The following is a 72,089-nucleotide window of genomic DNA, read 5'->3' on the forward strand; positions in this document are numbered from 1 at the left end:
TTAGTGTGACTAGTTGGAAGAATGTCTTATTTTCTGCTGTACTTTAAGTCTTTTCAAAACTAAGCTGAAAAATTATGCAGAGCTTTAGTGATCATTTCTGTAAACAGAAAAGTAACCGTTGCTGCCTATCTTCAAGTAATTTGAGAGGTTTTCAAGCACTTCTATTACCTAGGCACTTTCAAAAATGAAGAAAACAAAGTGATGAAGAAGGAAAAGATATCTCGTCACAACTTGTAGACTGAGGGGTTGGGGCATTTGAAGTTCCAGACGTCTTTAGGTGATGTATCGTTGGGGTCCGCTTACACTCTTCCTTTCTCTGCTGTGTAGCACGTGCAACCCATCAGGATGAGCTTGGGATACCATTCCCACTTGGTACTTTTCATGGAACGCAGGTTGTAATGAGGCTGTACTGAATGCGAAGCAGGGGAAGGCACTGGAGTTTTTCATGTTGCGTCGGAGTCACTGCTTTCTTTGAATTGGAACCATGGAACAAGAAAGTCAGTCACTAGCACTTGAAGGGAACGTAGGGGTCCTTGGAAGATAGTATCCAGAGGCCTGGCCTGCTGTACGTAGCAGGGATCTGCCTCTGTCGAATTGAGCTTACTGTTGTAGGCCTGGCCTGCGGCGAGCAGGGATCTGCCTCTCCTCTAATCCTTCTTTGTTGTTGCTGGTCTGCTGGAGTGAATATTGTACCTGTGGGGTACTTTAGATGACACTATTTGTGCAGTGTTGAGCTTGCCCTCCTTTGTCTGGCCATGCTCCTTTCTTGGTGTGGGAGCTGTGGATCCAGGATGTCACCTGGCCGGAGGCAGTGTTGTCTGGTGTGAGCTTTTATCCAGACCCAGTCATCTGGCTAGAGGCCATATATTATTCTGGTGTCCCCTCTTCAGGAAAACCTTACAGAACCTAACAATGTTAGTCTTTGCAGTGCTACTCATGGACAACAGAGCAAGTGGAAGTACATCAATCCAGGTCAGTTCAGTGGATGCACAAATCTTTCCTATATGTTTTTTCAACACTCAGTTATTTCTCTCAACATCGTACCCTGCTTGCTGATGACAGGCACATTGTAGTCTCTGTGTAGCTCCTAGCCCCTTGCACAACCCCTCAATCACGTGTGAGATGAACGGTGGTCAATTGTCAGAACACAAAAGCTTAGGCACTTAAAAGTGTGGAATGAACTCCTTCAGGAGGAATTTCGGAAATAATTTATACATTGCAGTTCTTGGATCGGTGTACCAACACGTACTTGCAGTTTCAATAGGGGGCTATGTTGAAGAAGTCCATTTCATGTAGGCAAAAAGTGGCCTAGGGCAGTGGAAGTATCCTTTTTTCCAATTTAACCTTAGTACCAGCATTAAAAAAAAAACTGTCTGATCACATCATACAAGTGATAAACAATGAAAAAGACGGGCCACGGGAACAAGCATTATCATTTGTAAACATATCTTTCCATTTGGGCCTATCAATATTCCCTCTTCTGTTTGCCTTCATCTTCCCCTTTTCCTATTCTTCCTTTTCTTCCACCCCTTTCCAATAATATACTTAGGGACATTGTTCATCTCATTATCCTTTATCTTTATATCTGATATCATGTGGAGTAGAAGCAATTTGAACCATTGTGTACATCCAACCAGTTACTGAAGATATTCCCCTTTTTTATTTATTTATTTATTTTTTTACATCTGCATCAATACATTCTTTACCTCGTGATACATAGTCCTTGGAGGAGGTGTGTGCAGCACATTCTGCAATTGAAATTCTCTTAAATAGCAACAGGCCTTGCAATAATTGTGCTATTACTGATGCATGCTGTATGTTTGCCAGCTGAGGTAAGAAGGGAACTCCAAAAGAAGAAAAGAGCCGAGAAATTATATTGGCATCCGTGTATGACATTTTAAAAAGAAATCCATTATCTCCAAGAAAAGGAATTGAAAATCTTGTGAGGAATTGAAAATCTTGTGCTATAGCTTGTCTCAACAGCAAACATATTTGAAAATCTCTGTCACAGTGACACCTTTGGGAATCAAAGCAATCATAGTTGTCAAACTGTGCCCTGGGATATGGAATCCCTATAGCCACGCCCAGGGCATATATATATATATTTTTTTTTTTTTGGGGGGAGGTCAAGGGCAACAATTTTTCATGTGTATTTTGTCCTTGAGACAAGTAGGCCCAAGACCCTACAGTACACTGCCACTTTACAGTACCACATTATGTATCAGGGAAAGGCATTGTCTGCAAAAAAGTTAATATTTGTGTCCATGTGTTAATGCTATTCAAACTTGTATTTTTTTTTCATTAATGCAACAGATTTATTATTAGGGTGAGCGCTCTAAGTAAATGTTGTAAGCTCAGACTGCACTTCTGATAGTGGTTAGAGTATAAACATGCGTACACTCGTTTTCAATATTTAGCAATGTGAGGCTATGCATATTGCTCACAGGATTCTCACCAATTAGATGCAAATATTTGCAGCAGCTTGAAAGCAAGACTGATAATTCTTTGCTTTCAAAATAAAATGTTCACAAAACAAAATGCAAAAACATTTCACTAAACTACTGAAATAAGGTAGGTACCATTTCTTTGCAACATAAAAATAAACAAGCATTGGTAAAGCCAGTAGGTCTGAAATTGTTGGTCAGCCCTTTGGCTTTGTCAATGCACAGCTTGTTTTGGCAATATCTTTGTGAAACCTCATTGGTGTGGGAGATGCTAGGCCCTCACCATTATAACAAACATTGGCAAAAGTAAAAATAGTTTTGGTCTCAAAAATCACACATTGGCACTGAATAAAACAACTGTGTGTCGATATGCTCCCTGTGAAAGAACAGAATGAAATCACTCACAGTGAAGCTAGCCAAGAGAGAGAGGGAGAGAGACAACATTTTACTAAACATAAAGGTCATGGTTAATGCTACTTTATATCTGCAGGTATTATTTATTCTTTTGTATCTTCCTAGCGCTGGGGCATGTGTCTATTCCTACTGATCTCTGGTTGTCTCATATTTTGAAGGCTGCACACAGCTGTGCATATCCCACAACGTATTCCTTACCTCCTCTTACACAGCTGTACTTACTATAACCCTTAATTAGGATGGCCTCTAGTGTGTCATAATCCTGGACAGTAATTAATGTACCCAAAGATGTTGCCAGTCAGTGGTGTTGCTTCCGTTCAGTACTCACAGGGGAGCGAAGCATGTATATATATATATATATATATATATATATATATTCACTGAAAAAACCATAGGTTATAGACCATATATAGTTAGGAATTAGCATTTACAAAACCTTGAAAATTCACTGAAAAAACCATAGGTTATAGACCATATATAGTTAGGAATTAGCATTTAGAAAACCTTATTTTACTCACACAAAACCATTGAAATTCCATATATAGTTAGTTGCACTAACTATATATCGCGCACCCGCAATCCACTGCTGATGATGTCACATATTACATCATTCATGACATGGTCAGTGACATCACTGATGACATCACTGATGACATCTCAAATGACATCACTGATGACATCATCTAGTGTCTGTGTGTTTTTGTAAAGTTTAAATACGTTTTACATATTGAAGAATGACTGGATGTATGGAAGACTGAGTGTGTGTGTGGCTGGCTGGGAGGTGTGTGACTCTGTGCATATCAATGTGTACTTGTATCAGTGATTGTATAAGAGAGTAAGTATGTGTTAGTATATGTGTGAAAAGTATGGTGTTCTGTGTTTAACTATAGATGAGGAAATCGAAGTGTGATTGATTCTTCACAGGACTGACTAGGTGTATGAGTGCATATGATAGTGTTCTAATAATAAGTGACTGTATGTATGAGTAATTGTATGGGTGAATGAGTGAATGTGTGTGTAGACGTACGAATCAGTGAGTGCGTATGTAGTAACTGGTATTGGTGTGTCATGATGTCATCAGTGATGTCATTTGAGATGTCATCAGTGATGTCATTTCAGATGTCATTAGTGATGTCATCAGTGATGTCACTGAAGTATGGTGTTCTGTGTTTAACTGTATAGATGAAGAAATGGAAGTGTGATTGATTCTTTACAGGACTGACTTGGTGTGTGAGTAACTCCATGGATGAGTGGCAGTGTGTGACTGTCTGCATAGGTGTATGAGTGCATATGATAGTGTTGTAATAATGAGTGACTGTATGTATGAGTGATTGTATGGGTGAATGAGTGAATGTGTGTGTAGACGTAGGAATCAGTGAGTGCGTATGTAGTAACTGGTATTGGTGTGTCATGATGTCATCAGTGATGTCATTTGAGATGTCATCAGTGATGTCATCAGTGATGTCATTTGAGATGTCATCAGTGATGTCATCAGTGATGTCACTGACCATGTCATGAATGATGTAATATGTGACATCATCAGCAGTGGATTGCGGGTGCGCGATATATAGTTAGTGCAACTAACTATATATGGAATTTCAATGGTTTTGTGTGAGTAAAATAAGGTTTTCTAAATGCTAATTCCTAACTATATATGGTCTATAACCTATGGTTTTTTCAGTGAATTTTAAAGGTTTTGTAAATGCTAATTCCTAACTATATATGGTCTATAACCTATGGTTTTTTCAGTGAATTTCATTGGTTTTTTAACAGCTAATATCTGTAGCTGTAAAATGTATTCTTCTTTAAATCCAAAAATATATTTTATATGTTTATTAATAACTTTTTTTTTTTATATTTTTTTTTCTTCGTTCCCGCTTCGCGAATCGGGAAGCTTCCCGTTAGCTGACCTTGATGCCGCGAAATAGACCGCGAGCCGGTAAACGTTTCTTTACCGCAACTGCCGCGTTAGAAAACAACATCGTGACGCCTCCCGTCCGCATGACGTTTCGCGTTGTCGCGTGATACGTCATATGACGTGCTACGTTAGCGAACTGGTACGCTTACCGAGTCGCAAAGCACAGGTTTCTGGAAGCAAACCGGGAGGCCCTGCAAAGCGCGTAACGTAAACACAGCAGGTCATGTGACTTGGTAATAACACTTTTCATTGGTTCATTTCACTTTTGGTTTCCTAATGATGTAAGACTAGGTCATATAATCTAAAATGAACACTTTTCATTGGTTGAGAACTATTGTTTTTCCCAAATGATGAAAATCCCTCCTTCTTTCCTCACTCTGACTTTCATCATTGTGAGAGAAAGACCCTTTGTTACCAGTGAGCAATGGCTTCTTTAGTAGCTTCAGCTGGTGCTTCCCCACCACCTCCACCACATCCAAGGAAGAGTGGACCACCTGCTGAAGTTATAATTCAGCAAGAAGAGGAAGAAGAGGAACAGGACGACGAGCACGAAGAGAGGCACTTTTTGCCTGAGGAGCCCAGGACGTCTCACCGGAAAGAAAACTTCATTTGGCAATTTTTTAAAATTCCCAAAGGTCAGAAAAAAGTAAATGCAAGATACGTAACTTGCCTTATATGTCAAGATAGACTGTCCAGAGGGACCGACAAAAAATACAGTTTCGGAAACTACACAATGCATCGCCATATGACTAGGTGGCATCCTAACAACTACAGTGCTGCACAGTTTCGTAACGACCTAGATAATCTCCCTATTATGGCCAGAAGATCTGTTGTACCGAAAGTAACGGGACCAGAGGGCAGGGAGATGGTGCCAAATATACAAACGAGATTTCGTGAAGTAAAACAAGTCTGCGTACATTGCAGTGGATTCATTTGCTACGGAGAAAGTAGCATCACTCTGATCAACAGAGCTATTGACTATCATATGCAAGTTTGTACGAAACGCCCCAAATAATAAATTCTTTTTTTTTGTTTTGTTGCTCCTGTTGAGCCCTTTACAATGAATCGTTTTCGTTGCCCCCTCCGAAAAAAACCCAAAAAAAATATAAAACTGTTCAGAAAAATTCAAAAAAAGTAAAAAAATGTTCAGAAAAATAATAAAAAAAATATAAAACAACAAAAACAATTTAAAAAAAAGTTCTTTTCAGAACTACCTCCCCGTTATTAAAAAATTGGTACAATATTTGGAACTGTGCCAACCTCTATTTCTCTTAGTTCGCTTCCCAGTTCGCTCCCCGGTACGCGAACCGGAAGCGAACCCAAAATTTTTTTTTAAAAAAAAGAACAGTAAGTATAAGGGAAGGAAACAGACAGTTATGTTAAAAGAAAGACAGCTATAGGGGAGTAAACTAGAGATACTATTACCCGTAATCCACTGCTGATGATGTCACATATTACATCATTCATGACATGCTCAGTGACATCATCAGCAGAGGATTGCGGGTAACAGTATCCCTAGTTTATTCCCTATAGCTGTGTTTCTTTTAACATAACTGTCTGTTTCCTTCCCTTATACTTACTGTTCTTTTTAAAAAAAAAATTTTAGATCAGTCAGAAACAGTGAAAGTAATGAAATATAAAAGACTACGTAGAATATGAGCACTGTATGCAACAACTTTGACACTTACAGAAGCCTCACCTTCTCCATGCCTCCTACACAGTTCTACATGTACATCATAAATGCAAACAGAACAGAATTAATTATACATGTTAAATGGTTTATTTTTGCTGTTCTCAGAATGTATCAAATTTCACTAAAACAGTGACTTGAAGGTATTCATCATATAACAGCGGGGAAAAAAAAACACAATCAAAATGATTGTGTTTAAAAAACCCATACAACATAACAAATCAGAATTCAGAACTCCTTAAAGTTAACTTACTTTCCATGACGGCCAAGGATGTCCTATGAACAGCTTACACTCTGTTGTGCTGTTATTACTTTCAACCCGCCACTTTCTGAAAGAAAACCTCCATCGTTTTCAAAAACATGTTACATACAATAAATGACTTCTCGCTCTCTACCACACGTTTCCACAAGGCCAAATCGTGTCTGAGCCATTTATAACTCTTAGAATTCTTTTAAGCCAATCCCGTCATGTTGTATTTCCGCAACTTTCACAATTAAAATGTTGAAGATCATTTTCACAATCCTGGACTAGTAATATCTTCCCCTTCTTGCTCAATCATGTTCTACATTTCCTATCACACTGATACTGCTTACTATGAAGCAGACTTACACTACCTTTATGACTAGTACAATTATTTAATTCTCTACATCACTTTTAATGACAAAGCAATGTAAAACAGTAGACAGCATTGCAGACTTACATTCCCTCTACTCCATGTTTTGATTGGCTGCTTCAATTAGCTTATAAAAAGAAACAGTTTTTCTGAACTCATTCAAAGTGCACGTATTTCTCCATGACGTCCAGTGTTATGGTAAGAAGTTATGTCTCTGTACTACACTTATCCTCAAGGCCAAATCGTGTAGGAGCCATTAGAACTTCTTGAAATTCCTCAGAGCACATCCCGAGATTCTTTCCCTAAAATTTTGGTTTTAAAAACACCAGGTAAGAGTTTTTAAGGTCATATGGCAATTTTTTTTTAAAATTAAAACAGAATCATTGCAGAATGACCAGCAATTTCTACACTTTAAATAAGCTGTATAATGTCCTGATGTTATTGAAGGACCATCATGATATATAATTGCTACAGTTACAAAAGTCCTTCCTGATATTGACAACTGTGAAGCCACAAAATTTTTAATTAAAGTTGTCAATTTTGTTCCATCAGGCCTACATCGTTGGAACATTAAAATGACATACTGGCCATATGTTCGTATAAATAATGTGGACATCATTTCAGATTTACATTGGCTACACTCCATGTTGTGATCAGCTGCTTTTACTAGCTTATTAAAAGAGACTGATTTACTGTCTGGCAAAGTTAAATATATAAATCTTTCTGAGTCTACACTAGTAGTACTTGATACCCTACAGTTCTCGCAGTCATGCTGCCATTGATAAGAAAGCCCAAACAGGTGATCTACATCTACACCTTCATCATGCAATACATCAAGCATATACATTAAAAACTCCTGACAATCTTGCTGACTATTTTGAGAGAATTGTGTTTGGCCTGAACATCTGTCTAACAGATTTCGAATTTCAGACACACTTTCTATGTTTGTTCTATCAGTGCTACATTTCTCTAACACAGAATTTAACAAACTGCAAAATCTTTGATCAGAATTGACCACAATCTCTTCTTTTACATTTTCTAGAGAAAACAAAACATTAACCACTACATTAGCATAGCAGTTGACACCAGAACTGTTTTCAAATTGAAAACCAACAACATCTTCAACAGAATCCTTTTTGTTTCTGCTTAGAATTTCAGGTTCATCGACTTTTCATCTTTTTGCTACAACCTCCCCAGTATTGGTCACATTTCTTCGTTTCCGGCCTACCACACGTTTCTCAAACAAAGGATACTGAGGCAAATGTGGCGCATACTCTCTTCTTAACCTATTGTATTCCTTAACACAATCTAGATCCGCACAAATGTTTGTGACATCACACTCAATCAAGTACAATCCCGATAAAGTTCTAACTCGTGACAATGCCACATATGCCATACCCTCCTTGAACACAGAACTGCCAATATTCACCAATGCACAGTCTACACTTAAACCTTGCGATTTATGGATTGTCACCGCATATGCCAAGCAAACAGGAAACTGCTTACGACGAACATATAAGTCTTTTACAAGCAAAAATCTAGCAGAACAACGAGCAATTAGCTGTACTTCCTCAATGCCATCAAATTTAATTTTTAAAAATTCAATTCCATCTCTATTTCTGTATTTCACAAAATCAACAACATTACCCATTGATCCATTTTCCAGACCTCTTTCAACATGTAAATTCCTTCTTAAAATTATACGGCAGTTCAAGCACACATTCAGAGTCTTTTCAAAACCCGCAGTTTTAGATATACTCTTCTCTAATGAATCCAATTTTGTTTTCAGATTCTCAGACAAAATAATTGTTGATCCCATATGCTCTACTCTGTCAATAGTTTCCAGTTTCACAATCTCTTGCTTTTCTAAATGCAACATTTTGTTGTTGAATTTGGCACATTCTGCAAGAGTTGGCATCAAACATATTCCAGATTTTTTCTCAGTAACTTTCTGAAAAATATTCTCAGGCACAACATCTTCGTCTGGATATAAATTTGTCAGTAATCGTGCATGTAAAGCTTCTTTCCCATGCTCGGTCACTTTTCCAATTCTAACATCTTGTAGAATAGTCTTGTAAACTTCATCCTTTGCCTGACGCATATTTTCATGCAGTTCAGCATAATTGAAGTTTAACCATATATTGACGTTGCCAATGCTCCCTAAGCACTTCCTGGTATCTTCATGCGTGAGCATTTTGAACACAGGTTGCCCTTTCACTGGTGTCAGCTGCAGAAGATCTCCGAAAACAATGATGTGTTTGCCACCAAATAACACATCATACTCTGTTTTGAGAACTTCTTGCATTCTCAAATGCACAAAGGCAAGCATGACATTGGAAACCATGCTTACTTCGTCAATGATAAGAAGTTTCATTTTCCTCAAGACTCTTGAAACTTCAAAACAAGCATCTCCAGATAGCTTGTGATATTCTAATTTGTTGTCATGCTCCACTGGCAGCATTAGTAAACGATGTAAAGTAATCCCTTTAATGTTATGTGCTGCCAGTCCAGTTGGAGCGGTGACAACACAAGACAGCGATGACTCTGTCCTTTCCTGCAAATAACATGAAATTGCTTTAATAAGGAAACTTTTTCCAGTTCCCGCTTCTCCACTCACGTACAATCGGACAGGCTTCAACGACGTTCATGAGCACTCTTTCTTGTCATGACTTAATCCATGATCAATTTGCATGGTAAGTTCGTCATATATTTTCCTCTGCTCAACGTTGAGTTGTCTTTCCAACTCTTCTAAGTTAACCGCATCCTCCTGAGCATGTGCCATGGCTCTTTCCACTTCATTCATAGCAGTGGCAGCTTCATTTTCGATAAGAGGTCCTCCTAGTGGATCCTGACTCAATGAAGCAGAACTCTGACTGTCCTGAGAACTGTCTCTGGCAATCTCGGCTGCAATCGTTGCTTCCTGCTCAATTTCCACATTCAACATTTCTACATATTTGGGAAAAGCAGGACATTCTATGGTCTCCTTGGCAGCATTGAATGAGTCTTCGTAACAAAGGAAATCTCCAAGCAGTTCCTCTTCTGCACGCCAAGGCTTAAAAAGTTGCAAAAGTGCTAAATAGAAAAACTCCTTTTTTTCAGGAGATTCGCCACTCAATTTTCGATGGTTTATCAAGTGGCATTTTCTTTGCTTGACCAGACATCCCTCACTTCCTATTACAGCATACACTCCTTTCTCAGTATCTTCTTTGATGTTCCTCTTGAATATGTAATTTTGCAGAACCTCATACAGACAAACATTCTCGAGGTGACTGCTTCGATTTGGATAATATGTATCCAACATGTTGCTCTTCAAAATGTCGGTACTGTTTGGCTCCTTTTCCGCCAAATACTCAATTTCCCGCACAGGTTTCAGAACTCGATTACGCGTTGCAGCAAGACCAACACTCGCCCAAACGATACTCCTGGACTTGGCATAGAGACTTGCTGAAGACAACCGGTCAGAACATTCGTAAGCTCCGATTTCTCGATGCGACAACATCTTCAGACTGAAACTGTACAACTTCTTGCTGAGGCTCTTTTCATGGGAAATGTCCTCCCACATATCCTTCAATTCTGTCTTCTCTTTTTTGGTGATGTAAGATGTCACATACCGAGCCACAGCCATACAGTTATCAGCCACAAACTGTATATCCATGTTAGCATTCCACATGGACAAAATCACCGGGTTGTAGTCGTTGATGTACTTAGACTCTTCATTCCTCTTAAATTGTATGTGTTTTTAGGTGATTTCTTCATCACATTATGTCGCAGCGAAGACATCAAACTGTTCACTCTTCCTTTAGAAATCACCGGTCGTGGAAAGCCGAAACGACATTTGGTGTAGAACTTGTCTTTGTTCCGGAATTTACGACGACAGTACTTTCCACATCGATGGCTTTGGAAATGTAGAACTTTTTCTCTTAGGCTTTTTTTCTCCTTTGCGTTTGGAACAGCACACGTAGAATACTGTTCTATGAAACTCATCACTGAGTCTTCTGCATCCGTTCCAAATTTAGGTGCATCCTTGATCCACAGCAACATATGTATATGAGGAGCACCTCTTGCTTGGTACTCCTTCCTCCAGAAGAAATCCAACACCTCTCCAAGAGGTGGATTCTTCTTATTCATGATGAAAGACATCATACCTTCAAATCTATGATTGAAGTACCTACATACATTGACTGGATCCAAAGAGCACAGTTCTCCGGGTGTCTTGAATTCGATGTTTTCTACGTTAGCATTTGCCTCTCGTAGAAATTCAAGTAAGTCTTCCCAGCCATACTCAGCACAGCTCAAAGTGAGGAACCATGTGGGAGTTCCTAAGTTCCTCAGCATACATTTTAAATCACCATGACGACGGTACCAGTACTCATTAGTACCACGCTGACACGCCATGAGATTAATCAGGTGAGAATCCAAAATACTGTCTTGGACATTGACTTTATCCATAAAGTCACTTGCCGAGATGTTTTGCATGTGTATACCACTTTTCAAGATGTGGTTCACTGCATATGACAGTCCAGACAGATCGCTTTCAAACAGGAGATGAAACAAATAAGGAATGCATTGTCGAAACCTAGGATCTCCTGCATACAATCGCAAAGTCCGGTATTCAGAAGCAGGAATTTGATGAGGTCGCTCATCATATCTTCCTCCCTGACCTGTTGGAAAAAGCTGTGGGAAACACCGAGCTTCCAAACTTTCCTCCCAAACACTAATGGGACTCCCTTTCGCTTGTTTCATTTGAAACAACTCAATAGCATTCCCCATGACTTCCTTGGAATGCAAAGGATGAACACTATAATGTTCATATATTTCTTCACTAGTACAGGGTTCTACTTTCTCAATTTGACCAGCACACAAATCGCTATCCTCTTCCTCACTTACTTCCTCTTCTGCAACATATACATTTTTATAGTATTTATTATATTTTTTCAAATACAATGTTGCCCTTTTGACTTTCCTAACATCTACTAAATCTTGCCATATTTTCTTATTCTTTGTCGGAACCCCATTAACTAAGATAACAAGAGGTTCCTCTTCCACTTTTTCTACTCCAATTGTGTTAATGTTTTTCTTCAAATCTAGAGGCAAATAAACAACTCTTCCCTTTAATCCTCTCTGTAAATCTGATGGAGGCAATTTCCCTGTCTTTGGCTCCATTCTTACAATAGCCTGAAAGGGATGGATACTTTGAATCAAAATAGATTCATAAGTATTTAAATCCTTCAATTCAGAAGGAATCTCAACCAATTCCAGATTATTATGAACTGCTCTAGCAGGCATCTGGTTTTGATTTAATTTGTTACAACAATAAGTACACACACGTTGATCCAATCCCAAATCAAAACAATTTTCTACCATCAAGTATGTTGTAAAATCCTTCCATTCACTATTATTTTCCCTTTCACTTTTTCCATATAAATCCACTAACTTAGTCTGATTCTTATAATAAGTGCGTCGACAACACACACAAGTGAAATTTGGCCTCTCACTTGATTTCACCTCAAACGTCGCAATTTCCCTCTGGAAATTATCTGTACTGGAAACCTGTACACTATCTTCCACATTACTCTCTTCTTCTTGGTCAATTTCAACATTCTCCTCTTTACTTCCAAAGTAACAAAACTCAATTTCTTCACATATATTCTTCACATCTATTTCAGAACCATGCAAAAGAGCAGCGCATAATTGTTTAAGCATAATTGCTGGACTCTTAGCATAATACAACATTCTAACTAATTTCCTCACTTTATTATGATGCACTGCTAGCATCCTGAAATGATGAAAAACACTCTGGCATACTCTCCTGGAAAGACAAGCCAGTGAATGACCATGCAAACCTATCACTTCTCTCACTCTGCAAGGATCTAATTCTTGCAACAACTTCATTTTCTGCTTCAAACTTTTCTTATTAAATGACCGTATAAAATCACAAAGCAAATTGATGGAATCCTGTCGTACACTGCAAATACTACTACACTTCCAGGTGTACACAGGACGTCTCCCTAAAACCTCATTACCTAACACCTCTTCTATCTCTGTTGTCACAAGTTTTTCTTTTTCAACTGGACAACCATCTTTCACTTCATAAGCTCGACCACTGGTGTCAACTGCATGCACCAAATCATTATCCTGGAAATAACTCTCCTCATTAAAAAATGCCTCAGAGCTTGAACTATGCATCCATTCTCCAGAAAAAACTTCACAAAAATTACTACGATTAACTATTCTCTTCCATCTACTATTTCTTTTGAAATCATAAATTGCCTTGTTTAGCTTCCTAATTCTATTGATTGTCAAAATAAATAACTTACGTTTAATTTCAAATGCCTGATCAATAACTTTCTCAACAATTTTTTTTCTCTTATAAAAAACCACTTTCTGTTGACCTTTCTTAATATTTTTTAACAAATTGCCAATTATCCTGTTGCGGAAAATTCGTTTACGAATGTCCCTAAACTGTTGTTTCCTTCTACTTTCATGCATAGAGTTATCTCTTACTCTAGCAGTAACATTTCTCATTGGCCTTTCCTTACCGTTTGAATTGCTTCTCCTTTTCTGGACTGAAACATTTTCTGTAGTAATATTTTTTTTACTAGAGATATTTCTTATGAATGTTTTTGTACTCTTACCCGGTGCTTTCTTGGTGACTTGACAAATCTTTTTGATAGAGGACTGCTGCTTTTTTTCATTCACCTGCTGTCTTTGACGTTTTGCAGCCTTTCTCACTCTTTCTTTGCTTGGCATCCTAAAATCTTGAAATAATCTGCAGTTAAATCTGTGGTAAAATATAATAAAAAATGTTATTAACCACTATTACCCAACAGTAAATTAATAACAGTCATCAAAAACTTAACACACTACTTAAAATTTTTACATAGAAGAATTTTTTGTACATGGCAAATTTAGAATACAGAAATAGCAGAAAAGAAATGGAATTTATATTCATTTTACCTGTGCTGTTTTATATATGAATCTGATCTAATTTTATGACCATATTTTAATATTTTATTGAAGACACTACACATAACCTGTTTTTGAAGGTGTCTTTATTTTTAAATTAAACGGTTTACATATTTACTTTTTATTTATTATAAATTTATAAAATAAATGTTTATAGTTCCATAGGCTCAAGCACGTCAGCTTCCCATCCTATGTCATACAATTCTGACAAATCTGCATCCTCATCACGTTCTTCTTCATCCTCAGGATTGAAATCATCCAAGGGATCAACATCCACTGATGTTTCAATTACGAGTTCAATGATGAGGTCGAAATCAACTGATTGCTGATTGTCGCTCATGTTGATGTTGTCTTTATCTTTAAAGAAAGATAACAACAATGAGATGTTGCACAGTAAGAGACAAATCTCAGAGATTATAATAGTAAAATTGTTTAACAAGAGTAACATTTTGCAGCTATTATTTAACCATGTCCAACGATGCTGAGGAGCAGAGGAGGTGAAGCCTATCTCCAATTTTTCACTGAACAGGACTCATCTCTTCTTAACCTTGGATAAACCTCACCGACTCTGTGTCCCCTGCACATAATTAAATGTAAAGGGGCAGATTTATATTAACTAGCACATCCCCAGGGATGCACCAGTTAACGTGCACCGCTGCTCTGCCACCCACGGTGTGCCGCATTTACAATCAGATAGGACAAAGCTGCATCAAAACCCTGCGCCTGCTTGAAGCAGGCATAGATCTTGACGCAGGTAGGCTGAAAGCTAAAGCAACAACTAAGTGTCGTGTGCAGAAGTTGCAAAAAAGGAAAAATGGCGTTTAAACCAGTAATGAGCCCATGCTAACTTAACACAGTGTAAAGATATCCAGGATCTACATCAGTTTGGGGTTCACGAACCTGGCAGGTACAAGGCACTGAGGCTTTGCACCGTGCATGTCTCATCCCAAATCATATGTTGTTTGTGAATGAAACAATTTCCCAGACCAAATGCTTTGGATTGGCTACTTCTAAAAAATTAAACACCCCTACTATCCCGGAGTTAGAGGAATATGATGGTTGGAGTAATTTTACTCGGTTGTCCATTAAAGATTTACAGGCCCTACTCCGTAATTCTTCCTTTAACATTTCCAGTATAAATCCAAAAGGTTGGCTGCTTTGGCAACGTGCCTTATCCACGGTTTAATAACGCTGCCTTTTGCTTTATATAAGTTTTCAAATTGTATGAAATATATACCAATAGGTCGTTATGAACCTTTAGGTAGTGGTTTTCTTCATGAGGTCTGGTCGCTTCCATACACATACAGATTTTCAAAGATGATCAAGAAGTTTATCTGAATGGAGAGGAATGCACTGAGACGCCAGATCATTCACTAATGTGTAGGCACATACAGTTACACGGTTCATGCAACAAACACCGACCAAATATGGCTTGCGTGTTGCAAGGCACGCCAGTTCCTGCTATCATCCCCACGTTCAAGTTGTTGGAAAATGGTAGTTATTTGATGCTCAATAATGAAGATTGTTCTGGGTTAATTAAAAGTATTCCTTTTATCGTAACAGTAAGTGAACGGGTTATTTGCTGCAGAAATGTTCTATTTCCTCCCACACATGAACATAGGGAGTTTTCAATCTGGCCACAAATACCAACCTTGGGAGCACATTTCAACGGCATGGCAAGAATAAGAGCCTCTTTTGTCTCAGAGAGAGGTGGCCTTGAGTTCGGCCCGTGAAACTTTCGTGCTTCACATAGCGAACACCCGTACAGAGGTGCAGACCCTTTTAAATACTGATTCGCCTTTGCATTTCAGCGACATGGTTCGCACTATCTTTAACGCGTCCTCCACAAAGGGCCTGGCGCACTTTTTTAAAGTTGTTACCAGTGGTCTCGTGACTTCATTTGAGAAAATCTTTGGAGTCATCCCTGCTTTCTTTCATTCTATTTTTTCCACTGTGCTTGGTGGATTCCCATTTTTACTTGCATTACCAACGGACGCTCTTGTGCTTTTTTACATTTTTAAATATGGATGTCCCTCCTGTGCAAGCTCCCGCCCTGCAGCTGCTGACGCTGTTCCGCAATCGCATGCTTGAATATTATGGCACAATGCCGTTGGCGATATTAAGCACGGCTTATGGATTATCTTTTCGATTCTCCTACTTCACCTGTGTCCAGCCTGTATTTCACTGCCTGACCTGTGATTTCGATTGGGCCATTGATTTGTGTCTCTGCGGACCGGTTTCTCCTGACGTCGACTTTAATCAGCTGATGACTCCTATCATTACTCACGAGTTGGTTTGTCCTGGCGAAAGGATTATGGCTGTGGCATTGATGCATGGACTAATTGGTCCCTGGAATTCACTGGCGGCAACACAGTCTTTCTTGGAACAGAGCTTTCTTGAAAACCCACCGAGCTGTCCTCTGATGGTGATAGAGGATCCGGTGCTGGGAGAGCACGTATGTTCTTTTCCGCTTTTAAATTGGATGGCTGAACTCTTTTCGGATGAAGACGGTGACTTCCTATTAGAGGCTGTTGCAGCTTATTTTGCATACACAGTTATGTCATAGACCTTTTTCATGTTTGATATGCTGAGTACTAGCATTTCATTGACAATTCATTGACTTATTTGTCAAGTTTTTATTATTTAGCTTGCCAATTGGCTTAAGCCTCGATAAAGTAGTTGGCTGTTTTATTTTTCTTTAGCATTAAATTTTGCTAGTTTTTAATGTTTTACCTTGCGGACCGTGCACATATAAAGTTGCAATCTGCTCTCATGAGATGGCACTTCTATTATCTTATTCAGTTCGTTTCCGGATCATGGGGAGGTGTCATGTAGATCCTGGATATCTTTACACCGTGTTAAGTTAGCATGGGCTCATTACCGGTTTAAACGCCATTTTTCCTTTTTTGCAACTTCTGCACACGACACTTAGTTGTTGCTTTAGCTTTCAACCTAATAGTTCATTGTGATTTACATGAGAATAATATGTTATTGCTCTACTATCTGCTTTACTTGTTAAACTATATCTGTACAGCGAGTGCTGAAGTTTCAAGAACAACACGATACAGAATTGTTATGAGTTCTGATCTCCACGACTTCATACTCATAACATAAGTGCAGCTTCTGCCAATTCTGGGCATGAGGCGGGTTTTATATTGCTTTGCCGAACACACATATACAACACTTGATGCGGTTCACATGAAGAGAGAGCTGGTGTATGCTGATGTGATTCCTTCAAATCTAAGACACTAAAGTATGGGCACGCCCTAAACCAACACAAAGAGACCTTCTTAGCAAATAATATAATATGTGTATTAGGGAGGGTGAGATATAAGCAGCCGCGGGCCGTGGAGGGAGTTACGGTGGGGCAGGGAGGCGGGGAGGGGGAGGGGCAGGGTGGAGCCCTCTCCACCCTGCCCCTCCCCCTCCCCGCCTCCCTGCCCCACCGTAACTCCCTCCACGGCCCGCGGCTGCTTATAAGTGTTGCTAACTCTTATTCATTTACAGCATGTTAACATACTGTCACCATTCGCTTTTTATGTACTAGTAACTATGCTGGTAATTTTGCTACTGATAATATGTGTACTTGTATTATCTAAGATACTACGCCTGAGAAGACGGCATTAGTAAATAAACATTTCAAATACACATGTGTTCTTCTTAACTCCATGTTCTGGTTTCTAAGAAATATATAACGACCGACTGTTCATGAGTTCCACGTATCCTGAGGTACTATAAGTTCATATTCTGGATTGTCTAAACATTGAGAGTTTGTTATATCCAATGTGACACTGTACCTAGCTTGCTAAGGGGTTTTTGATTACTAAGGTGAGTTTTGGGGCACCCTAATTCGCCGAGGTTCCAATCCTCTGTCCACAGTTCTGTGTGAGAACAGAAACCCTGCGACAGGGGCACCCCTGAGCCTTGCTGGAGCTTCATCACACTTGCGATACAACTCCAGCAATGCGCCACCTTTACGGCACAGATACGTCACGCATCTGTGCTGTTTTTGCCCCATGATGCGCCGCATTGTAAATGCAGCACACCATAGGTGACGGAACAGCGGCACAGAATGACTAACACATCCCTGGTGATGCGCCAGTCATCATAAATCTATCCCTATGCTTCTTATCTTGTTAGAGATGAACCGCCATATGTATCATCAAAGTTTTTTGCATTTCCTAAATAGCGAACTTTAAGGAATAAATAGCGATTCTTTACCATTCCTAGTTTGCGATGAGCTATTTGCTAATTACAAATTACCCATTCATTTCCATGCAGCAGGAGGCCCATAGGAATGAAGGTGCAATTTGCGATTAGCAATTACCTCATCGCAAATTACGAATTTTTCCGAGGGTGCGGGGGTGTCTCAAGAACACCCTGCTGCACCCCTGAAAAAGAAATTTGGGGGCATATGGCGCACATACATTTTGAAAACATTCCTTTACCTCAAAAACGATTTTCAACTCATAATTTGAAAACACTGCACATGGGGAAATGACTTAAAATGTCCTTAAGACACATAAAAGCGTTTTTTGATTGCCTTTGCAGCATGTTTCAGTCACCTTTAACATGCCTATGTAACGCAAACATTCAAAATCTAAATTTGCCATGCACAGGTGGGAGCATATTTACAAGCAATTTGCTCCACAGACAAACTTCTTACATTGAAATGGGAAAAATAACATCAGAGACTCTCAATTACCTTATAAAGAAGCAGACACCATTGTCCCTGTCATCAATATTAAAACCATTGCTTTTTCTCAAAAACGATTTACAAGTCATAATTTGAAAACACTCCACAGCTCCTATGCACATAAAAACCATGTCAGTACTAATACTTCACATTTTCTCCAATTACAATTTCTCAAAGAAACAAAATCTATTTGTAAAACACTTGAGACAAAGCAACATTTGAAAAACACAACTTTCTTCATAATTTTCTCCTTAAAGCACACCATTTTCTATCTAAATTAAAGAAATCTTTTCTCACCTTAGCAAATACTTTGAGTTTCAAAACAGTCTCAGAAACACACCAATTTGTCTTCAGCAGAGCAAAAGGTATGCACTCCAGAGTCTGCAGCTATCAAAAGCACAGAAATGCTGTAATTCTTCACACATATCTCTCATGTCACCCAATCAAAACTCTTCCCTCACTTTTTTTCAAATCAAAACCCTTCCCCCCTCTGCCCCCTCTCTGCTTTTTCTGCATAGCAACCACCTCTTGCAAGACCTCTGGTGTTTCCAAGTTCACACAACAATGTTGCAATTGAACTCTGAACTCTCAGTGCACCTGCATATCCAGTGCAATCTTTCATTTAATGATTTTTTCTTCGCCACTCAAAATACATCTTTCAACGAACTCATCCATGCACCCTAACTTTCTGTTTTCAGCAATCAAAATCCACCAATCACTCTTACTGCTTCATTAACACAGAAACTCCTCAGTTTTTTTCATTTTACACTCTCATTTTTTCAACTGCCATTTCATTGCCACACTTCATCTGACTGCAGGAGAACCTTCTCTCGCCATGTTTTCTGTCTGGATTGTTGGACATAGTTACATCTATTGGGCTCAGAGGTACGCTGAAAACAGGAATTTACCTAACCTCAATTTACAAGATGTGGAAATTAAGTGGTTTGGCCACAGAGGATTAAAATGTCACCAATTGATACCATTGGTGAAAACCTTTATGCATTTGCCAAAACCTGACCTGTTAATTGTGCACTGTGGAGGTAATGATTTGGGCACTTTGACTGGGGTAGGTCTGGAAATGCTTTTAAAGGACACCTTTGAGCAATTGATGGCACTTTTTCCTCAGACTGCCTTGGTATATTCAAATATATGCCAAAGACAAAAATGGAGGTGGTCGAACCAATTTTGTCCACAAATTGAGAAATCGAGGAAGCATGTAAACAAATCTGTTTCAGCTTACATGAGAGACCATGGAATGGGCTCCCTGTACAACAATAACTTGCGTTACTACATGCAAGATATCTACAGAGGAGATGGAGTTCACTTCTCAGATGAGGGCAACAAAATTTTCATTCTGAATTTAAGAATGTGCATTGGTACCTACTTATAAGTACCTAAATGTACCATAAACCCAAAAGCTCTTCTCAGAGCTACCCTACATCTGATCACTCACAATTATTATTTTACTCTAACTTTTTTCACTAATTTTCAAGAAAGTACGCTCCCCAGAACGCTTCCCGGTTCGCGAACCGGGCGCACTCCACGCAAAAAAACAATATATTTTTTTTTTGCCCTGCGAGACCCTTTTAAAGCCTCCACATCAAACCTAGGGGGTCAGGGAGGATCTACTATGCCCCCTTATGGTCATTTGCCCCTTCGCTTTGGCCTCCTCTTGTCTCTCGATCCTACCGAGAGACAAGATGGCGGCCGCTACGGACTGTTTGGAATGTTTACAGACGCCGAAGAACCAATCAGCTTCGCAAAGCTCCGTAACGCGAAAAGTACACGAAGCGGAGCGCTGTTACAGATATATATCTTTTTTTGAACGTTAATTTCTCAAAATCCACTGGAGCACATATATTGAGACCTAGCAAAGGCACATCGGGCTACCAGTCCCTACAATTTTGCCAAGTTTCGTGCAAATCCATTCAGCCTTTCGATTATTATTATTTTTTTTTTTTTTGCCCCGCGGGGCCCTTTTAAAACCTCCACATCAAACCTAGGGGGTCAGCGAGAATCTACTATGCCCCCTTATGGTCATTTGCCCCTTCGCTTTGGCCTCCTCTTGTCTCTCGATCCTACCGAGAGACAAGATGGCGGCCGCTACGGACTGTTTGGAATGTTTACAGACGCCGGAGAACCAATCAGCTTCGCTTCACAAAGCTCCGTTGCGCGAAAAGTACGCGAACCGGAGCGCTGCCCGGTCCGCTGTTACAGATATATATCTTTTTTTAAACGTTAATTTCTCAAAATCCACTGGAGCACATATATTGAGACCTACAAAAGGCACATCGGGCTACCAGTCCCTACAATTTTGCCAAGTTTCGTGCAAATCCATTCAGCCGTTCGGGCTAAAAGTGAGGCCAACCGCCCTATGGAAAACTCAATGTTAAAAACACGTTTTGGGACCCCCCTTTTTTCTCGACCCCCCCTGGACAAACCCCCCCCCCCCAATTTTCAGGGGCTGCTCAGAAACAAAATGTGCCATTTTCCTGAAAATTTCAGCCAATTCCGTCCACAAACGCCAAAGTTATTAGACATAGAATTTTCAAAAATCCCATAGAGAAAAAATCCTAACTATATATACCTACTGGCGACCGCCAGTAGGTAATATATATATATATATATATATATATATATATATATATATATATATATATATATATATATATATACACACATACATACACACACACATACATATATATATATATGACAAATAACAATATTGTTCCATTAAAATATCACCTTGGCGGAGTCCTGGTTCAATTGCCACACACGGAGAACTGACCAATCAGGAGAGATTCTCTTCTCTTCAAGAACATAGCGCTGTGCACGAGAAATCTACACCTGAGCGCACTGAAGAAAGCTGATTGCTGAAACGCGTCTGCGAATAAAGGTGGTTTTAAAACTTTCCCCGAGTGCCTGTGTATGCTGTACTTTGCATGCGTCGGAGCCTGCATTTAAAAGTGAGTCCCTTCCTCACTTACGTGGCACCCGCCTGGAGTTCGAAAAGTCTGTTTCTGAAGGAACTTGGAGCGTTAATTTATGCAGACCCTGAACCGTCTCTTAACGGAGAGGCCCGCCGACCATACGTCGAGAATTATGCAAATTCAAGGACAACTTTGATCTACTGTTGCCTGCGGACCAGACCCATTGTAAAAGAGGCTTGGCGAGGAAAACAGCACAGCGTTTGTGGCAAATGACATTGCAGTGGACTGAAATCAATTTTAAACGCCACCATCAGCATTATTTTTCATCACGGAACAGCGCTGACAAAGAACAATATTGTTCCAATAAAATATCACCTTGGCGGAGTCCTGGTTCAATTGCCACACACGGAGTACTGACCAATCAGGAGAGATTCCCTTCTCTTCAAAAACATAGCGCTGTGCATGAGAAATCTACACCTGAGCGCACTGAAGAAAGCTGATTGCTGAAACGCGTCTGCGAATAAAGGTGGTCTTAAAACTTTCCCCGAGTGCCTGTGTATGCTGTACTTTGCATGCGTCGGAGCCTGCATTTAAAAGTGAGTCCCTTCCTCACTTACGTGGCACCCACCTGGAGTTCGAAAAGTCTGTTTCTGAAGGAATTTGGAGCGTTAATTTATGCAGACCCTGAACCGTCTCTTAACGGAGAGGCCCGCCGACCATACGTCGAGAATTATGCAAATTCAAGGACAACTTTGATCTACTGTTGCCTGCGGACCAGACCCGTTGTAAAAGAGGCTTGGCGAGGGAAACAGCACAGCGTTTGTGGCAAATGACATTGCAGTGGACTGAAATCAATTTTAAACGCCACCATCAGCATTATTTTTCATCACGGAACAGCGCTGACAAAGAACAATATTGTTCCATTAAAATATCACCTTGGCGGAGTCCTGGTTCAATTGCCACACACGGAGAACTGACCAATCAGGAGAGATTCCCTTCTCTTCAAAAACATAGCGCTGTGCATGAGAAATCTACACCTGAGCACACTGAAGAAAGCTGATTGCTGAAACGCGTCTGCGAATAAAGGTGGTCTTAAAACTTTTCCCGAGTGCCTGTGTATGCTGTACTTTGCATGCGTCGGAGCCTGCATTTAAAAGTGAGTCCCTTCCTCACTTACGTGGCACCCGCCTGGAGTTCGAAAAGTCTGTTTCTGAAGGAACTTGGAGCGTTAATTTATGCAGACCCTGAACCGTCTCTTAACGGAGAGGCCCGCCGACCATACGTCGAGAATTATGCAAATTCAAGGACAACTTTGATCTACTGTTGCCTGCGGACCAGACCCGTTGTAAAAGAGGCTTGGCGAGGGAAACAGCACAGCGTTTGTGGCAAATGACATTGCAGTGGACTGAAATCAATTTTAAACGCCACCATCAGCATTATTTTTCATCATGGAACAGCGCTGACAAAGAACAATATTGTTCCATTAAAATATCCCCTTGGCGGAGTCCTGGTTCATTTGCCACACACGGAACTGACCAATCAGGAGAGATTTCCTTCTCTTCAAAAACATAGCGCTGTGCACGAGAAATCTACACCTGAGCGCACTGAAGAAAGCTGATTGCTGAAACGCGTCTGCGAATAAAGGTGGTTTTAAAACTTCCCCCGAGTGCCTGTGTATGCTGTACTTTGCATGCGTCGGAGCCTGCATATATATATATATATATATATATATATATATATATATATATATATATATATACATAGACACATACATTTTCCACCACTAAACTGCAAAACGTGAAACCTGAAACACTGTATTCAATCTCAGCTTCCCCCGCTACCAAATTGTGTGATCCAGACACTATCTGGAGATTTGAGACCTTATACATACCATCAGTCCCGAAATATGTTTTTTAACAGAAACATGGTTAAAACCGCATGCCACCCCAGCTATTGCTTTGGGAATTCCGGAAGGATACAAAATTCTCAGGCTTGACCGCCCTATAAAACCTGGAGGCGGGATAGCAATAGTATATAAAGAAGATTTGAAAGTCACCATAATTGAGCAAAGTTGCTGTACAACGATGGAAATGATGATTTTCAAGATAAAGTCTAGCTCCACACAAAACTGGAAAGGAGCTCTGATCTATCGCCCACCTGGGCCTAGTAAGGAATTTACTCTATCTCTAACAGAACTACCAGCACAACACCTAAAAGCCAAAGTAAGTAGGTGATTTCAATTTTCATGTTGATATGCCCGACCATCCTGAAACGTTGTCCTTGCTCTCAGACCTTTCCTTATTAGGATTCCAGTTATAAAATAATGGTCCTACTCATATAGGAGGCCATACCTTAGATTTGATTTTCTCTAATGACCCCAAATTATGTAGTCGACCCCCTACTCGAGTTAACTGGTCAGACCATTGTCTTGTTGAATTTATTCTCCCCGGATTAGCAAAAACAATTAAAAAACAGCCTGCTCCTCCCATATGGCGTAGACAATGGCACAAGGTCACATTAGAATAAATCCAGAAGGTATGGAAAGAACCGATTATCACAGTAATAGATAATGCGGAGTCAGCTCTTTCCAAATATAACACAACCCTGAAAGAAGCTGTTGATCTCATAGCCCCACTGAAACTTAAGAAACAATATCCCATGTCAAAACAGGAGACATGGTATACTGAACAATTGAGGGTAGAAAAGCAGGGCTGCAGGAAACTAGAAAAGGTATGGAGAAAGACACATACGGAGGAAAGCCGGAAAAATCACTTAGAAGCTCTAAGCTCCAATTATAAAAACATCAGGCTAGCCAAAAAGAACAGCTTAACATCACAGCTAGCAGAAGCAGGGAACTCCTCTAGGGAGTTGTTCAGGATCTTACAGACCTTTGTAAAGCCCCTGGCTTGTGAGAGTCCTGACGAATTTACCCAATCATTATGTAATGACATTTCCCTCTTTTTTGAGGAAATAATTGACACCATTTATCAAAAGATCACAATGGCTAAAAACCTGGGACTAGCATTAAAAATACACTGATACCCCCTGATAATAACCAACACAAGTTAACTGATTTCCCTGAAATCAGTCATACAGAAATCTTATCCTTGATTAGTAGTATTAAAACCGGCTCCCCATTAGATCTCATTCCAGCAAAAACAACGGCCTTAATAAGCAATCTTCTGTATCCTATGATACAGACAATCATCAATCTATCTCTCAAAGAGGGACAAATTCCATAAGACTGGAAAAAGGCGGTAGTAAACCCCATTCGTAAAAACACAGCCCTGCCTTGGTCAGAAATATCCAACTTACGCCCCATTTCCCTACTACCATTCTTAAGCAAACTGGCCGAGAAATATGTAAACACCCATGTGTCACGGTTTGTTGAGGCTACAGGGGGTCTGGACCACTCTCAATCTGGGTTCAGACCCAACTACAGCACCGAATCCGCACTCCTCTCCATGTCAGATAACATCAAAATGACACTGGATAGAGGAGGCCCCATGATTCTGGTGCTGTTAGACCTGTCCGCAGCCTTTGACACCGTGTCACATGAGATTCTTCTCGGCCGGTTACAGCAGGTGGGGATTGAAGGCATAGCTCTGTCCTGGCTGGAGAGCTTTCTCACATGCCGCTCACAAAGTGTCAGCTTGGGCTCCTATCATTCCATCTCCAGGGAGCTCACCAAGGGGGTTCCGCAGGGCTCATGCCTAAGCCCCACATTATTTAATGTGTATGTGGCCCCCCTTGCTGACATTGTGAGACAATATGGGTTTACCCCTGTGTCGTATGCTGACGACACTCAGCTCTTGTTCCCTTTTCAGACTTTAACTCCAGAAATAAAGAACTCTTTTGCGGAAGATATGAGAGCAGTATCACACTGGATGGCCTCTAATTGCCTCCAGTGTAACGTAGGCAAGACAGAAGTCATGCTATTTGGGAACGCAAATCTCCTGTGGTCACCAGACTGGTGGCCTCTGGAATTGGGACCTATCCCTTGTCCAAAACAATTAGTTAAGAACTTGGGAGTCAGACTAGACCAGAATCTGGTCCTAAAAGAACATGTGAATCTGGTGACTGGATCTTGTTTCCGGACAATTGGCCTTCTGAGAAGGGTTTTTCCCTACCTATCAGATATCTATAGAAAGACCTTAGTCCAGGCGCTTGTAATAAGTCGGTTGGATTACTGTAATGGCCTCCTAATTTCGGCAAATGAACATGTAATCAACCAACTCCAAGTGGCCCAAAACACCGTGGCCAGACTGGTTCTCAATGTTCCCTCAAGAACTCCATCTAGGCCTCTTTTGGAAGAGCTTCACTGGCTGCCTGTACGCCAGCGAATCAAATTTAAAATTTGTTGTATCATTCATAAAAGTCTCTTTGGATCAGGACCCTTTTACCTGGCTCAGAAATGTCAAATTCACAAATCGGAACGCCGTTTGCGTTCCAACAGCCACTTCTTATTAAAAATTCCATCTATTAAAAAGGCAAGGCAGGGTGGCCGTGCTCTCTCTTATGTAGGACCCTCCCTCTGGAACAAACTCCCTTTGGATATGCGTCAGAACACCAATTTTCTCTCCTTCAGGAAGGCACTAAAAACCTACCTCTTTAGGGAAGCTTAGACACCCACCCGTTTAGTACCCAAGACACCATTTCTCTGATATCTACAGCGTGCTAAGCGCGGAGATACCCCTCAGGGGGTCGAGTGCGGCGCTATAGAAGCAAATAAATAAAACGTATTTATCTTATTCACTTCCACAGCACAAACATATTTCTAAACGTACAAATTTTAATTTCTTTCTCAATCTCATGTTCGCTGCCAACCACAGGAAGTGTCTTTCCTGCCTGGCTCAATGCCCAAAATCTGTGGTTAGCAAGAGTGCTACTTCCAACGGCAGCCCCAGTGAAAGCCTATTAACTCTTTTCTTTCCTCATAGCTTCTAAAAACATGTGTTGTGTTTAATTGTACGCTATGCTGACCAGAATATTTAATATCACATGTCCTTTTTTTTGTAAAACACACTTTCACTCAGAATGGTAATTTGGCGCTAGATACCAGATCCTTATTGTTCCTTCAACTCAATGGTTCTCCTTTCATCCACCTTGCATAGCTCCGTAAATCTAGTTGCATATGAACCTGTGACTATCAAGTCAAACACAGTCTCGGGTTCTCTGTATGTCATGCACGTTGTGTAAACGCCGTCCACAATTTCAAAACCTCATTTTGTAATAGCAAACATCAACTGTGTGTGCTCTGGTGCTTGCATTCAGGCTATTGTGCCGGCCTTGACTGCTGCTAAATTCAGACGGAGGTAGGAGTAAATTATTCTGTACTTAGTATCTTAGGGCTGCAGTATTTTGTGTAGTCTTACTATTGTTAATCTAGCTGACCAGGTAGGCCTTTGCATTTTGTACATTGAAATATGGATGGCAATAGATATTCATCAGGTCTATAATGAAAAATGCTTTTATGAATTTATAATTGGTCATTTAAATAGAGAGATATTCATATGCATTTGAAAGCGAAAGTATTTTCTTTTCTGCCAGGAAACTATATTACTTATATTGATGGCATTTTCTGTCTTTTAACATTGTGGGACATAGATCATTATTTTGTAAATATCTATTTTCAATAAGGAAGAAGATATTTTGTATGTTACCAGCAAGGGACTTTGCTCTTTTTTTTTTACAATCTTTGATCATTGTTCTATTGTTGTCAATAATATAGATGTTTGTGGGGCATGTTGAATAGAATGAGGATCCAAAAATATCAAAGGGAATAGCTCCATTTTACCCCGTATTACATCTTCTAACATTGGGCTTTGGGCAGTAAGGGATGGCAGTCCTTGACCTCAAATTATTATTTTTTTTTTGTTTTGCGTTGCTGGCCTATCATTTGCTGCCGGGCCAAGTCTAGAGCATAATAGCAACCAGAAAACGTAAAAAATGTTGCTGTGTAATGTGGTCAATTAATGCCTGCAAAATCTTTCCTCCCCCTCTTCCTACCACTTGACTCAATATTCAAGTAGGAGGATCCTTTATCAAGTGGTAAAGCATGCCAGAAATTTTTAGGTGAGAAGCGTGGGGTGAGACGGTCAAGGAACTGAATGAACTTCAATCAGGGTGTAATGAGTTAAAACAGGGGAGCCGATTTAAAACCGTGCTCAAAAGACGTAATTAAGAGCCTTGAAGGCAGATACTTGGTAGACAGACACAGTATGTACTCAGTTACAGTGGGTGTACTTGGCACGTACCCAGATGTTCCTGCTGATCACTTCTCACTGCAGTGCATAAGAGAGATGTAAACCCATATAAAAGATCTCGCTACACAGGAGTGAAAGCCTGTGGTGTCACTGTGAGCGAAAGAGCTGAGAAAGGCCCATAAGCCAGGCAGGAGAGGAAGAGAGATGCTACATGTAAACCGGGGGAAGGAGAGGTAGCTGCTGAAAAAGGAGAAGAGCAGAGGGCACTTTCTACAATGTGGAGAGAGAAATCAAAAGGCGTCGGAAGGCTGCCAGGCCCGAGAGAGGAAACCACAAAGTGACGTATGTATGTATGTATGTATTGCGACTTATATAGCGCACGTATCACCCGAAGGTATCAAGGCGCTTGCTTAGGGAACCCGTCCTGGTATTCCCCTGTGATATACCCCGGCAGGATATCCACAAGGTGAAAGCCAGGCATCCCGCCGCGAGGGGCCGTAGTGGAGATTAAGCAAGCTATTGCCCAGAGTCGCAGAGTGTAGCCCCGTGAGTCGAGTAGGCACCGGAGAGAGAATTGTCGAGTCCGTGGAATTTTGAGCCCGAGACCCGCTGAGGCGGGGAATCGAACCCTGGTCCACGGCCGATCTCAGCTTCCGGGTCTGCCGCCTCTAACAACTGAGCCACGCTTCTCCACTTGACGTGATGAAGGAAAGTAGCTCCTCTTGTAGAAAGTATGCAGTAGAAAGAAAGACACTGTTAATCTCAAAGCGATAAGAAGCCTCCCATTCCTTGCATAATTAAATGTTGAAAAAACACAATTTACACCAAATAATTAATCAAAACTCAAAACAAATGTGAGCTGCCGGACGCAGCCCCATAAACACGCATTTGTGGCAAAAAGATGTTAAAGTAGTATAGATAGAAAGGCGGTGGAAGTTGCAGAGAGCAAGTAGGCAGCGACGTGTAACACCTTCCCTATTTAACTGCGCACTGCACTGTTAAAAAAAGATGACTCGACAGGGAAAGAGATGACTTTCACAGATAAAAAACTTTCATGGAAGCAAAGAATACTACACCCAATTGACGCAGAATGAAGTTGGAAAGAGAAGAGAGGGATGCAGTAGGAAAGGCCATGAAACAATGAGAGCAGAGAAAAGGGCATGAAAAGAATGCACTCATTTAAAAGAGGCCTTGATCAGGAAACCACAATCACAATATACAAAAAGAGGCTAATAATAAAATACACAGACGAGCCAAAAGGAACGTAAATGTGGCAAAAGGCAAACTGTAAAATGCAACAGAAGAGAGATAAGGGAAGTTGTGCAATTGCAAACAAGACTTAAGTCTAGACAGTCAATCAATCAGTATTCCAAAAACGTTACAACCCATTACAAAAGAAATAGACCCACAAACAACACTTGGACCATGTTCATGGACTCAAACCGTGAACATCTCCGTACACAAAAACCACAAACCGGAGTGAAAAGTAGTGCACAGACTCAAACTGTGACCAACAACAAACAGCAATCGAAACAGGGTCACAGACTCAAACTGTGACCAACCACAAAACTGCATTTTAACCCGAGTCACAGACTCAAACTGTGAACATCTTTGCAGACTCAAAACGAAAACAACCAAATGCAGTCACAAACCTCAGGACCTGAAACCTGGGCTCGAAGCCAAAACCGAGAATATCACCTCCGGACTCAAACCGGGAAACCCACAACAACATGTAACTACAAGAAGGCTATGCTCCTTAGCAGGGCTGCAATAAAACGAAAGGGTAGTGAGTATGCAGCCCAGACAACGTGAGGAACAGTGAGTAGCACAGGTGGGGTGGGAGGAGCAATGGTGTAGGTGTAGGAGGCGCTGATGTTATCAAAAGCACAAGCAATGAGACTGATGACACAAAGCAGGACAATGAACATAACAGGAAACAAAAAAAACAATGGAACAAAATGTTTTTTAAACAAAAATATAGATGGAACAATAAAAACTGATCAGATAAAAAGGATGCATCCTCAAAGAAAGAAGCAATGATATAGACGTGATATCCTAAAAAAGAAACATGAATGATGGAGATGCCACAGCGGAGGGACGTAAGAGAGGTAGAGGAGGATACTGACAAAGGGGAGGAGGAGGAGGCGATAGGGAGGCAAGTGTGCCGAGAGGGAGTGGAGGGGAGCTTGTAGGGGGAGGGAAAGGTTAGAGGAAGGGGATGGTGTTATGGCGAGAGAGAGAGGGGAGGAAGGAGTTGTGGAGAGAGAGAGAGAGCAGGCTGAGTACAGCAGAATAGAGGGATGAAAAATGCAAGAAAAAAGGTCGTTAGGAGGTGAGCGAGGCAGGCAGCAATGCAATATGAAGTCACAATTTTAAACCATGAGGAAAGCAGCAATGCAATATGAAGTCAGACTTTTAAACCAGGAGGAAAGCAGCAAATGACATGAGACACAATTAAATCAGAATGCAGGCAGAGAAATGCAGTGGCTAACACTCGTAACAAGAGGCACAGAGGTGAACATTTTGTAAACAAAACTCATGTTGATGTGGCACATTTATTATTAACTCACAAATGGACCAATAAATGCGTATCTTTTAGCAACACAATAAATGCCCATCAAATCAAACACGATAGAATGCAGAATCTGTCCGAGAATGGGACTCTGACCCATGCAGACCGCTGAAGTGCTGAGGGATTAGGGATCTAGAAACTGTCGAAGACTGAAACTTCGACCCCGTGCATGCTGGGGGGTAGGAATCTAGAACCTGTCAGGGAATGGAACCCTGACCCTATACACTGACCAGGACTGCTGAGGGTGTATAAATATAGGACCCTAGGCATGTAGGGCCAGGACCATTATCAATATTCAACCAATCCCTCCGGGCTACAAATATCCCTGTCTTACCCCGTGGTCAGCAGAGGAGACAGGATTCCTTGGGACAATCTTTAGTGGTACTCCAGACCCACCACAGGCAAGAAATATCTTTGCAGGATGGATCAGTGGTCGCCAACTGATAAAGAGGAAATTCACGCCCCTTTTGGGTGTGGTCACGACAACAGGTGAGTCACAAGCCACCAGCATACCACTTCACTGAGAGACAAGGAACACAGATATGAGATGACAAAACTCATGTTGATGTGGCACATTTATTATTACCTCACAAGTGGACCAATAAATGCGTATCTTTTAGCAACACAATAAATGCACATCAAATCAAACACGATAGAATGCAGAATCTGTCAGAGAATGGGACTCTGACCCCATGCAGACCGCTGAAGTGCTGAGGGATTAGGGATCTAGAAACTGTCAAAGACTGGAACTTCGACCCGTGCATGCTGAGGGGTAGGAATCTAGTACCTGTCAGGGAATGGAACCCTGACCCCATACACTGACCAGGACTGCTGAGGGTGTATAAATATAGGACCCTAGGCATGTAGGGCCAGGACCATTATCAATATTCAACCAATCCCTCCGGGCTACAACTGGCAGGGCAAAACAGGAAAACCACGGCACCCAAAGCCACAAGATGTACATAATAGAAATGAACACTGTAAGTTCTAAATGACACGAAAAGCTGATACCGGCATCTGAGAAGAGACTGACAAATCGTGACCACACAAGGAGATAGAAAGAGAGAGGGTGCTAATCTTGGCCAGACAGACTGCTACAGCGGGTCAGGAGCCAGCAGAGAGGCCCCAGAGATCCCGCCTCCAACCATACACCAAGGGCAATTCAAGGAAAAACAAAAATATCCCTGTCTTACCCCGTGGTCAGCAGAGGAGACAGGACTCCTTGGGACAATCTTTAGTGGTACTCCAGACCCACCACAGGCAAGAAATATCTTCGCAGGATGGATCAGTGGTCGCCAACTGATAAAGAGGAAATTCAAGCCCCTTTTGGGTGTGGTCACGACAACAGGTGAGTCACAAGCCACCAGCACACCACTTCACTGAGAGACAAGGAACACAGATATGAGATGACAAAACTCATGTTGATGTGGCACATTTATTATTAACTCACAAGTGGACCAATAAATGCGTATCTTTTAGCAACACAATAAATAAATCTTTTAGCAACACAATAAATGCACATCATTTCATGCTACTAAGTAAAAAGCCATTTAAGAAATCCCGACTTCAATCTGTCAGGAGTAAATGCTGGATGTCAAAAGCTAAAAAATGTTGCATAGCAAGCTAAAATAAGTAACTTTAAAAAGGCATAAAGGAAAACTGCTAGAGATCCAGAGACATAGAGTACATTTGTTACAAAATTATAGTGCCTAGAATCAAGCCTTTCTGATGAGAACTATAAGGCAAGCTGGAGTGAGGATTCATTAAAATTCACGTTTATATCAGCTATAGATTTAGAAAGACACAGAATACATTCTATGAAAATATAGAGAACTTGAAACAAGCCTTCCTGATGAGAATTATTCATGCAGGCTAAACATTTTAAAGAGACCCAGAATGCGAGGGGCCAGAATTATTAAAAAGGCACAATTGAAATTAATTAGGGAATAAAACACACATTTATGGAGTGAAGGAGAAACTCAGGCAATGCAAAAATATTTTAAATCAATGGAAATCCTTTCAAAATGCAAACTACACTTGACTGCAATGCTAGTAATGCACATGTTAAGTTAGGAGGAACAACATTATTGCTTTGCAATTGCAATAATGGTTTAAAATAAGGGCAACGCAGAGGAGAGAGAAAAAGACAATTTTAAAGTGCCAGAAACAATTAGAGCTTCAGGGGTCACTGCAGCGAGGTAGTCCCCCGAATGGACTGAGGAGCAGAACTTTATACTCTATCAATGATGAACCATTGACCACAAAATTACGACATTATCAGGTGTCTTTAACCTATAGGACATGACACATTTTGGTCACGTCTGGAAAATATTTAAGAAAACAAAAGTGCCACCCACGCTACAAAAAGTTTCTCAAAAGGTCACAGGATATTTGACCATGAATCATAATGAAATTGAACATCTATTGACCTGGATTTGCGTCACTTCAGGGAAACTTTTATAAGAAAGAGGAACATTTAGGAAGATATTGTTTTTTTGTCTTAGTTACATTAAAGCTAGCAACAGATACAATAATATGAAAGATGACAGATGGCACGTGGCCCCGACCATCAGGTATTGCGTGAAGTCTCTTTTAGCTCGGGAAGTTCCCTATTCTTGCGGTATTGCTTTTCTTGCAGTATCTCGTGGGTGTAAGAGAAGAAGTGCAGATCGAGGGAGTGGGGGCTCCGGAGAACTGATCCTCACTGAGAAGATTTGTATGAGAGAGACACTTTGAGGCCTATTCATAGAAAAAGAACAGCCAGGACAATTTGGTCAATTTAACAGATTCCTTTTATGCTAGCTGGTGGGGGCTTATCAGGGTCTCATGCCTCAAGGGTGGGCAGAATTGGACTGGGGTAAAAAATAGACCCTGCTTCATCTGTCCTCCTTAAAAGTGTCAAGCTTGCTGTGCATGCCATGCAATTCCGAAAATAGGGTGGCATGACGCATAAAGAGGATATCAGGGAGTACGGAAGTAAATCTTTATTGCAAAGTAATTAGAAACATTGCAGAAATTAAAGAAATAAAAGAAATATAAAACATATTTACAGTAAATCATGCTCAAGCCAGAGTCTTTCGACAGAAACTAAAATTGATTGCTGGTCATCTCCAAATAAAATCATTAGCACAGGCTACTTGAAAATTTCGAACCATAATCAATCTGTATCACAAAGCATCAAATCAACTGTGGATCCTCCCCTTACAAAGACATGATTATAATCTATCTGCATTGCTTAGGCCCTCAAATATTAATGAAAGGTCTAAGCAGGAACTTTCGTTCTGCAGGATGATAGGGACATATGGGGAGGTGTGTTATTTGATTAAAGTATATCAGAATTATGTGACAGTAAATCTGGCGGTATGTCAGTGATGCATAAGTAGAACAGAAAAAGGGACAGTTACTGAGAAAGTGTTCTCATTAATCTCTAGCTGCCCAACAAAATTGAAGATTATCTTCTTGAATATAGCCCTGGAGTGGATCTTGCAAGTGCACTGCGAGCTTGTGTTTGTCTTGTAGAAATTCCTCCAGAGTGATTCTAACAACATAGTCCAAGGGCATTCGCAAATCTGTAAAAAAAAAGATAAAACACAATTCCTTATGAATCCTGAATTATTTCTTCAGGCGAAAATTTGTGCAACAACTGGTCTGACTTTGTTAAAGGGCTTCAGAATCCAAACCTGCTTGAAGATTTCAATATCTAAGGACCCACTTATCTTTTCTCCGAAATAATCCTTCTTATGTATAGTGTTTTAAGGCCTGATTGACAAGTGTTCTTTCAAAAATTGATAATTTAATCCTTTACACCTACATCTATGTTTTGTGTAAATGGCAACATCTTTAGATATCTCTGGAAATTCCAGGAGTGTGCCTGGAAAGCTATGCCTGAGATCTTGAAGAGTAGAGCTGGCATATCCATTTATGCTCACCGAAATGTGTACATTTTCACACAAAGAAATGTGATGCCAAAGTGCATTCACACTTCATACATTTGATTTTTAGTGGGCAATGCATTTAGCCCTAAAGTCTCTGAATTTTTTTGGTGTTCCCTTACAATTCCCAACCTGTAAACCGACTTATTGGATTGTTTTTCAAAACATATTTATGGCCATTTTCAGAGTAAAAAAGTGCATACTATGGGGTCATTTCCGATTCGGGAAACAAATCCGTACGACGATTCGATTTAGTAGCCATTTCCGTACGAATCATACTAATCCGTCCAAATCGCGTAGTACGATCCGTAGGTACAAAATACGTACGAATCTTTGTGAACGGTATGAAAAACAAGGAAAGAACTGTACGAAACAGACCCTGAAATTGAACCGTACGAATCGTAAACATACTATACGACCCGATAAGTATGATCCAGACGCGGGAATCCGAATGCAATTTGTAGGGAAAACGTCGCATATGAGCTGCGATTCGTACGGAAAACTTCGCGTATGAGCGAGCCACACAATCAAATACGAGATGAACCCCCCCTGAACGAAGCGCACACGAACCCCGTAAAAAGTCGCGTATGAGCAAGCCACAAAAGCAAATACGAATTGAACCCCCCTGAATGAAGCGCACACGAACCCTGTAAAAACGTTGCCTATGAGCGAGCAACAAAATCAAATACGAGATGAACCCCCCCGGAACGAAGCGCACGCGAACCCCTAAAAACAGCACAAGGATGTAGAAAATGACTCCTACCGCGACAACGTCACGTTGCACACACAAATAAACAGAAACAAACACAAGTAAACGAGCCGTACTGAACCACGCAGACACTGTAAAACAGCACAAGGATGTTGAAAACGACTCACACAACACCACAAAACACCTCTTCAGTGTACAAACCATGAAAATGAATGTCCTGGCCAGATCCAAACAGGCAGACAGAAGGTCTAACTCAGAAACACCCTTTATAACACACCCACCAAAAATTCAAAATAAGCCCCACCCACAAATTGACCAATAAAAAGGGCCCAAACACACAAACCATGATCCTTTGCAACAGACATATTTAGCAAGACAATTAGCAAGACACACTGACAACACACCACCAACTGCACACATCCACCTTCACACATACCCCCAATCACATTCTGTCCCACACCCCCTTCACATTCATACACACCATCACCCCACGCCATGTCCGCACAGAAGAGTCCAAAGTTCACAAAGGAGGAGATGGACATCCTTGTAGATGAAGTCATCAGAGTCGAGCCACAGCTGTTTTGCGCATTGGTCAGACGGACCAGCATAGCTCAGAAAACACAGCTGTGGGACAGGATAGTCAATAAGGTGAATGCTGTGCACCCATCACACGAACAAGGAAGGAGTGCCAGGCCAAGTGGTACGATCTGCGGAGGATGATCAAGCGGAAGATGGACGAGGAGTACCAACAGAGCCAGCACACTGGAGGTGGTGGTCCCCGCAGACCAGTACAGTACCAGCCATGGGAGGAGAAGGTGATGGCCCTGCTACCGCCTGGTGAGTACACAAACAATTCATGTAACATGGGGGTATGGCATCCACTCCCCAAGTACAAACAAGCATTTGCAATGCAATAGGTCTCGCATTAGGAAAGTGTGAGCTATTGGCATTGTAAATGACAGTTTTTTAAATATGTGTTGGCTTTGAAAATATATAAATTAATAGCATTGTTATTCACAAAGCCACTAGCTTACACTTTCCTGATGCGAGTCCTATTGCCTATGGCAATGCTTGTTGGTAGCAAGCAAGGACAGTGCTGTTGTGGTGCTGAGTGATGCTGTTGTGGTGCTGAGTGATGATGTGGTTGGGCTGAGTGATGTGGTGGTGTCCCAGAGTGATGTGGTGGTGTCCCAGAGTGATGTGGTGGTGTCCCTGGGTGATGTGGTGGTGTTCCTGAGTGATGTGGTGGTGTTCCTGAGTGATGTGATGATGTCTGTAAGTGATGTGGTGGTGTTCCTGAGTGATGTGGCGGTGTTCCTGAGTGATGTGGTGGTGTTCCTGAATGATGAGGTGGTGTTACTGAGTGATGTGGTGGTGTCTGTGAGGGATGTTGTGGTGCTCCTGAGTGATGTGGTGGTGTTCCTGAATGATGTGGTGGTGTTCCTGAGTGATGTGGTGGTGTTCCTGAGTGATGTGGTGGCGTCTGTGAGTGATGTGGTAGTGTTCCTGAGTGATGTGGTGATGTCTGTAAGTGATGTGGTAGTGTTCCTGAGTGATGCGGCGGTGTTCCTGAGTGATGTGGTGGTGACCCAGAGTTATGTGGTGGTGTCCTTGAGTGATGTGGTGGTGTCCTACAGTGATATGGTGGTGTCCCTGAGTGATGTGGTGGTGTTGTGTGGCGTTTAGCAGTGTGAGGCGTGCAGCAGTGTGAGGTGTGCAGCAGTGTGAGGAGTGTGGCAGTGTGAGGTGTGCGGCAGTGTGAGACGTGCAGCAGTGTGAGGCGTTCAGCAGTGTGAGGCATGCGGCAGGGTGCAGCATGCAGCAGTGTGAGGTGTGCAGCACGGTGAGGCATGCAGCAGTGTGAGGTGTGCAGCAGTGTGAGGACTGCAGCAGTGTGAGGCGTGTGGGAGTGTGAGGCATGCAGCAGTGTGAGGCGTTCAGCAGTGTGAGGCGTTCAGCAGTGTGCACCGTGCAGCAGTGTGCGGCGTGCAGCAGTGTGTGGCGTGCAGCAGTGTGAGGCGTGCGGCAGTGTGCAGCATGCAGCAGTGTGAGGCGTGTAGCAGTATGCTGCGTGCAGCAGTGTGAGGCATGCAGCAGTGTGAGGTGTGCAGCAGTGTGAGGCATGCAGCAGTGTGAGGCATGCAGCAGTGTGAGGCATGCGGCAGTGTGCAGCATGCAGCAGTGTGAGGTGTGCAGCAGTGTGAGGCTTGCAGCAGTGTGCGGCGTGCAGCAGTGTGAGGCATGCAGCAGTGTGAGGCGTGCAGCAGTGTAATGCGTGGGGGAAAAAATGCACTGAGAAAGAGTGGGGGGAGCACGAGCCGATGAGAGAGTGGGGGGAAAAAAGCTCGAACCGACAAGAGTGGGGAAAAAAGCACTAGCAGACGGGAAAGAAATGCACGATCCAACGAAAAAAGCATGAGTCAGAGAAGAAAGTAAAATGTGAGTCAGAGAAAAACAGGAAATAAGTAGCGAGCCATTTAGAAAAAAAAAAGCTCTCGGCATTGCTGTGGCAGGGGCGGGGGAGTGCATTCCTTTCAAGTCTGATGCAGGGTGCTGGGGAGCGGCAGCCTTTGAAGTCTGATGCCGAGGCACAGACAAATGGTGGTGTGTGATGTAGCTGGCGATGATGTGCACGTGCATAGCTCACATGAACTGTACGCGATCCGCAGCTAGGTAGACTTACTATAATCTCGCCTATTTATCCCTGCGGGATAGAATAGGCGAGACATAAAAATGCCCGCACCAACCCCCAAACTCCCAGCGCCCACAACTACAACCAAAAACAACGCTAATGTCTCTAACATGTGTATTCCCCTTTGAGAAAGCAAGGCCGTGCTATGTCCCATGCTACAGGAAGCACAGACCCAAAAATGCATTGTGGGACTCCAAATCAGACCCAATTGCATTGGCATCCACAGGGGGGGCAAGGGGGGCTTTTGCCCCCCCCCCCTGGATTGCCAGTGTGTCTGGTCAGGGCACAGTCAGGGCCGGACCTAGTCCATCATGCTTTTGAAATGGTGAAATTTTTCCAGGTGGCAGCCCCCTCCATTGGCTCAGAAGGGTGCAAGGGGGAGGGGGAGAAGGGTGCAAAGGGGAGAGGGAGGAGGATGCAAGAGGGAGGTGGAGCAGGGTACAAGGGGGAGGGTGAGAAGGGTGCAAGGGGGAGGGTGAGAAGGGTGCAAGGAAGAGGGGAGAAGTGTGCAAGGCAGAGGGGAGAAGGGTGCAAGGGGGAGGGGGAGACTGGTGCAAGGCGGAGGGGAGAAGTGTGCAAGGCAGAGGGGAGAAGGGTGCAAGGGGGAGGGCGAGAAGTGTGCAAGGCAGAGGGGAAAAGGGTGCAAGGGGGAGGGTGAAAAGGGTGCAAGGCGGAGGGGAGAAGTGTGCAAGGCAGAGCAGAGAAGGGTGCAAGGGGGATGGTGATAAAGTTAAAAATGTGCACACCCCTATTAACATATCTTTGGACTCCCGTGTCCAATTTACCTCATCCCATATGGGCCAGATACACATCCATGCGCCATGCTCAATGCACAGGGAGTGGGAAAGTACTGACAAGATAGCTGACACTGGGCCCTGGTGTAGGCAGCACAAGGCCCTCCTGTGACCAGTGCAAACACAAACACCAGGACAACAAGGTCAGATATCTTGGACATGAACTCATAACCACTGTCATGGCAGCATGCTCCATGGGGGGACAGCCACACCACAAGGGAGGCCCAGTTCCAAATCAGAATCCAACTACCAGCAAGACCTTTCACACACATCCCTTACACAAACATAGACTCCCGGGACAGACAATGGAGTTCCCCACTGTCACAATGGCCATGTAACACAACAATACCAATACAGATCTGCTGAAGCATCCAAGCAAAAAATGCACGGTGCAGATTCACAAGCCCCTTGCGCTTCTTTCGCGCTGCCCTAGCTTCACCTTTGTGACGCAGCGGCCGCACAAAAAAAGGCGCCGTGGTGCTGGGTATTTATAAGGTGACGCATCTGGGAGATGTGTCACGTTCTAAAGCCCTGTGCCAGAAGTAGGTGTTCTTGCGCAGGGAGGGGGTGGGTGAGCATTCCGGCACAGCAACGCCTCCCAAAAGTGGCAGAGTGAAATTACAAGATTGCACTCAGTCACTTTTAAGCACATGCTGCGTCAATACCCTGCGCATGCTTGAAGCAGGCGTAAGGATTGATGCAGCATTGTGCAGATAGGGCCCCACAGAGCATTGCTGGAGCTGCTTTGTGCTGGTGATGCAACTCCAGGGATGTGCCACTTCTACGGCACTTATGCGTGATGCAGCTGTGCTGTTTTTCCCCCATGGTGCTCCGCATTGTAAATGTGTGGCAGCCATGCTGGCATAGCTGTGGTGCACTATGACAGGCAAATCCCTGCTGATGTGTCAGTGATTGAAAATATGCCCCCACATGTCAATGACTCCTGAGCACAGATCAATCTGACCCCACAACATACCCATCCACAAGTGAACATTGAGGACAATCCAAAGCATAGACAACTGCCAGGTGGAACAGTGCCAACTACAATGTCTATGAAAAATGGATGTTGCATTAAATGACATTAACATTGTCTGTGTCTCACACCCACAGGGCAACGTGTGGAATATACCCCCAACAATGGGGGAGATGAATCACAGTCCCAGGCTATGCAGGACCCTGATCCCGCCAACAGCGATGCCTCTCACCACTCCACGGATGACCCCGACCAACCTGGCACCTCTGGTGCCCAAACCCGTGCAGCAGCTGGATCAGGAACCTCTGCACCAAACACCACCACCTTTCCTGCCACATCGAAACAGACATCTCGGAGCCCTGCCCACAGTCAACAACTGAGCCAGTCTGACAATGAGGGACAAGGTTTGCCAGGCACCCAGGAGGTGGCAGACAACACCACCACTGCCATCCCTCAAGTGTCCCGTCGACCTAATGTGCCCACAAGGGAAGGCCCGGCTTGTCTGGGCAGGGGTGGTGGGAGTGGCGCCAGGTGGAGGCGAGAACCTGACCAGCCAGCTGGAGGGCCCGGTATGTCTCAACTACGCAACGCCATGGAGGCATACCGACGGGACACCTGGGAGATCAGCCAGGTAGTGGGGACCCTCACAGAGATGAAAAACCTGCAGGCCGAGCAACACGCCAGTTAACAACAACACCAAGGACGGATGGAGGCAAGACTGGCTGAGCTCCTGGCAGTGCAAAGGGACATAAGCCATTCACTCCGTCGGATCGCTAACAACATGGAGCACCCTCCCTGTGTCACCAGGCAAGAGACTTCGAGGCGAAGACCGCCACCAGGCACAGGGAGGGAGGAGGAGGAGGAATCGTCCGACGGAGCGTTCCAAGCATCGTCTTGGCCTGCATATGATGGTCCCCCAAGGAAGATGGGTCGTCCACAGAAAAGACAGTGAGAGGCAGTGGGCCATGCCCATCTCCCAGGTCACCTGGTCTGGCATCTTCACTTTGTGTGCAACAGCATCACCTCATTGACTATCCTACTCTCCCACATGGACTTGCTGGTTGCAGTCTGAACAATGATGCCAAGCACTGTGGTCTGGACTCTGTTGACTCAAACTGCAAGGCATCACATCTCCGTCTGTTAACTTTGGATTCCCTGCATTTTTGTACAGCACCTATCACTCACTCACGTTTCACTCACAAGACAGATAAATAAACAAATCTATCACAAGTAAAATTGGTGTTGCAGTCATTTAGCAGGGGTCAACAACATACGTGTAGGGATATGTCAAAGCCGCCCTTGCATCATTTGAAACACTTCCCAAAGTGAAAAATCTTTGTTGTTCTCCCACTTTCATGCACTGCTTTCAGTTACTAACACTAGCTTTCCGGGCCCCTGGTCCCAAAGTATTAGCCACTCACATTTACATCGAGTGAGATGGCAACAACAAAGATTTTTCACTTTGGGAAGTGTTTCAAATGATGCAAGGACGGAAAAGGAAGAGTAACTGATGGATATCTTCCCATATAGTGCGATATCCTGTTGTGTGCCCTACTAATACACTTAGAGCACACATTAAGTTATCTAGACACACACAGACTCATTAGAGACCCACATTTATTCTTTTTGTAGTACATATCTTATTTAGGGGGTAGTAATTGTGTGGTCGTTAAATATTCCCTTGGACTCTCCACCCACTCGTTTGTTATTGTTGCACTTAGGGGTTGCCTGATAGCAGTTGGTTGACTGTCTGGTGTTCATTGTTTGGAGGGTGGCTGGAGCATGAGTCTGTTGTGTTACGTGGGTCATGCAAGGACAAGAGGGTCTTGCACTGTGCACGTTGCAGGCACTGACAGTCCACCCTTTGGCACGGAGGTGGCGCAACAGTGGGACAGACAAGCTGCTGCCTGCATTAAGAATGGGTGGAGGGAGGGAGGAGCATCTGGGAGGCGTGTGTGTTGCAGAAACAGGGCACTTGGTGGTGCGGTGCCGCAGGGGAGGCAGGAATGAGTGAACACCTGAAGGCGTAAGGGGTTAGACACCATGCAAAAACTAGCACACAAAGACAAGGAGGTTTGAAAGGCACAATGTAACAGGTGTATGGAAAGGAAGGAGTGTCTGGTTACCGATGGGTCACGGAAAGAAAATGGATGAACAAACACCAAAAATGACGGGCACAGGATCAGGCACCAAAAGGCCAAGCTGCGCACAGGACACACAGCGTCAGCAGGTGTTGCCTGCCCGTTGTGGGTAGCAACCTACACAAATACATACACAACCATGTACTTCATGCACAATTGGGATCCTTAGCCATGATAAACTGCATGCATGTTGCCACAGTACACATACTCCCATATGCACAATCTTTGTCAATTATGCCATAGATGACGCATGCAAAGTGGCAAGAGATCTGCGGTGACAGTGATGAGGCACATTGTACTGTGGTGAACACATTTTCTACACAAACAGATCAAGTATGTGTTGAGGCCATGCTGCTTTAGCCAATGTCCTTGGACAGTGCCATTGCTCTGAAGAAAACGTCAGTCATGCAATGAGTTTATCTGTACTGCTACTGCTGGTGAAACAATGTGCACAGGACTGCCTGGGAATGTCAGGGCCTTGAATCCTCAGAAACATACGAAGCTCAAAGTGGTCCATCTCCCGATAGCCCCTTGGTCTGAGTAGAAATGACAGACTCAAACGGGTGATCAAGCGAGGGAAGGAAAGGAAGGGAACAGAAGGGAGGGAGATCTGAAACAAAGGCAAACAAGCATAAGGATTCAACACTTCTTGTCACTGAATCACAGAATACCTCAGGACCTATACTGTAACAGTTACACCTGTAAAGGAAAACAACAGCCACTGTATCCAAATTGGGATCACAGTAATGAAAGTGATACTAGATCTGAGGATCGAACAAGGACATTAGTACACACTTACAAAGAAGGCTGTTCCATACGTTTACATGTATTTATCCAGCAGTTATCAACATACCCAAAAAAGTCTTAACTGCCACGCAACTGGGAAATTTGAGCTTACTTCTGGATGAGCTCTACAAGCCCCTGCTGTGAATACAGAGATGACCAATCCACATGGATGTATAGCACATGGAAAGGTGATGAAATACCATAACACACCAAAGATTATGTTGTACGAGTTGTTAAAGAACTGCCCAATATTATGATCCTATTCCAAGGATTTTGCAACTAGCACAGGGTTCACAGGAGACACATAAAAGGTAGCAGAGTATTGCAGCTATATGAAGGGGGTATAACGCTCTGCAGGCTGCTTCAATGCAATTAGAGACATGCGGTAATCCAGAAAATCACAGTGTATGAATAAGGCTCCAATATATAGAAATTCAAATGCGCTGCAGTGCAACTCACACAAAGCCAACAATCCATAGTTACCCCTGGGAATCAGTGAGGGTCAAGAAGGGAAATTACACATCCCCCGCAAGAGCCTTAAGAAGCTCATCCAGCGAGGGAGGGAATTAGGTAAACACAAGGATGCCCCGCAAGAGCCAGTCATTGGCTCGTCCAACTGGGCTTTGAAATGCCAAACAGAACAAGTTGCTGGGCCGGAACTCAACAGAGAGTAATGATGAGCGATGGCACAAAACCCCCCTAACGTGACCAGGATATGCAGCACGCCACAAGAGTATCCTGGGATTAACGGCACCCGACTGGTGCCACGGAAGCGTTTACATTTGCTACAGCCCAACGTTGTGACGTCATCAGCGCAACATTCTTGGCATCATGTGAATAGAAAGTCAAAATCAACTTACCGAGAAGGCTTGCAAAGCAGTGCTCTCCACCGGCCCTGAGAAAGCGACGTGACAGTGACATGACATACTGGAACAAGGGGCAATGCATCCATACGAACAGACTCACAGGACAGTTGACAGAACATGTGGGACATACGCTGGCCCACACCTTTACAACATGGTTGTTGGAAAGCAAAATGTACTGGCACACAAGATTAAGTGGATGAGCCAAACACATCCTGCTGCACACAGCGAGGCTGCAATTCCCCATAGAGCCTGTGGTTGTGATGTCTCACACAATGTCAACCCGTGGTATCCGCAATGTGTCAGGGGCAAGGTTTACACACATTGATGCCTTCACCAGAGTCCACACTCCACTACAGATGACTGTCAAGAAGGGTGACTGTCCTGTCATGGGAGTGGTGCAACATCTAATTTGATTCATGGTGATGAGACATGTATGGATGGTACTACAACATGCACAGAAACAGTTCCCACAAATTCCCAAACCATACCAACCCCAAACAGCCTGTTTGGATCTCTTACCCGAACTGACATTTACACATGCCTGTGCATGGAACGGTGATTCGGCCAACGTTTCAATCATCATGATGAATAGCAGGAGGACTAAGCTAACACGAACAGACAACAGGCACAGCAACCTGGGAATGACAGAAACACAAGGGGTCACCAGTAAAAATCTTTTCAAAAGACATGGGCATGTACGAAACAGGAACAATGTAGAACACATGCAAATTTCAAGCTAAGTAATTGCGCATTACTGTGTGGCATGACATCAGCACTTGCGTGACACATCAGAACACACATCAAAGTTACTTTGCATACAGTCAGCTGGACACACACATTGCAACACATGCCACTCAATGCCACAAGCTTGCACACTCATTCCCAGTGACTCACAATTATGAGAAGAATTTGCGCATGAGTTGCCTCCGGATATCATCCTCCTGCTCCTCATCACTTGCATCATGACCAAGCCTTTGATCCTCAACGGGTGGATGTTCCTGCTCCTCAGGATCCAGGATGAGTGGCACTGCCTTCTCACCTGCAATGTTGAGCAGGATGCAGCACACGATGAAGATCTTACAGACCTTGTCCAAAGCATATGGGAGGGATCCGCCGGGCTTATCGAGGCACCGGAATCGGCTCTTCTGGAGGCCAAACGTCCGCTCAATCACTCGCCTGGTCTGCCCGTGTGCATTATTGTACCGCTGATCTGCAGCTGTTCTTGGGTTGCGGAGAGGTGTCATTAGCCATGGCATGTTGGGATATCCTGAGCCACCTACAAAGATACATCATGTGAATAAGTGGTCAGGAGATGCCGTCAGAGCTAAAGATACTGAAACACACAGGACAAACAGAGTTTACCCACCAACAAGACATGCCCGATTGTTGTGCAGCTGCAGCATCATTTTAGCACCCTGCTATGCCTCATGATGAATGCATCGTTTGCCGATCCTGGAAAACGTGCACAAATGTGGGAAATCAGCATGTTAGCAAGACACACCACCAGGGCATTTATTGAATGATAATGTTTATGGTTGCGGTAAGCCCGCTCCTGAGTCTGTGGTGGCACCAAATCCACATGTGTCCCATCAATGGACCCAATGACATGCAACTTCCCTCCCAGGGCATAGAAATCACCCTTGACATCTCTCAACTCTTCAGGAGTTGGAAATTTGATGAATTCATCAATGTGCTCCAACATGGCTGCCAAAACACCACGCAGGACACGGCTGAACATCGTCTGTGACATTCCACCGGTATCAGCTATGGTTAATTGAAATGTACCAGTAGCAAAAAAATGGAGGGCTGCCATTACCTTTATCTTGGGGGTCAGCGCAGTAGGATACCTGTGTTGCGGTTGGAGATGTGGTGCCAGCTTGTTCGTCAAGTCCTGAATCAACTGTCGAGTGAATCTGTAACGTCGGATGCAGGCACGTTCCTTCATGGTAGTCAAGTCTGGAAATGGCCTTGGTAGAGGCGGTTCCCTGCAGGACATATTTGGGAATAATGGAGATTAACAGTCAGCCAACATCAATGGCAATGTACATAGCACATGCAAAACTGCTACTACACATCAGGTCACTATGGAGGCTGGCGTGTGCAAAACATCCAGGACACATATGCCAGCTTGCTGGCACTCCTACGAAAATCCAGATAAACCTGTTGATTGACAAATAAACATGACATGTCCTGAAATGAGCTGCTAGGCTGGTCTGAGTGAACAGCCCGAGATATCACTGGTGTGACACACGTCACGATACCTGCAGTGGAAGGTTGTAATCCCATCCAGACAGCTGACTGGAAGCCACACGCACAGGTCACATGGAATGTCAAATGTACATGTCAAACACATTGCGATTGAGGTGTGCATGTGACAATAAAACAACACAGCCATTGTCACGATGCAGACATGTATGCTTGGGGAAAAATAATGCCTGATGCCATCAGACCCAAAAGCCGTGGGAATGCACATGTGGCATGGTGTGCGTAGATGTGAAACCATTCCCATCTCAACACAGACCAATGTTAGATGCACCAACAGCAGATGCAGTTTAAGCAACACAAACAGCAAGCTCAATGTTAAACATGACACACACCGGACATAGTCACATAGGGTCAGGCTGAGCGTGAAATGTCAAGTGACAAAGTACCCTGGTCCCTGGCATCAGGAGACAGGTGCCAGTAGTGATGACTGTGCCATCCCAGTGTTGTTGTGTAGGACACAATCTGCATAATGATACACATGGGACAAGTGTCAAGGTGATGTGGGCCACATAGTGTCCCATCACACATGACATGTGTCAACAGGTCATCACACATCGATTGTGCAACAAGATTAGATGCCCTGTGCTATATCACTGCCTGTCACACCTAGGGCCTGCACATGAAAGTATGCAATGACAAGAACTTGATAGACATCCTTGTTTGAACCGTACCCCTACATCCCTGCCGTGTGTGCGCCTCGTATCACTCTTGTAACGGTGCCATACGTGAGTGTGTGAAACGCACCGTACCCCTGCATTCACAACAGCGTGTGAAACGCACCGTGTTAAACGCACCGTACCCCTGCATTCACAACAGCGTGTGAAACGCACCACACCCCTGTATTCACAACAGCGTGTGAAACGCACCGTGTTAAACGCACCGTACCCCTGCATTCAAATCAGTGTGTGAAATGCACCGTGTTAAACGCACCGTACCCCTGCATTCACAACAGCATGTGAAATGCACCGTACCCCTGCATTCACAACAGCGTGTAATACGCACCGTGTGAAACTCACAGTACCCCTGCATTCACAACAGCGCGTTAAAAGCACCGTGTTAAACACACCGTACCCCTGCATTCACATCAACTTGTGAAATGCACCGTGTGAAACGCACAGTACCCCTGCATTCACAACAGCGCGTGAAATGCACCGTGTTAAACACACGTACTCCTGCATTCACATCAACGTGTGAAATGCACCGTGTTAAACGCACTGTACCCCTGCATTCACATCAGCGTGTGAAACGCACCATGTTAAACGCACCGCACAACAGCGTGTGAAACGCACGGTGTTAAACGCACAGTACCCCTGCATTCACAACAGCGTGTGAAATGCACCGTTTTCAACACAACGTTCCCCTGCATTCACAACAGCGTGTAAAATGCACCGTGTTCAACGCACCGTACTCCTGCATTCACAACAGCGTGTGAAACTCACTGTACCCCTGCAGTCACAACAGCGTGTGAAAGCACCGTGTTCAATGCACCGTCCCCCTGCATTCACAACAGCGTGTGAAACGCACCGTACCCCTGCATTCACCACAGCGTGTGAAACGCACCGTGTTAAACACACCGTTCCCCTGCATTCACATCAGCGTATTAAACGCACTGTGTTAAACGCACCATACCCCTGCATTCACAACAGCGTGTGAAACGCACAGTGTTAAACGCACCGTACCCCTGCATTCACATCAGTGTGTGAAATGCACTGTGTTAAACACACCGTACCCCTGCATTCACAACAGCGTGTGAAACGCACCACACCCCTGCATTCACAACAGCGTGTGAAACGCACTGTGTTAAACGCACGGTACCCCTGCATTCACAACAGCATGTGAAATGCACCGTACCCCTGCATTCACAAAAGCGTGTGAAACGCACCGTACACCTGCATTCACAACAGCGTGTAATACGCACCGTGTGAAACTCACGGTACCCCTGCATTCACAACAGCGCGTGAAACGCACCGTGTTAAACACACCGTACCCCTGCATTCACATCAACGAGTGAAACGCACAGTGTGAAACGCACAGTACCCCTGCATTCACAACAGCGCGTGAAACGCACCGTGTTAAACATACCGTACCCCTGCATTCACATCAACATGTGAAACGCACCGTGTTAAACGCACCATACCCCTGCATTCACATCAGCGTGTGAAACGCACCATGTTAAACGCACCGTACCCCTGCATTCACAACAGCATGTGAAACGCACCATACCCCTGCATTCACAACAGCATGTGAAACGCACGGTGTTAAACGCACCGTATCCCTGCATTCACAACAGCGTGTGAAATGCACCGTGTTCAACACACCGTTCCCCTTCATTCACAACAGCGTGTGAAACGCACCGTGTTAAACGCACCGTATCCCTGCATTCACAACAGCGTGTAAAATGCACCGTGTTCAACACACCGTACTCCTGCATTCACAACAGCGTGTGAAACGCACCGTGTTCAATGCACCGTCCCCCTGCATTCACAACAGCGTGTGAAACGCACCGTACCCCTGCATTCACCACAGCGTGTGAAACGCACCGTGTTAAACACACCGTTCCCCTGCATTCACATCAGCGTATGAAAAGCACCGTGTTAAACACACCATACCCCTGTATTCACATCAGCGTGTGAAACGCACCGTAGCCCTACTTTCCAGGTGTGTGTGCGCATCGTATCAGTAGTGCAATGGTGCCATACGGGAGCGCGTGAAATGCACCATTCCCCTACTTTCAGGGCATGTGTGCACCTCGTATCACCATTGCAATGGTGCCATATGCGAGCACGTAAAATGCACTGTACCCCTACTTTCATGGCGTTTGTGCGCCTCGTATTACTATTGCAATGGTGCTGTACGCCAGTGCGTGAAGCGCACCGTACACGTGTTTGGATTTCAAATTTAAGAAGGGGACCAGTAGTAGGCCCTGAATGCATCCTGGGTGTCATGGATACTGATTTTTGAGTAGCTATGTGTCCAACCGGTGACCTGCAAAAGTCAGTTGGCCCAAAAAATACAATGTTGCAAAATGATTGTTGAGCTGAAGCTCAAATTTTGAACGATGCGAATGCGTGTCAGATTTGTATGTTTAAAGGGATTGGAGGAAATGTACGATGCAAATGAATCTAACCTATCACTCTGTACTCCTCGAACCGAAAGCCCCTCAGCAGCACTGATTTAAGGCGGCCAGAAGCCCTGAGAGGGCACTTGCCTGCACAACATTGGAGTGGACTACCCTGCTTCTGTCTCTGCATCCTCTGGCATTTCGTGGCTCGTACTATGGAGAGGGTCCCAGCCTTCACTGAGGAGGAGAACCAAGCCCTCCTGGACAGCCTCCTACCACAGTACAGCAAGCTGTATGGGAGACCAGAGGAGCAGGTGAGTGCTGACTTCACTACCTTTGACTGTGCACCTGTTGTGTGAGTGTCACAACAGGCATTGTGTATTGGTGGGACAGACATGCAATGTGGATTGGAATGAGTCCCAGGTAGTGTACATGGTGGTGTCTCTCTTGCAGAGCATGATGTAGTTCATGTGTGTCCACTCCTCACTTATATTGTGCTTACTATGACATTCACTGCATAGTGAATGTTAGAAATGGGATTTCCGGTTGGCTAAGGCTTGTGCCAAAGCCAGGCAGAAACCACCACTCTAGTCAGAGCAAGGGAGTTACACGCCAAAGATAACCCCTGCTCACCCTCTAGGTAACGTGACACAAGCAGTAAGGCTGATCCCGGAGGCAATGTAGGTTAAGTATTTACGCACAGACACACCCAGAAACAACACCCAAAGCCCACCACAAAGGAAACTCCACACAAGGTTATATATAAAAATAGCCTTTGTATTATACCAAACACATTAGATAAGAAACACACACTTTACAATGTGCCATAGGCACAGGCGGAATTTACAGGGGAGTATGTACATGGGACAGGGCCAGGTGGGCCACTGTCAGGAATAAGCACTTTTAGAACTAGCACTTGGTAGAATTAGCACTTTGTAGGAATAACGCTTAGCACATAGAACATATAATACCTGTAGCACCAAATAGCAAATGTATCACACAACCAGTAACCACTGGTAAAAGGTAAGTACCACCTACGCAATCCTAAACACCTTAGGCAAATATCACGCAGGGAACCATGAACTCACTAGCATCACCTATACTAGGAAAAACAATCTCATAAGCATAAATATACATTCAGAGGTATAGACATAAACCATTATACATGATGCAGAAATCACATTAGGCAGGTAATCACAATTGCGCAAAGATCACATAGGGCATAAACACGTACCCCACGCAAGGGCACAACACATGGAACTGTCCCCAGGCCAACTGGCCTGTCAGGGGCTGAAATGCCCTGTGTCCAGAAAAGTCAGGGCAGGCTGCGCAGGCAGCCAAAGTAGATGAGCAAGGGACCTAAACGTAGCAGCTGCCCACTAAGTGCTGGGCAGCTGGAGAACTGAGCCTGGCACCAGCGTGCCTCCTGGCTCTCCTGTGGGGCTCAATGAAACACAGGGCCCTTAGGAGCCTTGTGGGCTCTCAGCAATAAAATGCCCCAAATCACGGGGGAGTCCCGCTCTGGGGACTCGGGAAAACAATGTCCCTCTTGGAGCCTCGTGGTTCTGAACAACACAATGCCCCCGTCGTTGGAGTTCCGCTCGGGGGACTCGAAGAAATATGCGGCCAAATGAGGGAGCCTTGTGGGCTCTGAAGATCGATGTGCCCGGGAGCCTCGTGGGCTCTGAAGTAATAATGCCACCACTGGGGGAGCGGCCCGCTGTCAGCCGGGGCCGCTCTACCTCCAGAAATGCCCCCGAAAATGTGGGTGTAGGAGCCTCTCGGGCTCTAGATGCAGAATGCCCCCGGGAGCCTCTCAGGCTTGAAAATAACAATGCCCCTCTTAAACGCTGGAGTCCCGTTCTGGGGACTCGCTAACAAAGGGCCCCAAACGGTAGCAGCACCACTGGGGGGGGGCGGGCACCAGCAATGTACCCCGATGCCCCCCTCTTCTCCAAGTAACACAGGGACCCCACTCACCGGCTCTGCAGGGCTCCTCTTCGGTACTGCTTCTCGGCGGCGTCTCCTCGCTGCCGGGATGGCTTCTCTCCCGTCCCGGTGGCTGCGGGGGGGGGGTCGGAACTTCCTGCTCCCTCTCAAGCTGCACTCCGGGGCTCTCCCTCACTCTGGGGAGCACCGGGGAAGAGACACCGGCTTCTTCTCGTCGCGCCGGGTGGTGGCGGAGTGGGCTTCCGTCCTCACCCTGCAATTCTTCTGCTTCCGGGTCACTCCCAAGCCCCACCCACGTCGGGAAGAGGCTGCCTGACTTCCGGATTCAGCCAGGCTGCGGCAGTGATCCTTGGGGCGAAACACGGGGTAGGCACCCGTTGAAATGCACAAGTCCCTGGTGGGGTAAGCACTTATCAGGGGTTAGAACCAGTGAAAAGACGCAGGGTAGGCTCCCGCTTGGGGGGATGAAAACGGCAGATAAGGGTGGTGGGCACCCGCGCCATAAATCAGCAAAAGGTGGATCCCCACACCAGGGAATCCCTCGAGAAAGGTGAGTGCAGCTCCGGGCTGCAGATGAAAACCCCCAGCGCTTCCTGGAAAGTCAAAACACAGCGCTTCCCAGCAAAAACAGCCACAAACCCAGGCAAAGTCCAGTAAAAAAAAGTCCTCAGGAAGGCAGGGGGGCAAAGGCTGTGCCCAGGGGCCAGCTCACAGGGCCCTCCAGGCAAGGAGGCAGTCCCCAGTGGCGGTCCTCCTGGTACCCAGCAGCAGCAGCAGCCCCCCTCAGGTTAGGATCAGCAAAGACAACATGTATGGGGTCACAGCCCCTTCTTATACCTAGAAATCCTTCGTCTCAGGATGCAGGGTGGGGGAAGAGCAGTCGCAGCTGGTTTTGGAGCACTCTGTTATGCTCAGCCCCTCTCCCCATTCACTGGCCAGGCTAGGGACATCAGACACACCACAGGGGGCGGAGCCAGCATTGTGTAGGGAAAGCCCAGCCCTATTCAGGTCCCAGGTGCACTCCTCCCACCCATCTGGCTGTCAATCTCCCTATTCACCATCGGGACAGGCCCATCTGACTCCTGGAGCCAGGCTCACCAGCCAGCTCCTGCCAATCACAAACCAGACAGTCACTGCACCTTTATTACACAAACATGCCAACTGCTAGAAGTGGCACTTCCACACAAGACACATTTATGCCACACTCATCATTGCGCAGCATTTAATCACACAAGTTCACACATACCAAACTCGAGCCTGCACTACCCACACATCAGGAACTAACATGGACACATACACTCCCCATGCATTCCTATGGGAGGGCAGGCCTATCTCACAACATGCACTCAGAGTGCGCACGCACTTTACACTGGGACACAGTGAAAGTACGCAGAAGCCAAAAATAACTAACACCAAGTCACCTACCAAAGCAAAATGTTTACGGGTGAACCTGCCAGAAGGGCCAAGTCCAACAGTGAATGACACATTCAGCTGTGCGAGACCTTGGTGGCTTTATTCGCCAATGTCCTGAGGTGGTACAGTAGTCCCCCCGGAGTGACAGGTGACTGTACTCACAGATGTTTATGAGTTAAGGGGACCTGTGGTGAGATTGTCCAAATCATATGTACAACCTCATGGATATTTATGTGTGTGAATGTGCCTTGTCATCTGGGTGAGTGTGTATGTGATGTGCTGCACCACTGCTGCATGGCGTTTGCAGCAGCTCTAGCCATCTGATGTGACAAGTAAGCAGTGCTGTGTGCCTGACTTGCAAAGCTAGCACGGCACCTGTGACACTCCACTGGCAAGTGGCACATGTGCAAAGTCAGGGTTGTATCAGCTGTTGTCAGTGGCAGGCGAGTGACCTGTGGCAGGGTGTGTCTGTCTGGTGTGCTGAGGGTTCTTAAGTGGAGTGTGATATGTGACTGCTTGGCACGTGCTGTCCCACACCCTGCAGTTGCATGTGTTGCATGTATTGCCCAGTGTGTGCCATGATCAGTGAGTGTGTTGCACCCCTTACGCCATTTGTTGCCTTTCAATGCCATATGGTGCATTGGGGCTTGCAAATTCACATGGACAATTATGCAAGTCCTGTCAGCATCCTATGCCCTGTTCACATTATCAAAGGTGTGTTAATGTGTGCAAGTGTGTGTCTCTGGGACATGGAGCATCTGTAGTGATGTTGTTTCACTGTCTCTTCCTGACAGGTAACTGCCGACAAGAAGGGGGAAATCTGGATGGACAATGTCAGGGCCGTCAGGTCTGCGGGGGGCCACCGCCGGCGGCTGCGCAACGTGCAGAAGAGGTGGCAAGACATCCGGTGCTGGACCCGGCGTATCGCCTGGGTCCAGCTGAAGCTGGAACCTCCACGCCGGCATGGCGGAGGCCGTCACCTGACCCCCCACATGCTCCGGGTCCTGGCGGTGGTGTTTTTAGACCTCGATAGGCAGTTGCAGGAGAGACAGCAGCAAGGAGGGGGTAGGTACATGGCTGTTTGTTGTGTTGTGTGTCACCTGCTTTTTGAAATGCTCTGAAGCCTGGCTACACTCCCACAGTTGGGGTGTCTGGTCAGACAGGTTATATGTGCAGTGTCTTTTCGGTTCCCCGTAGTCACCTGGTGCTCATTTTTATCCCTTCCCCTCCTTAACATGTGTCCCCTGGTCTGTGTGTAATCACATTTGCACATGCTCATATAGGGTGCAAGAAAATAAGACTGCACATTGATTTCCGCATCATGTGGGAGGGTGGTCTGTGACATGGGTTGGGACCTTGCATGTGCCATGACCTGTGCACTATGTTTGTGCTTCATATTTGTTTGCACTGATGATGAGACTCAACATAGGAGTGTGAGGTTTCAAATGCACACCCTTGCAGCATGCATGACCCATGTTGTGTTCTCAGACATGATGTCCATCAGTGGGAGATATGCAAAGTGCCATAACGGTTGCTCATGGTACAGTCAGCTCATTCCAGACCCACGGATAAGTGTGCCCACTACAGTCCCCTGAGACACCCTGGCCTCCATCATCATGTGTGTCATCAAACACTGATCCCATTCTATGTGGGTTCAGCATGGGTCTGCCTCTGTGGCATTAGTCCCTGGCATAGTTTGTATTTTTCCTGTGTCTGCTACATGTGTCCACTGGACAGGGACACAAGATTTGTTTTGTGCGTACTCACACTGGGCAGTGCCTGTGTGCCTATTTACAACAATCTGTTGATAGTTGTTTGTCACAAATATGTATTGCCAGCCCCACAAGGTGAGCTGGGATTACTTTTGGAATTGTTGCTGCACAGTTTTTGTTACCCTGATTCAGAGTTCTCACTTCTTGAGCTGTATCAATCACATTGACAGAGGGATGGGGGTGTTGTGCAGGAGAGGTCTACATGGGCCTGCCTGATTTAGCCTTGCCAGGTCTGACATGTGGTTGAGAATTGGTTGAACAATGATTCACCATGCACTGCCCCTGTGATGGTGGCCAGTGATTTCAGTTGGGGCTTGGCAGCCTATATCATTTTGTTCCAGACATGATTCAGGCTCAAACATTTTTGCCACATGTATGTAGTTCAGATGCAATACTGTTTTGTCTTAGTGTGCACACTTCTGTGTTAACATTTGGCCTGGGGATAAGGGTGTGTCCACAATGCAGCAATGATTTTGTTCATCACAATTGCTGTCCCAATAGCTTAAGCATTGTCCAGAGTTGGGACATGTGTGCCACTCCACATGACAGCCAGTAGGATTTATGTGCAAGCAACTGTGTCATCAGGGAATGGATGCCCATGTGAGGACTGACATATTTCAAGTTGTGTCACATAAATGATTGTACCTTGGCATTCAGAACACTTGTTAAAAGTTGCTCATGTTTAGAATGTGTTAATAGGACGAATTGTGTAAAGGACACTTATGTGCCTGCATGATAGTTGTCTCACAAGGTAGTGCACACAAAACAACATTTCAACTTTTTTTAAAGAAGCTGGCACCTTTTCAAAGGGGCCAGTGTTAGTGATTAATGGTGTGCCTTGATCTCCATATACATGTCCCCACAGTGGTCTTGAGGTCTTGAAACTCCTTTGTTGTCAATTATACAAACTGATGAGTGTCAAGACATCAAGACCTCCGTTGGTCCATGTATATGGCAAATCTGCAACGCCATTTGTTTCAAACAGTGTTTTATCTTAAAGTGTGCCAGCTGTTTCAATGAATGTGTAAATGTTTTTTTGTGTTCATTTCCTTGTGATACATCTTTCATGCAGGCACATACGTGTTCTCTTCACAATAAGGCAAATTATTACATTCAATACATTTCGAATGTGTAAAGTATGGTGAGTCCCAAGATACCAACATTTATTTACATTTATTTTTTGCCCAATGTACTTACAGGGCTCTGAGTGTGGTGTCACCTTGGGGAGTGAGGTGGGTTAGTTTGCCATGAGGGGCACCACTACTGTTTCTTTCTTTGTGAACTTCAGGTGGCATCACTTCATTGTATTGATCAGCTCTCCTGTAAACAAACACTTGCTCCTCTGTGTAATTCTCATTCAAGTTGTGGCCTGGTGTGTCCTAAGGATCATTGTGTCCAAGTAGCATTCTGTCTATACCAAATGGGCAGTACAAGGCTCAAAAATGTACAGAGTAATCTGGCTGTTACTCATGATGCATGCCATGATTTGTAGTGTGACCTATTGATTTTGTGCTCATGTGTCAGATGTGTACAGGTGACTGATGTATTTCTGCAACAGAAACAGGAGGAGACAGCTGCATGGACCAAGAGGAGGGACCCAGCCACAGTGCCACCAGCGTGGAGGAGTCGGAGGTTGCCAGTGGCACGGAGGGTGAGGGGAGCCAATCTGCGGACCTGTTGGGAGGCGAAACATCATCTTACCACGCCGACGGATCCGATTCTGGCTTCTCGGAGGGGGGGGAATATGCAGCAACCCTAGGCAGCTGCACACAGTCTGTACCCGCCCCCTCCAGCACCATCTCCACCCTCCCAGTTGCTCCCGTCCCTTCTGTCCGTGCAGCACCCCATGTCTCCTTCAGGTCCGGCACCGCAGCCCCTGCCCCTGTCACCCCTGCTGCCCTCAGTGCGGAGTCTGTGGACTTACCCCGCCAGTTGCATGTTGGTCAGACATTGATGCTGAGTGTCCTCCATTCATGCACTCAAATACTGAAATACTGACCCAGTTGTTGTCTTTCATGGAGGGCATGTCAGCAACGATGTCTGACCAATGTCGGATAATGCAGCGGCAGTAGTTTCCCTCCTGCAGCGGAGGACCCATCCACACTCCCCTCTCCCATACCTGTCCAACGCACACGCAGGAAGACACCATCACACAGCCCAACAGACACAGGCAGCACCCCCCCACATAAGGCGAAGCGCACACCTCCTAGCATGCACACTCAGGGGGCTACAGGCACACCCACGGGGACTGGGCTTAGACCGCATACACACAGCCAGAGTTACAGTGCGCAACCCTCACAGCCCTCTACCTCCACTCCAATCGTGTCCTCGGGTGTAGGGGTTGGGCTGGCCGAACTGGCTGCAGTTTGCAGCGCTGAGTACGAGTCCACCTTCGGCGCTGCACAAACCACAGAGGAGGATGTGTCCGCCCCTGCACCCACCCAAACTAGCCTTACCACTCTTGACCCTCCGGTGCCTGGTCCTGCCCCCCATGATGCCCCCCAAGGGTCCCTATCCCATTAAGTGATCCATGTGCAGGCAAGTTGGGGTAGATGGCTTTCCAAACGTCCCCCGCCCCTACAATGACTATTGACTGGTCTGGCCATTGGCCTTATTTGAGCAGGGACTCATTTTTGCACTATTTTTTTGTTCCTGCTGAATAAAGCATTTTATTTTGCGTTCAAACCTATTAAACTGTTGCATTTCAGGTACTTGATGTTGGTGATGAGGGACCTGGAGTTGCTGTCATGGTACTGCTTTGGGGTTCTGAAAGATGTTTTTTGTTGATGGTCATAAGGTGGACCATGTTATCTGTGTGCCATCACAATGTCTCTACAATTAATCATTGGTTGTGTGTGCTAGGTTTGGGTAGAGATATTGTCCCAAGGAGTGTTCCTTCTCTGTGGCACCTGACATCTTCACTGCAGACAGTTGCACAATTGTTGTGCTGACATGTGTGCACATTTCCTTTTTTGGTGACGGTTCCCTTCAACAATGGCCATGCCTGCTCACAGATGTCTACTGCTCATTGGTCTGTGCCATGCTTGCAACTCACTGTACTTGTGGTTTGAGTATGTACAAATGCCTTCATGGACACATTCACCCTGTTCACCACTATGCATGTGTATAATCACAGCCTACCCCTATGTTGGGGATTGTTATGCAGGGAATTTGGGCACATGACTCACAGTTTTGTGCATTGTATCTAAGGGGCTTCAAGCCTATTCCTTCCATGATAGACTACATCTTGGTGGTCTGACAACCACCTGGACATTCATATCAGTCCTGGGTTGTGCGTGACAGTGTGTGTTCCCTTTCGCTCTCTTTTTTTGGTAGGCTGTTATATCACTATACACTATTGTGTCATGATGGTAGGGTGTGTAATTCGCCAGCAACCTCCATGGGTGGGTATGCATGTGGAATTTGACATCACACCCACATGTGGTATGTCACGCAGTGTGTGAAAGTAATCCATCCTCCAGGGAGTGGGACACAGCTGTAAGTGATGTGTTGCTATGGCACGATCATTATAGCCACAAGTTAGGGATGTGCACATATCCCCATGTAGTTGTGGTATGCTGATGATGATGTACCCCCTATATCTGAGCATTGCTGGAGTCCTCTGCACCCACCCCTCATATGTCTGGCCTCTGCTGGGAGTCCTCTGCACCCACCCCCATACTGTTGGACACTGCTGGGAGTCCTCTGCACCCACTTCCATACTGTTGGACACTGCTGGGAGTCCTCTGCACCCACCCCTCATATGTCTGGCCTCTGCTGAGAGTCCTCTGCACCCACCCCTCATATGTCTGGCCTCTGCTGCTGGGAATCATATTCACTCACCCCTCATATGTCTGGCCTCTGCTGGCAGTCATATCCACCCACCCCTCATATGTCTGGCCTCTGCTGGAAGCTCTCTGCACCCACCCCTCATATGTCTGGCCTCTGTTGGGAGTCATATCCACCCACCCCTCATATGTCTGGCCTCTGATGCGAGTCCTCTGCACCCACCCCCATACTGTTGGCCACTGCTGGGAGTCATATCCACCCACCCCTCATATGTCTGGCCTCTGCTGGGTGTCCTCTGCACCCACCCCCATACTGTTGACCACTGCTGGGAGTCATATCCACCCACCCCCATACTGTTGGCCTCTGCTGGGAGTCCTCTGCATCCACCCCCATACTATTGAACACGGCTGGGAGTCCTCTGAACCCAACCCTCATATGTCTGGCCTCTGCTGGGAGTCCTCTGCACCCACCCCATACTGTTGGCCACTGCTGGGAGTCATATCCACCCACCTCTCATATGTCTGGCCTCTGATGGGCGTCCTCTGCACCCACCCCCATACTGTTGGCCACTGCTGGGAGTCATATCCACCCACCCCCATATTTATTTATTTCTGGTATTTGTAGAGCGCGACACTCATCCCAAGGGATATCACGGCGCTAAAAAGAACAAGGGGACTGCTGAAATTATACGGGGGGAGTTAGTTTTTAGGGAAAAGGTGAGTTTTGAGTTTTTGCCGGAATTGGAGAAGGTTTGTAGTGTGTCTAAGATCCATGGGTAATTCATTCCATCGTTTGGCCGCCAGGTGTGAGAAGGCTCGTCCACCCGTTCTTGTTTTGTAAATGCGCTTGGGTTTCGCTAGGGCTGAGTTGTTGGATCTTAAGTTCCGGTTTGGAATGTAAAACTCAATTTTCTCCTGCAGGATTGTGGGGCCGGTTTTGTGGAGGGCTTTGTGCGCGTGGCAGAGTAGCTTGAAGGTGGCTCGCTGGCGCATTGGCAGCCAGTGGAGTTGTTTCAGGCATGCTGAAGCTGAGTCTCGTTTGCCCTTGTTGCATACCAGTTTCGCTGCCTGATTTTGAAGGACCTGTAAGCGGGAGAACAGTTGCTCGTTCATCCCGTCAAATAGGGCATTGCCATAATCCAGGCGGCTGACCAGGAGGGCATGGGTGATTGTACGCCGACAGTCCAGTGGGATCCAGGAGAAGATTTTGGCTAGGAGTTTCAGGATTGCAAATCCTTTACCCCAGAATATGCGTACGTGGTCTTTCATGGATAGTGCGTCGTCCATCATGATGCCAAGGTTTCTGGCATACTGTTTCGGGGTGGGGGCTGTTCCCAGTGTCGGTGGCCACCACGTATCATTCCATGATAGTTTAGCTCCTCCGAACAGCAATATTTCGGATTTTCCGGCATTGAGCTTAAGGCCATACTGTTGGCCTCTGCTGGAAGTCATCTGCACCCACCCCTCATATGTCTGATCTCTGCTGGGAGTCGTCTGCATCCACCCCCATACTGTTGGGCACTGCTGGGAGTCATATCCACCCACCCCTCATATGTCTGGCCTTTGCTGGGAGTCATATCCACCCACCCCTCATATGTCTGGCCTCTGCTGGCAGGCCTCTGCACCCACCCCCATACTGTTGGCCACTGCTGGGAGTCCTCTGCACCCACCCCTCATAGGTCTGGCCTCTGCTGAGAGTCCTCTGCACCCACCCCATACTGTTGGCACTGCTGAGAGTCCTCTGCACCCGCCTCTCATATCTCTGGCCTCTGCTGGGAGTCCTCTGCACCCACCCCCATACTGTTGGCCTCTGCTGGGAGTCCTCTGCACCCACCCCCATACTTTTGGACACTGCTGGGAGTCCTCTGCACCCACCCCTCATATGTCTGGCCTCTGCTGGGAGTCCTCTGCACCCACCCCTCATATGTCTGGCCTCTGCTGGGAGTCATATCCACCCACCCCTCATATGTTTGGCCTCTGCTGGGAGTCATATCCACCCACCCCTCATATGTCACGCACCGTACCCTAACATACATGGTGTGTGTGCGCATCGTATCACTATTGCAATTGTGCCATACCCAAGCGCGTGTGACACACCACACCCCAACATTCATGGCTTGTGTGCGCATCACGCGACATGCACCGTACCCCAACTTTCATGGGGTGTGTGCGCATCGCGTGACATGCACCGTACCCCAACATTCATGGCGTGTGTGCGGCTCGTATCACTATTGAAATGGTGGTATACGCGAGCGGTTAAGACGCACCGTACAGGTACACTTCCGTTGTTACGGTACGTTGTTCTCACCGTGTGCGCCGTCGTCGGTTTCTGTGCACCAGGTCATAGGCATGCAGGACTGGGATGACACGGACGATGGGGTTCATGGCGTGTCTGTCGCGTACCGGGGTGCGGTTCGGGTCGCACTCTTCCTTTACGGATGTTTTGGATCCCGTAGAAAAAGCGTTGTACGGAGTATCGCAGAGACAAATCATATTTGCTAGGCCGGAAACTGCTGCTTGTTTACATACGGACGTCACGTACTGCGTGATCCGGATACAAATTGTACGTATTTTTTTCTCGTACTTTGTTTGGTACGATTCGTACGAAGATCTGCTTTGGTTTCGGATCGTACTTCATCGTTCGTACGGGGACGTTGAACGTGCACGATTCGTACGGGAAATACGCTCCGTACAGCTATTCGTAGGGGATTTTACCGAATCAGAATTGCCCCTAAATGTTTGTGACTATCCATGTACTATACTTGAGAGCATGTAGGATCTTCAACACTTACAGGCAGATCCACGTTTGAACATGTAGATCTGTACTCACACCATACTAGCAATGAATCAATTGGCGTAGATTTCATTTATAAGTGCAAACACCTGCTGCGATTTGGTAAATAAGGATATTGTAAACAGTCTGTTTTTGTTCACCTAAGTTTCACTTACACACACACCTTTAAGGAGCAGTTTCAATGAGAAAGATTGGGTGATAGCTGGTGAAAGACTAGTAAACATTCTTTAAAATAGTGATGATCAAAGCCGCATTTTAGTGATAAGCCCACTCTTTATTCCTCTCTGTTGTTTGCACACTTAAGGCTTGAATTACTTATTTTCCTGAGAAAACCTGGGGTTTACATTACTTGTCCAGCTTCTGCAGGAGCTGGGTGTTCTTTTAGTTAATGTATCATCCAGTCAATCTCCCCATAAAGATTAGAAAACTGAAAATTACATACAAGCGCTAGTAGATGCACCCTTTATTTCACCAGTTTGTATTGACTGCTACAGTTAACAAGGCACTAACTTTGCTTCAAGAGTTTAATGCCTCCCGTCTGTAGAGTACCTTAGTATTAAGTTAGGGTAAAGACTGACCACAGTTTTGATGTGAGCTGTCTTTGAGATACAAGACTAAAACATTCTCACCTCTTAAAGTAAATAATGTTTCCTAAGAACAAATCCTAGGTTCACCCTTCTGTTCTTTTAACCTTCCTCCAAGAAAATGTAGTTGCTGCTTGCCAAGAAAGGAATACAGTTATAGAATAAAGAACTTCAAAGGTTCAAACCAGGTTAGTTCAAATGGCGCAATTTGAAAAAAAGAAAAGCACGGCACAAATTAAAGAAAATCAAAAATAGGAATAAAAAGTTACAAAGAAAAAAAATCCACCTCAATGTAACTTGCTGCAAAAATGCATCCATTGTTTCATGTGCACAATGTTTTTTTTTAATCATAATGTGTTCTGTATGTGCAGGATCATATTCTAGGCACACTATGGGGCATATTTTCAAGAACGTCGCAAAAGTAACGTAACGCAACTGTGCATATTGCAGTCTATCATGAGAAAATAACACTGTCTTAACGTCCAATTCCCAACCCCGGTGGCACCATGCAATAGTAGCAGGATAACACGGCAAATGACTGCGCAAAAAACAACGCGACTAACCAAAAAATTCGAAACACGAACACCCAAAAAGTTGTGATGCCCCGAAGCGCGATACCAAAATCAACGATGACCAGTGACAGCCCTGCAAAACCCACGCGTCATGCGGAAAAACGCACTATAAAAGCTAAAACAAAAAAACTTGCCAAAACCAATTCAAACTGCGTAGCACCATGGATGCACCCGGACCGAGTTCAGAGGAGACGCCGAACCCCACAAGCCCAAAGGAGGACCAGACAGGAACTCTATGTTCGGAGAAGGGCAATGAAGGGCAATGATAGACCGGATCATCGTCACGGAGGTGATAGGACACTACCAAAAACTGTTCGTCACATCCACTGCGGCACTGGCAACACAAACGGAAATATGGCAGACCATCGTCACCACCGTCAATGCAGTTGGAGTGGCGAGGAGGTCCATGTAGGAGGTCAAGAGGCGCTGGCATGATGTGCAAAAGCAGACCAAACTGAAACTCGCCGCCAACAGGAAGGCAGCAACGGTGACTGGGGGTGGGAGGCCTGCGCCACAGGAGGAGCTAGATGAGCTGGAGGAAATGGTGGCCAAAGTCACCAGTGTGGAGACAGTGGCAGGAGTCAGGGGCCTGGACACAGCACAATATGGCCTGACCCAACAGCAACAGGGTGAGTGAGGACCAGGGACTGGGGGGACGGGGGAAGATGGGCACAATGCCACACATGCACAATCATGTGAAGGACACCGCAATGCACAATGACAGTGGCACATGTCCCTGATACCCTTGGCACAGTACAGCAAACATAGAAACACCAAGTAGGCCCCCGTCCACCATGTGCACACATGGGCCCCCTTCGAATAATCAATGACACTACCAATCCATGCACATGTGCTGAAACCAGAAAAGCAGCGGCTGTGTGAGCCACACTGATGAAGCAAGTGACATTGCATGACCGATAGCATGGCAGCAGCCCAAAGAAATGCCCTTGTGCACAAATTGACATGGAGGGGGCCCAGTGTGGATCACATCCGTACAGGAGCAGGTCACACTCTGACACATCCACATGCACCTACAACACATGCCGTCCAATACACGCTGCAGACATACAATGCACAAGGCCGCAAAATCTGTGCAAGAGCACAAATGACCCAAGTTGACAACATCCTAGCCCCCAAAAGCACACAATTCAAAGGCACACCACCTCAAAGGGACAAGGGTCCATGAACCCAGAGCTGCAGGGTCGACTCCCCCCACAATGCAGCACACACACATAGCAAACAAAGAATATCACCAATGATGGCAATGTCGGACACAGTGCAACACCTATACCACAGGACAGACAACACAACAGGTTCCGCTTGTGCATAGTAACTGGCCACTCACATCTGGCATTGCCTGACACTCTGTGATGATAATGTACAGGTACCACCACACATCACCAAAACAGTCACAATGTGCATTGTCATGCAATCTGCATGTAAACGTCTGCAAAACGTCAACGTACATGGGAACCTCTGTTAACATGCATCTCCCATTAACAGTGCAGGGGGACAAACAACACTTACTGCAGAGCAGACCATAAATGCCATCAGTGATGATAAAGAAGAGACCCTGCACATCTGTTCAGACACCCTCCAACGGATAATGGACAGAGTCCGCCCACCACCCCCAGGAGCAGGACAGCACAGCTGCCTCAAGCTCACCCCACCACCTGCACAGACCACACAGCAGGAAACACACACCACCACAGCTGTCTCCTAGGACACCCACAAACAACAAATGGAATTCCAACTCCGTATGTTGGGTTGCCAGGTGAAGTTGGCTGATCAGCTGCGGGTGGGTTTTGAGCTTGTGGCAGACAAACTGGATGCCATACGTGGGTGTTTGAGTTCCATCAGGGACCACTTACAGTCCCTAACAGACACACTCTGTCTGCACCATGCTCAACAACAATCCTTGGCTGGCATCGCAGGGGCTATCTCTCGGATACAAGAACTGCCTAGTCAGACAGGCACCAGCGATGTCAGCACAGAGTTGGCACAGATGCGCAGTACAATTGAGACCATGGAGCAGATGCAGGCTGGTAGTTTGGCTGCCATGGCTGAACATCAGCGAGATGTAGCTGGGATCTTCCATGCCTTACAGTGCATCATCCTGCCATTGCTGCCTCTGAGCCAGGCCCAGATGACTGCATCGGGAACTGCGACACACACTTCTCCAACCCCTGATCTGTCAGTGGCACCCAGTGAGGCATCCCTGTCTCCTTTGCACCCTGATGTGTCAGTGGCACCCAGTGATGCATCCCTATCACCAATGCACCCTGATGTGTCAGTGGCACCCAGGTGTGCAGCCATTACCCGTCACACTCACTGGACACTGAGGAAGTATCAGAGAGCTAAGATGTGGATGGTAATTAGTATGTGAGGAAGGAGGCAGTAGCCTCCATCACTGCCATATGACCTGTCCCTGCCTGGTTCTGCCCTATGCATCATGCCCTGGGACAACACCTTCCACTGACCCCCAGAACACTCAGTGACATACACATTGACACTGAAATGGACTGGCATATATTCACTGGTGGACAATGACACTGCATTCCTGCAGCAGACTGCACTCTCCCTCTCCCAAATCACGTACCAATACCCAGCGGATCCTGGTTGGCCCACTACTGGGCTCCCACGTAATGTTGGCTTGGCATGGCCATGTACAGCTCCAGCTCCGGAATGGAATGCACCAGAATGTGAATAAAACATTCAAAATCAGACAGATGTTTTATGACTATGTTTACTCAAGTGTGAAAGTATGTATGTATGTATAGACAATGATTGAAGGTGAGTACTAGCTGTGGCCTTGTTGCACATTAACGAAAATCTTGCTACCCCACCAAATAGGCACACGTCCCTGTATTGAACAGGGCTGTGTGTAGGAATTGACCAAATCGGTAGCAGGCCAGAAGTGGTGTCCTACATCACGTGTCACCAGAATTTGACGTTGCATACCTACTGACACACATCTGTGTGGACACAATCTGTTTGGAATCATTACATTGCTTCACATGTTCAGAGGTTTGACAACATACTCACATTGCTGGAGACACGTAAGTGCACAGGCCTGCCAGCAACTATCCCAAACACAGTGTCTGGCTCACAGAGTTGGAGCAGGCAAAAGGGACCCACCCCCATTGTACAGGCATCACTCAGTCCCTCCCTGTGTAGGAAGGATGCTCATTGTGGCACACAATTCATACATCTAACCCACAAACATCACATTTGGACAGTAGTGAAGTTGTGGTGACTTTATTGGCATGTGTGTGTCAGCACATACAGGGCAAGGGCCACACCATGCAGGGACATGCTTGAGACACTTACACGCAGCATAGGAACATGTCGCGATGCAAGTCATGGCGGTGCTAAAATGTACACAAATCATTACGGATGGTAACGGTCTCAGCCCACCTTGCCTTGCTGGATGAGTCATGTGATGTTTGGCGTCTGCCCATTGCCCTGTGTCAGAGGACATGAGTCACAGCCCATGGGGTCTGCATAGTGCTGTGCCACCGGACTGCGCCAACTGTCTGCTCTGCTGACAGTGATCCGGTGGGAGAGTCCAACAAGGTCACATCTTGCGCTACATTGCCATGTGTGTTCTCCCCCCCAGAAGTATGTCCGATTTGGGAACGTTGCCAAACGACTCTGTGCGGCTCCGCCCACGGGACTGCCTCACCTTGCACAGTAGTGTGTACACATGCATAGTTCCTCACACATGCATTCTGAGTCCAGACGAAGGCAGACATGTCCACTGTTGTGGTGGGATATGTGAGCACTCCCCATGATGTGCTGTGGGTGATAATCTGATGTGGCTGCAGGACGTAGTTACTCATCCATGAATGCAAGCGCAGCTTCATGGGCAATGTGTTCCAATAGTACGTCGCTGTCGGATTCAAGGAACACCAGGGTGACCCAATCCATTAACTGGTCCGGACAGATGTGCTCATTTCACGCCATTTCCCCAATCTACAGCACAGCCCAATAGGGTAGCGCCTCGATATGTCACTGCACATGAGGAGTTGTGCAATCTCCCCTGCACAACTGCCGGCACATACGCCAAAGATCAGTGCATCCCATGCTCGGGTATCCCGGTGACACTCCTGTTTGTGTGCCAAGAGGGTGTGCTCTGTCAGGGCATAATCTAATTCAGCTGCTGCGGCGTCGGATAGGCAGACCTCCATGGAGCACTCCAATGTGCATGATCGAAAGTGGAACCAGGGCTGGACGCAGGTGACGTAGGCAAGACGGAAACTCAGATGGTAACTGATTCGCAACACTGCCATTGGCAGGAATACCAACAGATGCAGCATTCGTGCACGGTACAGTTCCACGTGACAGGGCCCGGAAATGCCTGCCCTTGCGTTTGTTGGTCTCATAGCACCAGCACTCCTCAGACCGGCGGCAGTTCTGTTGATGACATGCCACAGCTCTGGGCAATGAGTCGTATGTGTGTGCAACGCTTGGAGGTATGGGTAGTTTTTGACCAGTGTGTCATGGCCAGCCCTTGGAGGTGTAGGTCGTGCAGGGTCAAGTGTGTGTGGGGTGTGGGCACGTTGGTTTTTCGTTAGCGCTGTTCGTAGTGTGGGAGTAATCGGAGGCTGGTTTAGTATCTCATGCAGGGTGTGCCAGCCGCATTCAGGACCAAGATCTGGGGTCCGGTTGTCCTTCCACCTAGTGCGTATGGACAATGAAGCTTTCATGCCTAAGATTAGTCTGACCGGACTGCGCCGACTGTCTGCTCTGCTGACAGTGATCCGGTGGCAGAGTCCGACAAGGTCACGTCTCATGCTACATTGCCATGTGTGTACTCCCCCCAGCAGTATGTCCAATTTGTGAACATTGCCAAACGACTCTGTGCTGCGCCGCCCATGGGACTGCCTCAACTTGCACAGTAGTGTGTACATACGCATAGTTCCTCGCACATGCATTCTGAGTCCAGACGATGGCAGACATGTCCACTGTTGTGGTGGGATATGTGAGCATTCCCCACGATGCAACAAGGTGTTGGGACCTGTGCTGTGAGTGACAATCCAATGTGGCTGCAGGAATGTAGTTACTCATCTATGAATGCGAGCGCAGCTTCATGGGCAATGTGTTCCAATAGTACTTTGTTGTCAGATTCAAGGAACACCAGGGTGACCCAATCCATTAACTGGTCCGGACAGATGTGCTCATTCCCCGCCGTTTCCCCAATCCGCAGCACAGCCCAATAGAATAGCGCCTCAATATGATCACTGCACACAAGGAGTTGTGCAATCTCCCATGCACAATTGCTGGCACATACACCAAAGATCAGTGCATCCCATGCTCGGGTATCCCGGTGACACTCCTGTTTGTGTGCCAACAGGGTGTGCTCTGTCAGGTCATAATCCAATTCAGCTGTCGTTGCGTTGAATAGGCAGACCTCCATGGGGCACTCGAATGTGCTTGATCGAAAGTGGAACCAGGGCTGGACGCAGGTGACGTAGGCAAGATGGAAACACAGATGGTAACTGATTCGCAACACTGCCATTGGCAGGAATTCCAACAGATGCAGCATTTGTGCACGGTACAGTTCTATGTGTCATGGCCCAGGAATGCTTGTCTTTGCGTTTGTTGGTCTCGTAGCACCGGCACTCCTCAGACCGGCGGCAGTTCTGTGGATGACCAGGCACCGCCATAGGGATAATGATATCCCTTTCCGCCTGTCTTTTAACGGCGATCAACCCACCATGACCAGGCAGGTGGAAACGGATTTGGGGGCCTGTAGCAGGCACTCCTTCCCCTCGGCCTTGGACATGGCACCTATAGGGCCGCCCTACATATCCAAGTACCATGAGGCAGGTACGTCATGGTGGTAAGGAAACAGGTAATATGCTTGGTGGGGCTGCAGAGGCTCCGCCAAGCATATTGCGGGCTCAAGACCGCTGCGCCTCTCCACTGCCAGCGATCTCTGATTGCTAGATGTTGCGGTGGTCCCAGGGCGGCCTGACCACCTGGTCATAATACGTCAGTCAGAAGACAGCCACTGCTTTGCCCTCGTGAGTCTGGCAGTCCGTGTACTGCCAGACCAGTAATAAGGTCCTAGACTTCACTTTATCCTTTATTTTTTTCAGTGAATATATATGTACCCATACACACACACCCACACACTCTAAAATAATTACCTATCTGGTCACGACACGGGAAACAGATTTGCCACTTTATTACTAATGGATCGGGACAGGTGCCTTTGAAAAACGAATTCTAAAAAAGAAACCTGAGCTGATTGACAGCATTGCAAAGTAGCGGGCAGGAACACTGACTGCAGGAGGCTTTTGCAAAATGCATTAGTGATAAGAACAGAATGTAACCAGCAGTCATTGACTGGCAAGTCTGCAATATTGACACTGAAGTAATGTTATTAAAACTAATGTGCCTAAAATGAAACTTTTGTTACATTTTTTATTGTGCTTTATCTAAAGGGTTGGGCAGTTAAAAGTGATATTACAGAGCACATGTTGAAGCATTTTAACACTATCACGCATTTATGCAGAACATGTGCAGCCTTTTTCCAATATTGCTTCGTTGATTCCAGCAATTTTAAAATATATTGACACCTGTGGATAACAAGCATTTTTATTTTAAGTAAGCGTATATTCTGACATTTGTGTTTCTTCTTCTTTATGGGGCATTGATACTTTAACATGCACTGATGCATTTGCTTTCTGAAGGAAGATGGCCCTTACTTCAGATTCACCACTATGCAATTAACTGGTTGTGTTTAAATAAAACACCTTCCTTCACAAAAAGAACCCTTATGCCACCCCTGGGGAGACGTAGGCTTTTGACGCATTTCCAGGTTTACAGCTTGTTGTATTTGGGAATATGTCAAATGCCATGGGTGTTATGTGGGAACACTCACTGTAACACCCATGGCACGCCTCCCATTCACAGTGTGAGGTGATGCAGGGACATTACCTGCATTGCCTCACACCATATCTATGAGGCAATGGAAAGCCACACAGGGTGGATTTACAAAGCCTCATAGTTATAATTGAGAGGCCTGAACCACCGAAGCATCATTAAAAGTGACTCTCATTGGCGCAGGCCTCTTGTAATTGAGGTCCTCAAAACGTTTGTCATTTTTTAAAAAAATAACACAAAAAGCGACGTCCTTGAACCGGTCCTCTTTTTTCCACACAGGAAGCATAAGCAGCAACTCCCTCCTCCAATCCCAGGGCTGCACTCACGAGCATGGGAGCAGCCCTATGTTTGGTCGGAGCACCCTCACTCAGCACTCCACAGTATTTTTGAGGCTTTGTCTTTCTCTAACCCAGCTGTCTTAATACAGCTGGGTTAAAGCTGTTTAAAGTGCACATGTGTGGCTGGCTATTGCAAGATGGCCGACCAAAAAGACATGTGCACTTTAAAACAGTGCCGTACCAACCCACCCTCCTCCCTGCTGAGTGCCATGCTTCTGTCACTCAGCAGTGGCCCGCCACTGTACTGACGCTCGGCTCGGGACGAGGGGAATGAAAAATGAAATGGTAATTAATTACCATTATATTTTTCATCTTGGGGGGATTTTTAAGTGGGGCGACGCTCCTCCGCTCACACTGAGGCACCACCCCTGGTTTAATGTGCTAATATGCATTTTCACAAATCAATCTCGCATGACAATGTGGAGGAGAAACTGTTGTGGAATCCAAATCAAAGAGGTGCATAGATTTCCATGAAAACTACATAGAATTTTGCAAATCAATGCAAAGTCAGACGGATGTATGACGGTACGACGCGTACCGTTTCAACGTGTGCCTTTACAACGCGTCTTTGACAACGCAAGTCGTTACAACGACTTGCGTTGTTGGGCGCGGATAGTGAATAGTATAATTTACTATTCTAACACCAGTCCCCGTGGATAGTAGGGAAGGTGTTGGAATAGTAAATATACTATTCTTTATCCTTTAGCGCTCTCCAGCGCAAGTCGTGGTTACGACTTGCGTTATAAAGGACGCGTCGTAAACGCACTGCGGGGTAACATCCGCGTTGAAAAGGATGTTCCCCAGTCAGACTGTTCAGGCAAATGCAAATCTGCCAGCATCTCTCCTTTCGATTCTCCAGATAGGAGACAAATCTTCCAAGAGGTTCAGTTCTCCTCCAATCGTGGTACCACAATTTACCCCACAAGGCCTGTACACAGCCTGAGTTGCTGCTATGCCTTTTGAATTGACTGGTATTCTGTGCTTCCTCATTGTACATCAGATTCTGCTCACAGGGCGACTGTAGCACGCCTCATCCATTCAATTTCTGGCTTTTTAGAATTTATTAAGGAATTCAGGAGTACTCCTGGCAATCTACCACAGTTACTGTTTCTAAGAGTAATTCTGTAATTATTATTTTTTAATCTCTCATGGAAAGCTCTTTACATGTGTGTAAATGTATCAGTGTTCATTATCATGTGTCAATATTCTGCACTAGTGCAATTGCACTTTTTCCTACTGGGAAAATTATTTCCCTACAAATACACTTTTCTTAAACCCGCACTGATTTAATGGTGTTCCCTCCTCAATCCCACCCTTTATTCAAATGTTTTTCTTCCTTTGACAGGGGTACATTTCCAACATATGTAGCGTTATAAGGTATTTTGAATACTTGTAAATGTGCAAGCTTGCAAGAAGATTGTGAATGTTCACCTACTTTCCAAGGCACGCCCGCCCTGAGCGCACTCTCCTGCCCTTTGAAAATGTGGTCACATATAATAATATACCAAATTGTTGGGAGTAAATCATTTTCTGAGAACAAATGTAAATGTTCTGAATACAAAATATGAATTTACACCAGTAAAGCCTTTTCTGCACCAGAATCAGCAGTCTTAGAATGTTTCTGCTATTTTAATATTAGCTACACACACGCACGCACACACACACACATTTCAAGTGTAGATCTATGTGTGACTGTCTTCCTTTGTGTGCAGGACTTGTTGAGCTATGGCAGCAGAGACAGAAATATGAAGACCTTTAGCTCTAATCATGTCCAGTAATTTTAGAAACTCTGCAGTAAGTAGGACATTAGAAACAGGTCAGAAAAGAAAGCAAGTTTTGGTGACATTTTACAGTCGCTTTAACATTTTCCTCCAAAAGTATATGCATCCATTTTGTTGATCATGATAGCCATACAGCCTAAATGTAACAAAAGTACCATTTAGAAAAAGAATACATTTAAACTGGATTTAGTGTATTTATTTTCTCATCAGTTTTGCCTGGACACAACAAAAGCTGGTAAAACTTTTTTCTATTCGCTGATGCCTTTTTGATAGGCTACAGGAGTTATTATTGCAGCCCACCACTTTTCAATACTGTCAATCAGTTCAAGTTTGCTGATCAGTTGATGATTCTCAAAGTAATATTTTCATTTGAAGTTCAGCTCAGGTTATCTGTTCAAGTCAGGATCGCAATGCAATGATCTAGAGCCTCTTTCAGCATTTGAGGTCAGCTGCCTGAATTAAGGAAACCTGACATAGATAATTGCAAGTCTCGCTTACTGAGATACACTGCAATCACACAGGTTACAGTGCTATTTAATGGCACTTGTGAAATGTGATGAGAAGAAGCTCAGCTGTTATAGTGTAAGTCTTGCTCTAAATAAAGATACTTGTAAAGTGTCAAGCAAGACACTGACAAGAACATCTTTGCAGTAATTGCTAGGATAAACGAATGGGGGCACTTCTGTCTGTCACCTATTGATTGCTGCTGTTAAGATTACAGTTGTGAAAGCATAAGATCTTGTAAGAACTGTCTGCTCATTTTCTTGGAGTGTTTTTGTCTGGCTGGGACATAGCCAGTGCTACTGCTGCTGGAGCAGGAACATGAATTGTTTTTATAGAGCTACTCTATGTCTAGAGTGGCTTAGTGGGCAAAAACTATGGACTGGGAGCCAGCCCAGAGCAATCATCAGCTGCTTAGATTTATTCAAGCATTCCTTCCATGACTTTGTTTTTGATACAGTCAATGTCCTGAGTGCAGTGGATATGCACATGTATGGGTACTGTGCTCACTTCACTGTGCCACAGGATTGTAGCTCTACTTTGGTCAAGAGGCCTAAAAATGCTAAAATCAGTATGAGGTTACTTGTGTTACCTTCTGAAGAGAGCCTGAGCTGGCAGTTTGGGCTGGTTTGTCCCTATTGTGCCAGCACCATGACTGATCTGCATATGACTGTTCTCGGTCTAGAATGGCACAGTGGCATAACATTATTGCCTGTGATGTGGACCGTCGTGATTCAAAGTGGCCAAGACAAATTCAAGCATTAATTGCATCACCATGTTTTTGTTGTAGTTGACATCTGAAGTATGATGGATATACACAGCAGAGGGTTCCTTACTCACTTTGACACAGGACTTAAGTTAGTGCTACCTCACTAATGAGGCCTAAGTATGCTGAAATCTACCTGGGGTTGCTTGTGTTCTCGTCTCAAAGGGAACTGGCCTGTAAATTCAAGCTGGATTGCTCCTATTGGAATAGGAGCAAAACTGGTTTGCATATGGTAGTCTAACTCTATAATGGCATCATGGACAG

The sequence above is a fragment of the Lissotriton helveticus genome, chromosome 6 (assembly GCF_964261635.1).
Source record: "Lissotriton helveticus chromosome 6, aLisHel1.1, whole genome shotgun sequence".
Taxonomy (NCBI): Eukaryota; Metazoa; Chordata; class Amphibia; order Caudata; family Salamandridae; genus Lissotriton; species Lissotriton helveticus.